Below are 72,089 nucleotides of genomic sequence, written 5' to 3' on the forward strand. Positions count from 1 at the left end.
ATGATTGGTCGGCGATTACGTACTGCTGTCGCAGACGGTGTCACTGTGTGCGCCGGTGGCGCCACCGCTTCCGCTGGAACGTAAACCTTGGAAGGAACGTCTTTGCTGATTCTCTGCATCAAGCGCTCGTTTCCACGCACGGCTCAGATGGTATACGCTATCGCGGTTAAAGTTCTTTTGGCGCATTCTTATTTCAACAGCCTCCTTAATAAAAGAATCCCAGTACGTGGAGGCATGGGACGAAATTTTTGTTTCATCGAACAACATTTTATATTTGTTCGTGAGGCTGTGCTCCGCAATTGCCGATTTCTGCAATTCTCTGTTTTTAATATGGCGTTGGTGTTGTGGACAGAAGTCTGAAACGGTACGAGTCGTCTGACCAACATAATTGCTTCACTTTTTAGGACATTTAGTACGCTGGTGGCCTACGTCGACGCTGTCGTCTTGACTGCGGACTGCTTCGAGCCTTCCTCTGCTCACCCGTCAGTAGACCATCGACTGTGGAAGCTTAATGAAGCGGTAGGAGGCGTGAACACGCCGGCGTTTCTCATTCGTCGGTGCGGCGAGCTGCGGCTGCGCTCTTGTGTGGTTTCGTTGCGAGGTGACAATCGTGTTCTGGCACCCTGCTCTTCTGACGACACCACGCAAAGTTTATTACTTACTACTTTTCCGCTGTCCAGGCAGTAAAACTTGAGCATCAGAGAGGTCGTTTTAATTTCTTTCTTATTTACTACCATCTCTTTCCCCAACATACACTCCTGGAAATGAAAAAAGAACACTTTGACAACGGTGTGTCAGAACCACCATACTTGCTCCGGACACTGCGAGAGGGCTGTACAAGCAATGATCACACGCACGGCACAGCGGACACACCAGGAACTGCGGTGTTGGCCGTCGAATGGCGCTAGCTGCGCAGCATTTGCGCACCGCCGCCGTCAGTGTCAGCCAGTTTGCCGTGGCATACGGAGCTCCATCGCAGTCTTTAACACTGGTAGCATGCCGCGACAGCGTGGACGTGAACCGTATGTGCAGTTGACGGACTTTGAGCAAGGACGTATAGTGGGCATACGGGAGGCCGCGTGGACGTACCGCCGAATTGCTCAACACGTGGGGCGTGAGGTCTCCACAGTACATCGATGTTGTCGCCAGTGGTCGGCGGAAGGTGCACGTGCCCGTCGACCTGGGATCGGACCGCAGCGACGCACGGATGCACGCCAAGACCGTAGGATCCTACGCAGTGCCGTAGGGGACCGCACCGCCACTTCCCAGCAAAATAGGGACACTGTTGCTCCTGGGGTATCGGCGAGGACCATTCGCAACCATCTCCATGAAGCTGGGCTACGGTCCCGCACACCGTTAGGCCGTCTTCCGCTCACGCCCCAACATCGTGCAGCCCGCCTCCAGTGGTGTCGCGACAGGCGTGAATGGAGGGACGAATGGAGACGTGTCGTCTTCAGCGATGAGAGTCGCTTCTGCCTTGGTGCCAATGATGGTCGTATGCGTGTTTGGCGCCGTGCAGGTGAGCGCCACAATCAGGAGTGCATACGACCGAGGCACACAGGGCCAACACCCGGCATCATGGTGTGGGGAGCGATCTCCTACACTGGCCGTACACCTCTGGTGATCGTCGAGGGGACACTGAATAGTGCACGGTACATCCAAACCGTCATCGAACCCATCGTTCTACCATTCCTAGACCGGCAAGGGAACTTGCTGTTCCAACAGGACAATGCACGTCCGCATGTATCCCGTGCCACCCAACGTGCTCTAGAAGGTGTACGTCAACTACCCTGGCCAGCAAGATCTCCGGATCTGTCCCCCATTGAGCATGTTTGGGACTGGATGAAGCGTCGTCTCACGCGGTCTGCACGTCCAGCACGAACGCTGGTCCAACTGAGTCGCCAGGTGGAAATGGCATGGCAAGCCGTTCCACAGGACTACATCCAGCATCTCTACGATCGTCTCCATGGGAGAATAGCAGCCTGCATTGCTGCGAAAGGTGGATATACACTGTACTAGTGCCGACATTGTGCATGCTCTGTTGCCTGTGTCTATGTGCCTGTGGTTCTGTCAGTGTGATCATGTGATGTATCTGACCCCAGGAATGTCTCAATAAAGTTTCCCCTTCCTGGGACGATGAATTCACGGTGTTCTTATTTCAATTTCCAGGAGTGTATTTTTCAGATAGTGTCCACATGTACAACTGCAATATTATATCATTGTCTGACACATAGTTACGGAGATGTGACTTCATAAATATTAAGACGTGTGAAAAATAGCTTTTCCTAAAGGTTTTGTACATGAGAACTCGGGTCTTAAAATAATCGGAGCTGGGGCAAGGCACTGGTTTCAAATATTCCTATACTTGGACCTACAGTTTTGACACGAAACTGCAATACGAGCTGCCTTACCAGTTATTTTTTTTCGTAGGTTTACACTTCTCATATTTTATTTTTCGTGCAGTTCATAATAATCCTTGTTAGCAATACCATATTTATTTTGCGTGTTTATTTCGTTTCTGTTGAGTTTTTTGTATTTTTATTTAGCAGACACTGAAAAACTACCACTTTAATGTAGGGTGTCGCTTGTGTGTCTGGCTGCCTCTTCTATGAGATGCGACTCACACGGCTTCCAACATCCTCTCCTGTTACCAAGGCATCGTAGAAGTCTAATCTACACAGAAGACAGTTATGTTGAGGTATGTAGCGACTATTCTAAACTCATACAGTACATTGATTCATCAATGTCATTTACCAACGATAATTTACCTGAAGTTAGAAAACAAGATATTAATATGACTTGTTATTTGTTATTTCTTTTTTATTCAGTTTTATTTTAACAGTTTCCTCCATTTTCATCTCTTTTGTACGCTTTGTTGCTGTTTACCCGCCTCAAGATTTTTCCATATCTGTTACAAGTCAAACTGAGACCAGTACAGTAATACACACATCAAAAAAAGTTTTGCATATCACCTCGGATCCGAGAGTTCCGGAACCTGAACAGAAAATTGGAAGACATCAACATAAACAGTGTGTATACGATTCTCGTGGAGTTGGAAAGCGTCAGTCGATAACTTAGGTGGCAATATCACGCTGTAGATTAACCATTCTGGCCGGTAACTAGCCCTGTATCATCAAACTGTATTTCGGAAATCAGCTGTGTTCCTAACATCGTGAAAAAGTATGAAATCAAGATACTGTTGGTGGGTCTGCTTTGAATCCAAATGAATAGTTGCGACGTGTTAAGGAATGCCAGCACGTGACCTGAATCTTTTCATGTCCATATGTTACATACAAATCTACATCTACGCTCCTCCAGCAACCTTATGGCTCGTAGCAGACGGCAGCTCGTGTATCACTGTCACTTCCCCCTTTCCCGTTCCAGTCGCGAATTGTGCTCTGGAGGACAATTGCTGATAAGGCTCCTTGGTGCTCTCGAATGTCTTGTAACTTCACCTTCGTCTTTTTTCCGCAGCATAGACGCAGGAACAAGGAATATACTTTTTGACTCTGCTCGAAATGTATGCTTTCGAAATTTTAACAGTAACCCACACCGTGACACCCAAGAACTCTCTCGTAATCTGCCACTGCAGTTGGGTGAACATCTCAGAGGCGCTTTCTTTCTTGCTAAATGACCACTGAGGAAACCTATTCTTTGGATGTTCTCTATTTCCTCCATTAGTCTGTCTGGTAAGGATCCCAGGTCGACGGGCATCTTCCAAAAATGGTTCAAATGGCTCTGAGCACTATGGGACTGATCATCTGTGGTCATCAGTCCCCTAGAACTTAGAACTACTTAAACCTAACTAACCTAAGGACATAACACACACCCAAGCCCGAGGCAGGATTCGAACCTGCGACCGTAGCAGTCGCGTGGGCATCTTTCAAGTATGCGGTGAGTGAGGGTTTTTCAAGTCACCTCCTTCTAGAGTGGACTACACCTTGGGTTCTTCCAATGAATCTGACTACAAATAATTTTATGTGGTCATTCCAGTTTAAGTAGCTCAGTACGCATGCTACATGTATTCAATGTATGTGTCTGCTTCAAGGGATTGTTCGACAATCATACATTCATACATTCGGCTCTTCCCGCCAGTTATTATCTTTGCACATTATTCCTGTTTTAGTGAAACAGACTGGCACAACGAACGCATGTGGATGAGGCTGCCAATTGTCTCAGTTATCTCTGCAAATATAAATCAAATTGCTTTGTTCTTCTCATATAATAATTGCTCTGAGTTTGCGACTGGCTTCTTTGTTTTGTATATATATATATATATATATATTGTGAGTGGTTCACCTCTAAGTCGTAATCACAAGAGGCGACTGTCAAATGAAAGTGGCTACTAGTTTGCCTTCGTTCTACAGTATTACTTTTGTTGTGCTATCCCGTTTTCGCCTCACAAGATCACTTTCAGACATTTACTAAACATTGTCGCCAAAGCGGTTACAATGTCTGTAAACGACATTGGAAAAGACGTTACGCATCTAGATTGAAGCAGAAACGTGCAGTAAATAACAATCATTGACAGCGTGGTGGCGATGCAATATAAAAGGAAAACAGTTGAACAGGAAATAAATATAAACGGAGTAAACATGAGAAAACTGGAGCTACAAGCCTACATAACAGTTTGTATTAATAAACGAAAGCAATAAAATAAAATATTGTTAGTACTTGACAAGGCTACTTCAGGAGGTATAAAATATGGAGAGTGTGTGTTCCCTCAAACACCTCCATATTCCTGCATTTATTCATTTCTGTTTTCTTATTGATATTGCATAAGTTCCTTACATATTATGTAGATATCTTGATAATTCTGTCCCTGTTAATAGGTTTGTGTATCATTCTCCGTGTTTTATACCTCCTTAAGTAGCCCTGTCAAGTACTAATTGTATTTTATTTTATTGGTATTGTTTGGTAATATAAACTGTTGCGTAGACTTTCTGCTCCAGTTTTCTCCTGTTTACTCCGTTTATACTTATTTACTGTTCAACTTTTTACATTGCATTACCACCACACTGTCAAAGATGGTTATTTACTGCACGTTTCTGCTTCCGTCTAGATGTGTAATTTCTTTTCCAAAGTCGTTTACAAACTTTGTAACTTCTTCGACGGCAATAGTCAGTAAATGTCATAAGGTGGCCTTTTAAGCCGAAAACCGGTTAACACAATAAAAGAAATATTGTGGAACAAAAGCGAACTAGCACTTTTCATTTATTATAATGTTGTTCTACTAAGAACCGACGGAATATTCAGTTAACGTGAAAGTAGCTACGTCAGTCTCAGCAGAACCGTGTGAAAGAGATCACAAAATGAAATGGTGTCATACTGTTGCTGGTTACTATCGGACCTTCTGGTCCGATTGCAACTTCCCACCGCTGTCGCCAGATAACTAATAGCTTGTCTGGAAGATTTTGCTGTCTCCGAGACCGTGGCAGCGTCGGATTCGTGTAGTACGCAAAGAAATATGAATGTTTTGGTTGGACCACTTTTTTCCCTTTGTGATAGCTCACAATTTTAGACAAACAGTTGGTAACAGGTAGGTTTTTTAAATTAAAATACAGAACGTAGGTACGTTTGAACAACTTATGCGATACATGTACCTTTGTGAACTTATCACTTCTGAGAACGCATGCTGCTACAGCGTGATTACCTGTAAATACCATATTAATGCCATAAATGCTCAAAATGATGTCCGTCAACCTCAAATGCATTTGGCAATACGTGTAACGACATTCCAGTCAACAGCGAGTAGTTCGCCTTCCCTAATGTTCGCAAATGCATTGACTATGCGCTGACGCATGTTGTCAGGCGTTGTCGGTGGATCACGATAGCATACAACTTTCCCCACAGAAAGAAATCCGGGGACGTCAGATCCGGTGAATGTGCTTCGACGACCAGTCCAGCTGTCATGAAATATGCTGTTCAATTCCGCATAACCGCACGCGAGCTATGTGCCGGACGTCCATCATTTTGGAAGTACATCGCCATTCTGTCATGCAATGTAACATCTTGTAGTGACATCGGTAGAACATTAAGTACGAAATCAGCATACATTGCACCACTTAGATTGCAATCGATAAAATGCGGGCCAATTATCCTTCCTCCCATAATGCCGTACCATACATTAACCCTCCAAGGTCACTGATGTTCCACTTGTCGCAGCCATCGTGGATTTTCCGTTGCCCAATAGCGCATATTATACGGGTTTACGTTACCGCTGTTGGTGAATGACGCTTCGTCGCTAACTAGAACGCGTGCGAAAAATCTGTCATCGTCCCGTAATTTCTCTTGTGCCCAGTGGCAAAACTGTATACGACGTTCAAAGTCGTCGCCATGCAACTCCTGGAGCACAGAAACATGGTACGGGTGCAATCGATGTTGATTCTCAATTCCGACGTTTTTGAGATTCCCGATTCTCGCGCAATTTGTGTGCTACTGATTGGCGGATTAGCCGCGACAGCAGCTAAAACACCTACTTGGGCATCATCATTTGTTGCAGGTCGAGGCTGACGTTTCACATGTGGCTGAACACTTCCTGTTTCCTTAAATAACGTAACTATCCGGCGAACGGTCCGGACACTTGGATGATATCGTCCAGGATACCGAGCAGCATTCGTAGCACACGCCCGTTGGGCATTTTGGTCACAATAGCCATACAACACGATATCGACCTTTTCCGCAATGGGTAAACGGTCCATTTTAACACGGGTAATGTATCACGAAGCAAATACCGTCAGCACTATCGGAATGTTACGTGCTACCACGTACTTATACATTTGTAACTATTACAGCTCCATCTATCACGAAACGAAAAAAATGGCCCACCTAAAACATTCATATTTCTTTACGTACTACACGAACATGTAATAAAAAATGAGGGTTCCTATTTAAAAACGCTGTTGATATCCGTTTGACCTAAGGCAGCGACATCTAGCCGGCCAACCATAGCGCCATCTGGTTTCCCCCTTCAAGCTAGACGAGTTTCGTTCTTTGAAGTTTTTTCGTTTGATGCTTATTTCGTGAGATATTTGGCCCGGTCACTATCAATGGACCACCCTGTATATACCTTCCTCATTTCCCTGACCACAAATGGTGAAAACATAGCGAAATCTCCGGTGCGTTCCGTGAGTTAGGAGATCTTGTGTGTACCAGGTATAGAAGTATGAAATCGGAATTTCCCTATGTATGTTGCTAGCCCTCAGTGTAGGACCCGTGAGACCGCGTCAGCAGCTCCATCTGCTTCCTGTAACGGCTGACGCTGAATGTCAACACAAGTCACACACATCGGTGTCTGTTTCAAACCCGTAAACGTGTTGAGTTCTGTGTCTACGAACGACGATTTGTGGACAGCATTGGTTTTTTGTTATCATTTGAAGGGAACTGCTGAAGAATGGCATCGAATGCTTGTCGAAGCTTTCGGCGAACATGCTCTTTGGAAAACATAGTGTTTCGAGTAGTTCAAAAAATTCAAAAGTCGTGATTTTGACGTGAGAAACGACGAGCGTGGGAAACCACCGAAAAAGTTCGAAGACTACCAATTGCAGGCGTTATTGGACGAAGATGATAAACTCAACAGGAATTCACAGAACAACTGAATGTGACGCAGAAAGGCCGTCTCTCTTCTGTCGAAAGCTATGGGAAAGGTGCAGAAAGTGGGAAAATGGGTTCCACATTAACTGAATGAAAGACAGAAAGCAAATCGAAAGACTACTTTGTGCTGCTCGCCAGATGCAAAAGAAAGTCGTTTCTCCATCGAACAGTGACAGGTGATGAAAAACGGTTATATTTTGAGAATCCTAAGCTTTCACTTAGTTTAAACTTTCCGAGCAGACGCTAGATTAAGAAGGCCTGGTACGGTCTGGAGTGTAGCATATTGGTGTTGTGTAGCTGTTCGTCTCACTGGCGTGGCCGGTGCCTCTGGAGAACGAGAACGTGGTGGCTTCGCTGGGCTTCACAGCCGACTACGACCTCCCCACCAACGCCAGCCAGCTGTACGAGCCGTACACCGTGGGCCGCGCGTCCAGGGCGGCTGCGGCAAGGGGCCGCGGGTTCGGACGTCTCGCCGTGTACAACGCGATAGAAAAGTATTTCACCAGGTAACTACCTACACCTGCTGCCAGGCGAACGCAGACTGTCTACGTCATCAGTTCTGACGCAACGCCACCGAGTTGCCGTCGTCTGTTGTTTCCAAGATACGCTTCACAAATACGAGGGTCACTCCAAAAGAAATTCACACTATTTTTTGTTAATCCATCTTTTATTCTACATGTTTGAAAGTTTTACAGTGTGTATATACATCCATGAGGAACAATATTTTCATTTCTCCACATAATTTCCATCCTTCTCAACAGCCTTACGCCATCTTGGAACCAGCGCCTGTATACCCGCACGGTTAAATTCTGGACCAACCTGTTGGAGCCAGTGTTTGGCAGCGTGCACAAGGGACTCATCATCTTCAAACCCTGTGTCACGAAGGGAGTCTTTCAGTTTCCCAAAGAGATGATAGTCACGTGGAGCCAGGTCAGGACTGTAAGGCGGGTGTTTCAGTGTTGTCCATCCGAGTTTTCTGTTCGCTTTCAAGGTTTTTTAACTGTCGTGTTGCCGTGGATTGTCGTGCAACAGCGAATCATCCTACTATTGTGGATGTGGTCGAACACGACTCAATCGAGCTTGAAGTTTCTTCAGTGTCGCCACATATGCATCCGAATTTATAGTGGTTCCACATGGCATGATGTCCACAAGCAAGAGTCCATTGGAAATGAAAAACACCGTAGCCATAACTTTTCCAGCAGAAGATGTGGTTTTGAATATTTTTTTTCTTGGTTGGATTTGCATGATGCCACTCCATTGATTGCCTCTTCGTCTCTGATGAAAAATGATGGAACCATGTTTCATCACCTTTCACAATTCTCTCCACCATACTCGTACTGTTCCAAAAGTTCGCTGCATACCGTTCTCCTTGTTTCTTTGTGAGCCACTGTCAACATCCTAGGAACCGACCAGGCACAAACATTTTTTAACGCCAACACTTTCAGTATTCTGCAAACACTTCCTTCCCCTATCCCAACGTAGCGTGACAATTCGTTCACTGTGCTGCGTCTGTCAGCAGTCTACATTTCCTTAACTCTCTGTACATTGTCTGGAGTGTGTGCAGTACGAGGCCTGCCGCTGCGAGGACAGTCCTCAATATTGGTGTGCCTGCTTTGATCACATAACCTGCCTGCCCACCGACTAACTGTACTGCGATTGACAGCAGCATCTCCATACACCTTTTTCAACCTCTTGTGGATATTTCCCACTGTCTCGTTTTCACAGCACAGAAATTCTGACAGTACGCTGCTTCTGATGAACGTCAAGTGTAGCAGCCATCTTGAAGACATGCTGTGACGGCACCACTCACGGGAGCAGGTTGAATTAAGTTTGAAACATGCGGGAAGGATGTATCTACACACTGTAAAAGTTTCGCACATGCAGAATGAAAACTGTATTTTTACAAAAATAGTGTGCATTTCTTTTGGAGCGACCCTTGTTCTGAAAAAGCGTCGTTTTTGCTATTTTAGTACAGATTCGCCCACGTGTGGGTTCAGAACATATCCCACAAATTCTTCCTACCCCCTCTCTCTGTCCACTCTTAACTACCTCTGTCTCTCTGTCCATCTCATCCTCCCGCCTCTACCTGTCGATTTCCTCTTCCCCACTCTCTGCATCTCTTCCTTTCCCTCCTTTTTTCAATCTCTTCTGCCACCTCTCTCTGTATCCTCCTCAATCTGTCCTCATCCCCACTCTCTGGTCGTCTCCTCTGCCCCTTTCTCCTTTTCCACAAGCCCACTACCCCATTACAGCTTCCATCTACTCTGAATCTCCTTCTCCTCCTCCTCCTCCTCCTCCTCCTCCTCCTCCTCCTCCTCTCTCCCTGTCCATCTCCTCTGTCCCTTTCTGTATGTCCAGCTGCTCCCACCCACATTCTCTCTCTCTCTCTCTCTCTCTCTCTCTCTCTCTCTCTCTCTCTCTCTCTCTCTCTCTCCCCTCCTGATCACTGTCTACCCATTCATTCCCTTCTGCCCCCTTTCTCTTTCCATCTCTTCCATTATCCATGTCAACCTTCCCCCAGCTGAGCCCATCTGCACATGTGTTTTTGTTGTTGTGGTCTGCAGTCCTCAGACTGGTTTGCTGCAGCTCTCCATGCTACTCTATCCTGTGAAAGGTTCTCCATCTGCCAGTACCTACTGCAACCTACATCCTTCTGAATCTGCTTAGTGTATTCATCTCTTGGTCTCCCCCTACGATTTTTTCCCTCCACGCTGCCCTCCAATACTAAATTGGTGATCCCTTGATGCCTCAGAACATGTCCTATCAACCGGTCGCTTCTTCTAGTGAAGTTGTACCACAAAACTTCTCTTCTCCCCAATCCTATTCAATACTTCCTCATTAGTTATGTGATCTACCCATCTGCACATGTAGCCCATGTAAAACAAATCTATATAGCAGGCTGATACTATGCCTGCACAACACCTCTCATGCAGGGCAGCCTACACACTCGGGGCTTCAAAACCAATTTTCTCTCCAGATGTATAGGCTACCAAGGAAGGCTGGTCAGTAAAGCAGAACAATACTGCTCTAACACACGTCATATGCGATAGTCTTGGTCTGGGAGGGGAGGGGGGGGGGGGGGGGGGGTAGGAAAAATTTTTTGCCCCTGATAGGTAGGCTACGCTTCAAAGCAGGTCGATAAGATATACTATTCCCATACAACATGCCTGTTGTCCACAGCAGCCTACACAGCAGTGGCTAAAAAAGCGTGTGTTTGCCCATATCTGTGCTCCTGTTGGGGCTATGATGCTGTAAATCCTACAGCTGATGCTCATGAAGTTTGCTGCTTCTGTGGCAAATTTGGTTGAAAACAATCAAGGGGGCGTGGAGGTTATCCTCTCTCTATATATCATATACAGCCCAAATTAAGTACCCAAAACACAGCTGACACTGAACTATGTTTTATGACTTCTCAAAAGCCAGTTGACACCCTCCTTAGAAAATAAAAAAAGAAAATCTTGAGTTCACATCCTGTCGGCAATGTGGTCATTAGAGACAGAGCACAAGCTCAGATTACCAAAGGATGGGAAAGAAAATTGTGCATGCCCTTTTCAAAGGAACCAACTCAGCAGTTGCCCACTGCAATTTATGGAAATCACGGAAAACCTAAATCTTGATTTCTGGATGTGGATTTCAACTGTCATACTCCTGGATGCAAGTCCAATGTGCTAACCACTGCTCCACCTCACCTAATGCTTTGAAAATATATGTTTTGGCAACTGATACTTATCTTCCTTTAACGAATCCTCAAAACTGAGTTCACACTTTACTTAAGCATCGGCTTTATTGTCACTGGTTTCTTGGTTTTATGAGATCTCAAAATTAAGTTGATGCCTCATCTAGGCATAGATTTTACTGCAACTGGCCCTGAATTTCGTTTTATGAGTTCTGAAAAATGAGTTGACTCCTCAGGCATACGTTTTATTGCAAATGACGCTGAATTTTGTTTTATGAGTTCTCAGAATTGAGATAATGTCTCGCTCCGCCATAGGTTTTACTGCAGCTGACCCTGAACTTAACGAGTACTAAGTTTTGGTCTCTTTAAAGTCAGGACCGCCATTAGACTGTTGTTTATTTACAGTGTTACATTTACACTTACACAATCATGATTTCGGCTTCAGAGTGCCAATCTCAGATGTTTTAAGTGTTATAAATTTCCTAAGATAGCATACTGTAGTATTAAAATACGGTCGTATTAAAATACGCGACATTATGCCATTTTAGGCAATTTATAACACTTAAAACACTTGATAATGGCATTTTGAAGCCGAAATCATGATTGTGGAAGTGTAACTGACTTTAAAGAAATATATTATGACTATGCCCCCGCATTATGAAAAAATAAGTTTTGATCTGATGATGGAGAAGCCGAAACATCATAATAAATAAAAATAAATTAATCGATCTAGATGGCTGTCATCGAAAAATGTGATAGTGATCGCCGATTCGTTTACGGAATTTCTCTCCTTTATTAATAACTCACGAAAAGTTTGTTTGGTTGCCAAGGCCGAGAATCACTTAAATGACATCTAAAAAAATATAACACTAACATTTTAAAAAAATGGGTGTATGATACTTTTTTTTGGACCAGAATAGCAAATCTGCAGGAGACAAATTCACCGATGTAATTCTTCTGTAGATCTGACACGAAACTATGGGAACAACTTGCGTTGTTGTTGCAGCCATTTGAATATTGTATCGCCCGGAAGTTGAGCCATTTTGCACAAGGGAGTAGACTTACAGTCAGTGCGCCACTTGAACGGCTGCAACAACGGCGTACTGCCACGTGACCGTTTCCTCAAAAGAGAGGTTGCTGCATGTGGAAGAAACGACGTAGCGTGCGTATAGTATCCATCAATACCCCAATAAAAGTGGAAAAGTCATAAATTAATGGATGCAAGTGTGGCGGGAATTACGCTCGGATATCGTTCTGACACATAAATTTGGCTTTCTAAAGTTTATCTTACTATTTCTTACCAACTACCACACAGTGCCGATTTCTCTTCTCTCCGAGATGTTAAATTTTAACCATATAAATGCATTCAGATGATTTCTAGTTAACAATATCTTAATGAGACTTTTGTATCGGTATATAACCTATGAAGACAGGTTTTATTTCCACACTGACGATCTCATCGGCAACAAACGCCGTATAACTTCACAAACAGCGAAGAAGAAGCTGAAATACTTAATACTACTTTCTTCCAGGGGCAGACCACGAGCTTCAGGACATTTGTAATTATCATCAATTGCTTATCCTGACTGTATATCCCCGTAATACGCGAGGTAGAAGTTGGACTTCATTTCGGATGGCCCTGACGAACTACTGAAGTTGCCTTATTCTGTATGTCCATATATGTTCCGTGTCTGACCTGTCAATGAATAATCGTCACATACAGATAACAGCTACTCAGCGATGGTGATGCTCTTACATACAGGCTATGTACCCCAGGTAGAGAGGAGGAAAGGTAGCCTCTGTGTCAGTGTTTTGAGTATGTAAAAATATTATAATGTAAATATAGCACATAAAGTTTCCACTTTCAGAATGCAGAGCGAAAAAATAAATTATGCTGTGTATTTTAGCCCACTCACACTGCTGCTTCACTCTTTCCTTGTTCATTCAGTTTAGTCCACACAGTCTGTTGTCCGCATTCCAAAATTTCTCTCCAATATAATTTATTTATTATACAAGCATTGGAGTATTTCTCTCATTACTTTATTCAGCAATTAGCCATAAACCGCCTTAATTACAACTGATTGTTACAAGCTATTTTAATAAAATCATTTTGTTCGAAATGCTTTATCCGAAAGTTTCTTTGAACAGTTTAACAGAGATCCAAGTCGCGAGTGGAATGTCTGGAATCTTCTGGTTATAAACAGGACCAAATATATGGAATTACTGAATGTAGTCACTGAACATAAGACCTTTATGGCGTCACTAACACAGTGTCAGTAGGGATGTTAAATAAGGTGGAAAGATGTTTCTGCTTAGTAAGTGCGATAAAAAAACAAAGTTCAGATTGCCTAAGCAGGTAACATCAAAAAGTCAGCTCTCAGTTCTGTAAATACTAAGTGTAAGTGAACCACTTTCAAAAGTGTTGTACAATACGCTTTAGATAGGTATCTGCCGAAGAAGGTTGTGAAGGATGGAAAACATCTGACGTGGTTCAACAGCTGCTCCGAAACGAAAAAGGACTGCACAAAAGATTTATGCATAGCGCCGTAACCAAAGATATGCTGTCAAACAAACTGAACGAATGCAGAAAGACCGTAAGGAAAGTAAATTAGTGTCATCCGATTTCACACATAATACTAAGACCTTTTGGTCTCACGCTATGCCAGTAGAAGGATCAAAACAATCTACCCACTGCCTCACTGATCACACTGCCACCGTGGCGGAGAATGATACAGTAATACCACAGCAGGAGCTCGTAAGACGGCTCATCCTCGCGCTAATAACAAAACAGCAGATGTTGTGACAAATGACCGCAGGATAGAAATTAAACTGAAATAGCTCAACAGAGGAATACGCGACTGTACGTAATGCGATAACTACACGAGTCTACATCGAGCATGCAAAAGATCTTGCCCCTCTTCCAGCAGCAACTCAATGTGGGTGTCTGGAGGAACGAAGCGTTTCAATTGACTGGAAAAATGCACAGGTCATTTCCGTTGTCAACAAGGGTTGTCCGAAAGCTGCATGCAATTATATATCGCTGACGTCAATCTGTTGTAGAATTTTGAAACAAATTTTTGTGACATATGAGGAACCCGAAAAACTCTGTAGGAATCAACATATGTTGTGGAACTCAGTTCTCTCTGTTCGCCCACAAGACCCAGAAGGCAGCAGATTCCGGAGCCGAAGTTGATGCTGGTTTTCTTGACTTACGGATGTGTTAGATTCCATTACGTATTTTCATCCAATGAACAAAGTATGAGCGTGCGAATTTTCATTATCAGCTATGTCATTTGATTGAAGAGACTAAAAAACAGAAAAGAGATATCATTCCTAGGAAAGAGAAAAATTAAGACACGAAAATAGGTTCAGGTGTACCACAAGGGATTTTATACAACCGTCATTATTCGCAGAGTGTCTCTGGGAGAATGGTCAACATTCAGGAGTATGACAAGAACGATCATTCGCAGCAAAAATGTCTAGACCACATGGGCTGTGAAATGCATACCTTAACAGCCATGAGCACTTATTCATCTTCGATACAGAAAAACGAACATCTTCCAGTGCAAGCTCTTTGCTTTCCACATTTTGAGAGACAGTCGTAGGGAACAAAACATGAAAAAATGTCCAGTAAACAAGGGCTGTAAATTGCATATCTTGATGCTGTGAGCACTTGTTCATCTTCGCTACTGTGAAACACATCTCTTCTACTGAAAAAGTGCTCATGGCTCTTAGGGAATGCATTTTACAGAATCCACGCTCACCAGAAAATTTTTCTTGTTTTGGTCCATACTACCTCCTCCCAAAACAAGGAAAGAAAAGCGCTTGTAGTAAAAGAGACTTGTTTCACAATACTGATGGTGAATTGCTCATGGCACGCGCATCTTAGAGCCCATTTTTACTAGACTTATTTAGCTTTGAATGATCATTCCTCTCATATTCCTGAATACTGACCTTTCCTCCTGGAATACCCTGTATATATTAATGATCTCTTGGGCAATGTCTGAAGATCTATGTGCTCGTTCGCGGATGGTGCAATTGTGTACATAGAAGTTTCAAAGCTACAAAATTATAGTAACGACCTGCAAAGGATCGACGCTTGGTGCAGGGATTGACGTTTGACCCAAAACATGAACAAAAGTATTGTGCTTAAATGGGTGGACAGACTTTTTATTGTATGAGTACATCATTGCTGAATAGCCACTGGTAGCAACAACAGACATTACATATCTGGAAATATACCTACGGGCAGAGGTTATGGGGAGGGACCGCTCCATACTAATCGCAGTGAAAGCAGATGCTGCACTAACATCTATTGGAAGAATTATCAAGCAAGTGTAGTCCACGTCCAGGAAGGGGGGTAACTTGCAAAACCCTTCTCATATCGATACTTTAATATTTAGCCTGGCATCCATACCAGTTAGTACTTATAAAGCAGGGAAGAGCTTTAAGTCACGTGATCGTCTAATTAGCGCGTCACGCAGGTGCTCACCCAATTCCGGTGGCAGACGCTACACGAGAGGCGTAGTGCATCACGCTGCAGCTCATACTTAAAATTTCGAGAACGAGTGTTCTCGAATAGTCAACCAATACATTTCGCCCTCCTACATATGTCTCGTGAAAAGATCGTGAAGGAAAATTTAGAGGGATTGTAATAGTCTCTGTTCTGGTCCACGTTTCACCACTGGAACAGGGAATGGTGGGGAAAGTGGCAGCGCCACAGAAAGAACCCTCCGCCGAAAAGCGTAGAGTGGTTTCCGGAACGTGCAAGTAGAGGCGGATGCATTTGTAAACAGAAACGTTCATGTGTTCACCTAATACATACCTTTAAAGTAGTTAAGTCACTAGCTCTATGCTAAAGTCAACACTCCTATTATCTTTGCTTGCATATAATTAGGACACACGGTGTTGAAAATTTGGTATGGAAGGTGATAATGTAGTAAATTCTTTTATTCTGTTTGAAGGAGAGTGCTTAACAAGTAATACCGGTGGTATCCATAAATTTTGTTTCACGAGACCAATATCTGCCCTCGCATACAGCATGGAAATCTCGCTCGAAATGGCTCCGAGGTTCAGAAGCTTTTGACTAAAGTAAAATCTAAAACTTTAGAACAAGGACGTGCTGCATCACTTAGTACCATTATCATATCGTTCATAATTTACGTAACAGCTTATAAAAATGGGTCTGGAGATTCACCAAAAGTGATTACGATCCCATGCAAATAGACTTAACCATCCATATAACGTTTCTTCATAATTGAAGTAATACTAAGGTTTGCCGCATTTGCTATGTAACTACGAGAAGCAGCCAATACTCAAACTTCTTCCTCCTGGCTGAGCTATCATCACAAATTGGTTAAACAATGTTCCAAAAATAGCGACAGTTTTGTTAATTCTCAACTCATTAAGATTTTTGCAGCAATTACTGGGATGAGTTGTCTTAGAAATTCTGCCAGGATTCGATAATGTAGATTCAAGTGACAGGTATGACACAGAAAATGACACTTCTCATACTCTCGATTTAAATGTGAACCGACATTTGAGTCTGAAGGAGAATAAATTTCGTGGTTGCTTTGTTTCTTCAGTAGCTTGACCGAGCGAGGTTATGAATTAATTATTATACTAGACTACACTTCGGGAAGAGGGAAGTCCAAGTCTGAATCCAACTAACCTTTCTCATATTTTCTGCATTTTCCGTAAAATACATCTGGAGAACGCCGTGGTCGGTACTCTGCTGGGTGGCATCTGTCAATCTGAGCTCCTCATCTATGTCTAACGAAATGGATGTCGACAGAATGCCAAAAACTCTCCTTCCTATCTTTCTTCCGTGATTTGTTTCGATCCATTACTTGGTTTCCATTTAAAAGTGCTAACCATTCTTCATTTAAATGGATAATAACAACATTTATGTAATGAATAATATTTATCTCCTAGGTATGGTTTCGAGGGACGTGATTGCCTACAGCGAACTATATGTGAAATGGCAACAACGTCGGTTCGACACAACGGTTTGGTCGGCGATCTTCTACACATTATATTCACGTGAGTATCTCTGATAGACAGCTGAAAGGAAACGCGCGCGATGTATTGACGTCCTGCATCTTGCCTATATTTAGACGTCTATGGAATGACAATAGCCACAGATCTTTTCTTTTCTTTTGTTTGTGCCTTTGTCCCACAGTTTCCGCAGGGTCGGCATAGTTGATTCCCTGTACCCCCCCCCCCCCCCCCCCTTGGGACGGAATCAGTGTACCATAGCTGTCTGCGTCTAGCGCAAACCATGAAAGAGTGCGAACGTGTTTCTAATGTCTGCGACTGTGTCACTGAGGCGGGACGTGGAGACCAGCCCCGTTTTCACCTAGTCGGATGAGGGAAACCGCCTAAAATCAACATACAGGATGGCTGGCACGCCGACCCTCTTCGTTAATCCGCCGGGCGAATTCGATCCGGAGCCGGGGCGCCTACCCGGGTTCAGGAAGCAGTGCATTAGCGCTCTCGGCTAACCTGGCGGTTCCGATGCCTATAGCCGCAGATATACAGGGTGTTTCAAAAATGACCGGTATATTTGAAACGGCAATACAAACTAAACGAGCAGCGATAGAAATACACCGTTTGTTGCAGTATGCTTGGGAAAACTGTACATTTTCAGGCAGACAAACTTTCGAAATTAAAGTAGTTACAATTGTCAACAACAGATGGCACTGCGGTCTGGGAAACTCTATAGTACGATATTTTCCACATATCCACCATGCATAGCAATAATATGGCGTAGTCTCTGAATGAAATTACCCGAAACCTTTGACAACGTGTCTGGCGGAATGGCTTCACATGCAGATGAGATGTACTGCTTCAGCTGTTCAATTGTTTCTGGATTCTGGCGGTACACCTGGTCTTTCAAGTGTCCCCACAGAAAGAAGTCACAGGGGTTCATGTCTGGCGAATAGGGAGGCCAATCCACGCCGCCTCCTGTGTTTCGGATAGCCCAAAGCAATCACACGATAATCGAAATATTCGTTCAGGAAATTAAAGACGTCGGCCGTGCGATGTGGCTGGAGACCATCTTGCATAAACCACGAGGTGTTCGCAGTGTCGTCTAAGGCAGTTTGTACCGCCACAAATTCACGAAGAATGTCCAGACAGCGTGATGCAGTAATCGTTTCGGATCTGAAAAATGGGCCAATGATTCCTTTGGAAGAAATGGCGGCCCAGACCAGTACTTTTTGAGGATGCAGGGACGATGGGACTGCAACATGGGGCTTTTCGGTTCCCCATATGCGCCAGTTCTGTTTATTGACGAAGCCATCCAGGTAAAAATAAGCTTCGTCAGTAAACCAAATGCTGCCCACATGCATATCGCCGTCATCAATCCTGTGCACTATATCGTTAGCGAATGTCTCTCGTGCAGCAATGGTAGCGGCGATGAGGGGTTGCCGCATTTGAATTTTGTATGGATAGAGGTGTAAACTCTGGCGCATGTGACGATACGTGGAAGTTGGCGTCATTTGGACTGCAGCTGCAACACGGCGAACGGAAACCCGAGGCCGCTGTTGGATCACCTGCTGCACTAGCTGCGCGTTGCCCTCTGTGGTTGCCGTACGCGGTCGTCCTACCTTTCCAGCATGTTCATCCGTCATGTTCCCAGTCCGTTGAAATTTTTCAAACAGATCCTTTATTGTATCGCTTTTCGGTCCTTTGGTTACATTAAACCTCCGTTGAAAACTTCGTCTTGTTGCAACAACACTGTTCTAGGCGGTGGAATTCCAACACCAGAAAAATCCTCTGTTCTAAGGAATAAACCATGTTGTCCACAGCACACTTGCACGTTGTGAACAGCACACGCTTACAGCAGAAAGACGACGTACAGAATGGCGCACCCACAGACTGCGTTGTCTTCTATATCTTTCACATCACATCTGTTGTTGAAAATTGTAACTACTGTAATTTCGAAAGTTTGTCCGCCTGAAAATGTACTGTTGTCCCAAGCATATTGCAACAAACGGTGTATTTCTATCGCTGATCGTTTAGTTTTTATTGCCGTTTCAAATATACCGGTCATTTTTGAAACACCCTGTAAGTGCACATATCCGCAATAAACTTACATTGCGCAAAAAAGTTAAAAGACTGTGTCAATAATGCGATTGTCGTTCCTTTTTGCATTACACACGTTTGATAGTAATTATTGTTTATGTAATTACTATTACATATTTGAGACGTAGCTCGAAAGGAAAGTATTCTTGACTCTGTAGATGCTTTGTTGACGTCTGCAGGGCGAGCTTTCCTGTTTCTCCAAGTACTGCGAGTGCATCCTTTCCCCGTCGTACGAAAATTTAGAAATTTCTCCCCAAATCCCGATTGCTCATTACTGAACGATGGGATAAACTTTTTTATCTCATCTCCAAATTTTCTGGCCGATTCTTCAGTTTTCTGTGCATCGTCAAGTTGAAGCTTTGTTTAAAATTTCGTCTCCTTACTTCTTCCAATTCTGTAATACTGTTGGATGTTATGCAACCATCCAGTGCTTTTCTTGAAATGACTGTAACCTATGTCGCGCGTAATTTGATGTGTAAAATCTAGTAGGTCTCTATCTTGCACATTTTGTAAATTGTACCGAACGTCCTTGAAACGCGCAAACACCAGTCTATGCAATAGGTGGGCCTAGTCCTCCCTTGAATACAGTTTTTCTTATGCGCTACACGGTCGTATTGCTGCGGAGTTCTACGAAATCTTTGATAGTCCGGTTTTTTTTTCTTTTTTTTGTACCACTTGCGGCTGATCTTCCGCGTATTTCATTATGTTTAGTACCCGCTCCTTGAACAACGATTTTGCTTTACTGCGTTTGACTGGAGACGGGATTTGTGGCTTCTTGTCTGACAAGGATGATGACCTACGTGGCTCGACAACTGTTTCAGTATCGCTTTCAACTGTTACGCACTTATCGTCGTCATTGTACTCTACATGTACATTCTCCGCACAGTCGGCACCACGCATTCCCCTGACTCATCTTCAGTAAACGCTAATATTTCATCTGCCACTTCGTCACTCTGTGAAATTCCTTGGGTCGCATTCTGACAAAATGCCAAATTCGTAACTGTTGTTGTAGGTGTAATGCAATGTTTGCTTTTTTATCGTTACCTGTGTTCTGCTTTACAATAACACCACTAGGATTGTACCACTGTTATGAGTTACTTGTCGATTAAGCAGCTCAACCACTCTCTGTAGCCTCATACTGTGCTCACAATTGGATATCTCCAGTCTAGCCCGTGTTGTCACTAGCAGCCAGTACTTTGGTTGAATGGTAGACAATATGTGGGGGCGTCAAATGCCGTAAATATCACTGGTCTTTTGTGAACTGGCACTCTCGGAGTTCCTTGTGAGTCATCCTGTTACGTTTGATTCATTCATTTTCGATTACGTCAACAGAAGTTAAGCTGCCACACAGTGACGCGATGACATTTCTAGAACATTTCATCCACTGGAATCTTCAACCGTGTATCACATACGAGGTAGAGTATATAATTTTCCGAATAAAATCAGTGAATTTGTCGTTCTGTGCTTTCACATGTACCCACTGCAACGCATAGCACATTGCGAACTGTAACATGTTAATGTGCTGTAAAACTGTGTTATACCAACGTACATTTGATAAGCGTATTATACGACAATCACAACAGTATGCAAGATGTGAGGACTTTATTTCACTTCCTAATGTTGAGGAAAAATAAAACAAAAATATTTTACAGAATCTGTCTCAGTAAATACAACAGAAAGTTGTAATTAAGAGAATTTGTCAAAAATATAGCAGACTACGTTACATAAAAATGTGGTCTCTTTGTCTAATCTAAATTATGAGATCCGACTTCGGCAAACAAAAATTCAGAGCAGATGCTAAACTACTGACAGAGCTCCAGCGTCCCTATGGGTTGAAGGGGTGTATAACACTTTAATGTCTGCGGATGTGTGTAAACACCTTGCGTATGCGGACATGTTGTAATTGTGGTCTTCAGCCCTGAGACTGGTTTGATGGAGCTCTCTATACTACTCTATCCTGTGCAAGCTTCTTCATCTCCCAGTACCTACTGCAGCATACATCCTTCTGAATCTGCATAGTGTATTCATCTCTAGATCTCCCTCTACGATTTTTACCCTCCACGCTGCCGTCCAGTGCTAAATTGGTGATTCCTTGATGCCTCAGAATATGTCCTAACAACAGATCCCTTCTTCTAGTCAAGTTGTGCCACAAACTCCAATCCTCCTCAATTCTATTTAATACCTCCTCATTAGTTATGTGATCTACCCATCTAATCTTCAGCATTCTTCTGTAGCACCACATTTGAAAAGTTTCTCTTCTTGTCCAAACTATTTATCGTCCATGTTTCACTTCCATACATGGCTACACTCCATACAAATACATTCAGAAACGACTTCCTGACACTTAAATCAACACTCGATGTTAACAAATTTCTCTTCTTCAGGAACTCTTTCCTTGCCATTGCCAGTCTACATTTTATATCCTCTCTACTTCGACCATCATCAGTTATTTTGCTCCCCAAATAGCAAAACTCTTACTACTTTAAGTGTCTCATTTCCTAATCTAATGCCCTCAGCATCACCCGACTTAATTCGACTACATTCCATTATCCTCGGTTTGATTTTGTTAATGTTCATCTTATATCCTCCTTTCAAGGCACTGTCCATTCCGTTCAACTGCTCTTCCAAGTCCTTTGATGTCTCTGACAGAATTACAATGTCATCGGCGAACCTCAACATTTTTATTTCTTCTCTATTGATTTTAATACCTACTCCGAAATTTTCTTTTGTTTGCTTTACTACTTGCGCAATATACAGATAGAATAGCATTGGGGGAGCCTACAACCCTGTCTCACTTCCTTCCCAACCACTGCTTCCCTTTCATGTCCCTCGACTCTTATAAATGCCATCTGCTTTCTGTACAAATTGTAAATAGCCTTTCGCTCCCTGTATTTTACCCCTACCACCTTCAGAATTTGAAAGAGTATTCCAGTCAACATCGTCAATAGCTTTCTCTAAGTCTACAAATGCTAGAAACGTAGGTTTCCCTTTCCTTAATCTTTCTTCTAAGATAAGTCGTAGGGTCATTATTGCCTCACGTGTTCCAACATTTCTACGGAATCCAAACTGAGCTTCCCCGAGGTCGGCTTCTATCAGTTTTTCCATTCGTCTGTATAGAATTAGTGTTAGTATTTTGCAGCTGTGACTTAATAAACTGATAGTTCGGTAATTTTCACATCTGTCAACACCTGCTTTCTTTGGGATTGTAAATATTATATTCTTCTTGAAGTCTGAGGGAATTTCGCCTGTCTCATACATGTTGCTCACCAAATGGTAGAGTTTTGTCAGGAATGGTTCTCCCAAGGCTGTCAGTAGATCTAATGGAATGTTGTCTACTCTCGGGGCTTTGTTTCGACTTAGGTCTTTCAGTGCCCTGCCAAACACTTCACGCAGTATCATATCTCCCATCTCCATCCACATCCTCTTCCATTTCAATAATACTGTCCTCGAGTACATCGCCACTTTATAAAACCTCTATATACTCCTTCCACCTTTCTGCTTTCCCTTCTTTGCATAGAACGGGGTTTCCATTTGAGCTCTTCATATTCATACAGATGGTTCTCTTTTCTCCAAAGGTCTCTAATTTTTCTGTAGGCAATATCTATCTTACCCCTAGTTATATGCACCTCTACATCCTAACATTTGTCCTCTAGCTATCCGAGCTTAGCCATTTTGCACTTCCTGTCGACCTCATTTTTGAGACGTTTGTATTCCTTTTTGCCTCCTTCATTTACCTTATTTTAATATTTTCTCCTTTCATCAATTAAATTAAATTCTCTTCTGTTACCCAATTATTTCTATTAGCTCTCGCATTTTTACCTACTTGATCCTCTGCTGCCATCACTATTTCGTCGCTCAAAGCTACCCATTCTTCTTCTACACTATTTGTTTTCCTCTCTCCTGTCAGTTGTTCCCTTATGCTCTCCCTGAAACTCTGTACAACCTCTAGTTTAGTCATTTTATCCAGGTCCCATCTACTTAAATTCCCACCATTTTGCAGTTTCTTCAGTTTTAATCTACAGCTCATAACCAATAGATTGTGGTCAGAGTCCACATCTGCCCGTGGAAATGTCTTACAATTTAAAACCTGGTTCCTAAATCTCTGTCTTACCATTATATAATCTATCTGATACCTTTTAGTATCTCCAGGATTCTTCCATGTATACAACTTTCTTTTATGATTCTTGAACCAAGTGTTAGCTATGATTAAGTTATGCTCTGTGCAAAATTCTACCAGGCGGCTTCCTGTTTCATTTCTTACCCCCAATCCATATTCATCTATTACGTTTCCTTCTCTTCCTTTCCCTACTGTCGAATTCCAGTCACCCAGGACTATTAAATTTTCGTCTCCCTTCACTATCTGAATAATTTCTTTTATCTCATCATACATTTCATCAATTTCTTCATAATCTGCAGAGCTAGTTGGCATATAAACTTGTACTACTGCAGTAGGCGTGGGTTTCGTATCTATCTCGGCCACAATAATGCGTTCACTATGCTGTTTGTAGTAACTTACCCGCAATCCTATTTTTTTTATTCATTATTAAACCTACTCCTGCATTACCCCTATTTGATGTTGTATTTATAACCCTGTATTCACGTGACCAAAAGTCTTGTTCCTCCTGCCACCGAACTTCACTAATTCCCACTATATCTAACTTTAACCTATCCATTTCGCTTTATAAATTTTCTAACCTATCTGCCCGATTAAAGGATACGACATTCCACGCTCTGATCCGTAGAACGCCAGTTTTCTTTCTCCTGATAACGACGTCCTCCTGAGTAGTCCCCACCCGGAGATCCGAATGGGGGACTGTTTTACCTCCGGAATATTTTACCCTAGAAGACGCCATCCTCATTTAATCATAAATCTGCAGGCTCTCAGGAAAAATTACGGCTGCAGTTTCCCCTTGCTTTCAGCCGTTCGCAGTACCAGCACAGCAAGGCCGTTTTGGTTAGTGTTACAAGGCCAGATCAGTCAATCATCCAGACTGTTGCCCCTGCAACTACTGAAAAGGCTGCTGCCCCTCTTCAGGAACCACACGTTTGTCTTGCCTCTCAAAAGATACCACTCCATTGCGGTTGCACCTACGGTACGGCTATCTGTATCATTGAGGCACATAAGTTTAGTTATATTTACAATCCACACAACAGATAGTCATAAGTATTATTTTAAAAAGTTTGTTTAACTCTGAGCATTACCGGTTTGGGATTTATTACAAATCCATGTTGATATGGTCCTTATAGCTTTGATTCCTTTCCTGCAGGCTCCTCATTTATGTGTTCGTTAGCCCAACACAACGGTGTTGCAAATAACATTAATTAATACCTGAAGGTGAACTGAGGTTAGAAAATTAAAAAAATGATCAGCAGCCCTTGGCTTTTTCAAATACTTATGATCCATGAAGCAGCAATTGCATAAAATACCCTGATAAGATCAAGTATTATGACCACCAGCTTCATGGCGTGTTTCTGTATGTTCATCTTTTCAAAGATGGCCGCGGAACTCAGTTGTTCAGTACAAAATGTCAGATCAAACACCTTTCAGAGGTCCAATTTCTGTTATTTTATTGGGCTACCAGTTTTGGCCACTTCACGCCCCTTGACCGACTTGTAGGAAGACTCCAACCTCAGCTGCTCTCAAAATAGGGGTCAGCATTCAAAGACTAGTTTCTGTAGGTTCCTGCTCGAAACAGCTACCACGTCTGACCACGATAAGAGAGGATCGCTTAAATGTTCATCAAACATATTGTAAACCTTCCACATCTCCACCTGTCATCGGATAACAAGTAATGGATTCCATGCAACATTCCGCGTCATCCTATGCCATTGGTCAGAGACCAAAAGCAACTGGACTAGGGAATTACATACATAGACTTTTTATAAGACCACGAAACAAACCGCTGCGGTTGGAGTGCTGCCATGTCTCGGAACCGAAGCTGTGAATGGCACCGCGTTGTGTTCAGGATGAATTGCATTTCTGCACTGCCTTGGACGGCCATCGTCGGCGCGTAAGATTATGACCTGGGAATAGGTTCCACTCTTCAAGTGTTTTGGAGAGGAACAGTGATATTATTCCTGGCGTCATGAGATAAGAAACAGTTGGGCATGGCTTGATGGCAGGGCTGGTACAAACTGACGGATCTCTGACGACGCAAGAGTACATCACGGACATCCTGCCTCCAGATTTGTTACTTCTCATGCGACGATAACATGGCACCGTGTTTTAACAGGACAGTTCTCATTCACGCATGACACGTGTCTCTCCGTCGTGTTGAGATACCCCACTGACCAGTAAGATTGCCAAATTTCTCTCTAAGAGAACATGTGTGGACCAGCTATCTCGTCAACACTATGCCTGAGCTAATATACAGGATACGGAGGACCAGTTATAATGGTTGCGAGGTAACTTGGCTCAGGAGGGGACATAATGGCTTGATGACATGCTTCCCAACCGTATCAGAGTATGCATCCAGGCCAGAGAGAAGCAATGTCAGGTAAGGGGGCGCATACTGCCAAGCTTTATAAATTTGAGTTGCATGAATTTCAGGAGCTCAGATGGAAACCCAGTTCTAAGCAAAGAAGGGAAAACAGAAAGGTGGAAGTAGTATAATTATACAGGGTCTATACAGGGGCGATGTACTTGAGGACAATATTATGGAAACGGAAGTGGAGGTAGAAAAAGATGAAATGGGGGATGTGATACTGCGTGAAGGGTTTGACAGAGCACTGAAAGACCTGAGTCGAAACAAGGCCCCCGGAGTAGACAACATTCCATTGGAACTACTGATGGCCTTGGGAGAGCCAGTCCTGACGAAACTCTACCATCTGGTGAGCAAGATGTATGAAACAGGCGAAATACCCTCAGACTTCAAGAAGAATTTCATAATTCCAATCCCAAAGAAAGCAGGTGTTGACAGATGGGAGAATTACCGAACTATCAGTTTAATAAGTGACAGCTGCAAAATACTAACACGAATTCTTTACAGACGGATGGAAAAACTAGTGGAAGCCGACCTCGGGGAAGATCAATTTGAATTCCGTAGAAATGTTGGAACACGTGAGGCAATACTGACCTTATGACTTATCTTAGAAGCTAGATTAAGGAAAGGCAAACTTACGTTTCTAGCGTTTGTAGACTTGGAGAAAGCTATTGACAATGTTGACTGGAATACTCTCTTTCAAATTCTGAAGGTGGCAGGGGTAAAATACAGGGAGCTAAAGGCTATTTACAATTTGTACAAAAACCAGATGGCAGTTATGAGAGTCAAGGGACATGAAAGGGAAGCAGTGGTTGGGAAGGGAGTGAGACAGGGTTATAGACTCTCCCCGATGCTATTCAATCTGTATATTGAGCAAGCTGTAAAGGAAACAAAAGAAAAGTTCGGAGTAGGTATTAAAACCCATGGAGAACATCAACAAAAGCAAAACGAGGATAATGGAATGTAGTCGAATTAAGTCGGGTGATGCTGAGGGAATTAGATTAGGAAATGAGAGACTTAAAAGTAAAGGAATTTTGCTATTTGGGGAGCAAAATAACTGATGATGGTCGAACTAGGGAGGATGTAAAATGTAGACTGGGAATGGCAAGGAAAACGTTTCTGAAGAAGAGACATTTGTTAGCAGCGAGTATAGATTTAAGTGTCAGGAAGTCGTTTCTGAAAGTATTTGTAGGGAGTGTAGCCATGTATGGAAGTGAAACATGGATAATAAATAGTTTGGACAAGAAGAGAATAGAAGCTTTCGAAATGTGGTGCTACAGAAGAATGCTGAAGATTAGATGGGTAGATCACATAATTAATGAGAAAATATTGAATAGGATTGGGGAGAAGAGGAGAAGAGGAGTTTGCGGCACAACTTGACTAGAAGTAGGGATCGGCTGGTAGGACATGTCTTGAGGCATCAAGGGATCACAAATTTAACATTGGAGGGCAGCGTAGAGGGTAAAAATCGTAGAGGGAGACCAAGAGATGAGTACACTAAGCAGATTCAGAAGGATGTAGGTTGCAGTAGGTACTGGGAGATGAAGGAGCTTGCACAGGATAGAGTAGCATGGAGAGCTGCATCAAACCAGTCTCAGGACTGAAGACCACAATAACAACAATTATTTTCACTGAAAAAACATCACATGCTTTCTCAACATTTCATTTAGTTTTCTCCTTCCCCTCTGGGCGCTTGACCTTTTTTTGTCAGGCAGCGTACTTTTCTTCCTCGTCATGTGGCCACAGTACCAACAGGTGGCATTCAGTCCTCCTTTAGACACGGTCATAATGTTTGGAGTCATTTTGTAGTTTCAGTCTATCATTGTCTCTCAGCTTTTTATGAAAGTTTGTCAGGAACAGTCCAAGTGCCCAGCTCTGGTGTCCCATTTACTGTTCTAGTAAGCAACTGTAAAGTAGCAAACAAAGATGAGTGAAGCTCTTTCAGTTACTGCTTGTCACCGACTGCGACCGAGCAAAACTCATAAGCGGCGTGGCTTCCTGGTGCAGGCCGTCGACATCTGCAGACGCGGAGCTGCCGTCGGCGTACCTGGAGGCGGAGGAGGCTGGCCGGCGGGGGGGCTGTGGCGCGCGCTTCCCGGGCTGCCCCCAGTCGCCGCTAGATCTCGTCTCGGTCGACCTCGGCGCTCTGTGACCAGCAGCGCCACGCGGCGATCACGGTTGCGTATCTGCTGCAGCTACAATCCGCACAGCTGCCTGACTCTTACAGGAACAAGAAGCAGTTGAAATATAGTACCCGAGTGAGCGCAATCTGACGAAAACAGCCACCACAGCTGCGACTTCGGGAAACAAAGTGAAGAATGTACAGTGTGTCCGAGAAGTCCCCATATCGCCGTTCATAAAGCACCAGCAGTGTTTCAGAAGACGACTGCGCGGAACCTAGAAAATAAACTTATCATTGCACAGAGCATCTGTCCGTGTTTTAATTCGTAATACCATTTCCTGGGGCTTCTAGCGAATTGTTCCCGCACACCCCGCACCTTCTTCCGCTAGCAATCCCACTTGCCCCTTTTTTTCACATCACATTGAAAGTATCTAACCAAAATTGTATTCTTTTATTCTGTGAAAGTATCAGTGATAAGATTGTTCTAAATTAATTATTCAGCAAACCTGCATCTGACTGCGTCTGTGAACTTGTTATTTCCACTCCTCCATTTTTCCAGAAATGCGACATGTATTTGACTCAGCAATAAAATTTACGAAAATAATGCCGTTTGTGCAATGGCATTAAGATGGTACTGGAAAATTAACTTTTGGCCCTGATGTTTACTTGGTTCTTTCATTGGTGGGAAACTTTACTCTGCTACTCATTTTCATATTCAGTTTATGCAAAGGATTTGGATTATGATTCAGGCTGCTAGAAACACAATGTTGATCTCAATAGATATATTGTTAAAATTTTAAGTCATACACAAAACTTACCGTAGCACGAAACATTCTTACAAAAAATTTTACCGAACGCTTACTGTGTCAGACCTTGGAAATACAAATCCCAACTCTGAATATTATCTAACAAAACCAATTTGAAACATTATATATCTTCTCTCCTTTGCGTGCTAAGGTTTTGTCTGGGGCAGCGAGCGCGACCTACCTCACAGCTGTCACCACATGTCTGCTTCCTCCGGGCACCTAGCTGCGACTACTCTGTTTTATACTGCACGCGCCCGGCTCTCTTAACCATAAAAGGACCTCCTACTATAAGATATTACACTCGTTCAACTTTAGGTTGGCAACTACCGACTATTTTCTGGAGCTACCCTGATCAGACCTTAGCACATACCTTTCAACATTAGTAGCTAGCCTCACTGAATGTGTCGTGCCACCAACAGACTGCGTTGCCTATTGGAGCGTTTAACCTGACATTTCGTACGAATTCGTGTTTGACGGTCTCAGTTGCTTCACGTTTAGAGGACTCCGCGACGCAAAATGCTCAAAAAATGGTTCAAATGGCTGAGCACTATGGGACTTAACGTCTTAGGTCATCAGTCCCCTAGAACTTACAACTACTTAAACCTAAATAACCTAAGGACATCACAAACATCCATGCCCGAGGCAGGATTCGAACCTGCGACCGTAGCAGTCCCAAGGTTCCAGACTGCAGCGCCTAGAACCGCACGGCCACTTCGGCCGGCACGCAAAATGCACGCGTCACTCCGTTATCCGTCATGTTCTGACACTCCTACCCTCTTGTGGTGCGTCCTGCAACTACAGCACGCCACGTATTATGAATCGAAAGCTGCATCCACTGGTATGCGTCATTCTTTCCTGTCTTGTAGTTTTCCTACAGTCATCTTCTGAAACTCTAGAGGTAGACATTAATAATATTGTGTTGTGCACTGGTATTCCTGCAAGTAAAAGCAATCTACCAAGTGGATTTGTATGTGGATCACCGTGCCTTAAAAAGACATCCATGCGTGATCATGTGCTGATTAACATCTCGCGGGGTGCCTTAGGAGATATTCTTGGAAAGGCTTCCTCAACACTTCTGCTAAATTCTCCGTTAGTGTTGTACTGGTATTGAGTCATATGGCGCTTCCTCGTTTCCCACAATGAGTTATCTGATGTAAAGGTAACATATGCATATCGAGATATTTCTAAACCAACCCCAAACCAGTGGTCTCCAAATTCTTCATATTGGAAGTCAAACACCTCAGTACCGAACTATGCTGGTGCTCCATCCTGCAGTAACCATACATGATCGACGATAGTCTTGTTTCAGAATTGAGGTATTAACCACGTTTCCATCACATCCAAATAAGGATTTGCATACACATGGCCTTAGAAAAAACAGGCATAGCTATGACATCCCGGCCTATATCATAACTTGAGGTGGGCTCCTTTCCGACTCTTGCACATGATTCGGATTTTTCCTTCGACCAGAAAGCCACATTCCTGTTGCGTGAGTTGCAATAATCGCACTTTCATCACAAAGAAACGCGCTTGAAGGAGACACTGTCATTTACATATTGTGCCCACTAAGCACAACACGCTGCAGCTCACTGCCCCTTGTCACTGTCAGTTACTTCATTCACAAAAATAGGCTTAAAGCTTTAATTTTAAAACCTTTTCAATGTGTTCAAACATTGATGATCGTTGGACTTGAAGTACATCTGCTATATTGTGATTGGATACCAATAAAACAACTATTTGCTTCCCCAGTTGTAAAAAGTCAAAAGAAACTCTGAGAATTATCAGACACACCGTAAAATTTTCATCATGTGGACTATTTCCCCACCTACAATCCAAAACAAGATCTTATGTTAACCAAATGAGAACGTTTACTTATTCGTAAGTGCCTCTTGGGTTTCAGAATATAACTGCGTGAAAACTGCAATGCATACAGAAACCAGACACATAGAACTGGACAGAACATCTCTGTAAGTTTTTAATTCACATTACACAGTCGTGAAATATTGGCACCGTTTGTGATGCAGCAAACTTCAACACGCGCATCCAATTCATTGAAGTCGCTGCAGCTGGAAGGCGCAACACAGCCCGCTTTGGAAATTTGTTTACTAGTTTGCCTATTTGCAGGCGCGGACTTTGATGCGGCAATACGGAGCGGGACATTTGTCTTCATTTTGTGACAGCCTTACCACTTAGTGCAACTACTCCACGGCGCATGTTACGAATAAAAACTTGGATATTGCTCTACCCAGCTGATATCCCTAATTTTTCCGTATGTCTTTTAGTTTCGTTCAATCGTCTACTAATACCCAGGAGGCGCTTATGAATAACGCAATGTATACCATTACTGAGTAAGCTGTGAATTCAGACCGTCATACATTCTTTCCATCAAGAGTGTGGGACCGAATTTGCTACACTGCGACAGAAGCTAAATGAGATTATAGTCATGGACATCCACAGGAATTAATGTAAGAGGTGCACGATTCTGAAACTCCCGTTATAAGTTAATACGATAGTCTGAGAACGTGTAGTTCCCTAACAACAAAATTTACCAGGACTCACGAAAAACAGTGATTTTCAAAGTACTTATGGGTACTCACTCAACATTTCTTATGTATATTACTTTGATAACGAAATGCATATTTTTAGACTATAACAGTGAATATCAGTACCACCATTTTGATGCAATGATCTGAAACTACGGAGTTCTTATGTCTTAATCTGTGGTACTTAACGACTTATTCACAATAAATGTCTTTATTTATGTAACATTAAGTTTAGTTAGTCACTGAAAATGAAATATCTGACACATTTTTAAAAATTGGGACAACTGAGAAAGTCCTGTTGCATAGGAAGAAAGATAGTCAGCAAAAACTGCCTGTCCTTCAAAATGGGTAAGCAGAAATAAACTTAAACACACCACAGTATTCCCTATAGCACTTGTCATTGAACATCTGTGATTCAGTAGAAAACCACACAATCATTGCTTGAAATGCGCGAGAATTTTGTAATAAATACGAATCCAGTGTCCCCAGATGATAGGAAGGGGCTAGTGTCCCCTCTTGCGAACGTCTATAATTATACTAGTGATTACATACTATTTGAGTGTCACATTTATGTAATAACCTTGGTCATGCCTTGCCAATGTAAGATTTCTGATGTTAGTAACATATAAAGCTTCCACCATGTACGAATATTAACTCTACCCTTGTCACTGCGTTGATTTACAATCAACAGTTTTTCATTAATACAGCAACTTGTACATTTTCACCAAATCACCATGCTTTTAGCGCAAATTGAAAGATCCTAAATGAATACAAAATAAATCCATGTGGCATTTATGGCGATAAACGTACTAACTTTTGTTTTGTTTCTAACAAACTCGTCGTCATTGTGACACCAAACCTTGTTTTCTTTTTCTTAGGTTCATCAAAATATCCTGCACCGTGTTGTGTTGCGAGACGCAGATACTATTGAGTTACAACTCTCTCTTCTTTATTTTCTAACCGTTATTGTAATATATGAAGCCGGTACATGAATATTTTCCACTGTTCTGGTGTGAACATATTGAAGTCCTTTCGAAGCATGATTCATTATATTTTCTCCTAGATTTTCAAATATTCTCAATCTGGCACTGCTTTTATTACTAAGGGCGCCGACAGCACTACAAAAAAGTTGATTTATCTGTATTCGTGCCGATATAAACACACTTCGGTCAGTAAATCCAGAGAACGCATAAAATGTGTGTCTATTGAACAAGCAGAAAATGCTGTAGAGTATAAGTGTCGCAAACCACAGTGTACCGATCAGCCAACAAAGGACTTCGAGGATATTATACAGCAGTCTGTCCTCTGCAAAACAGTGAAAAATCACAGCCCTCTAGTAACAGTTGCTTCAAAAACGTGCTGAGCCAAGTTGTCGATGAATCTTATGAAGAGGCAAGTTGTCATCGTAGCAACATAAGAAAACTAATAAAACTAACATCAAACTTTCCTCTACAATAAATAATATACTGAAACATTCAGGAGATCATATAAATTTTAACGACTCAGGAAAACGAAAATATACGGATTTTTCTTTGTACGTCAGTATTTATCTTCAAGTTTTTGCTCAGTGTCTGACTTATGACAGCAGAAAAAAAGAGGCAGAATAACATTATGTACATTTTTTTGACGGAAGGTTTATTTCCAATAGTTTTATCAATATTTGGTAAAAGAAAGACACACACCACGATCAGTATGTGTGATAAAAGCGTATATATTAATTAACAGTTCATGCACGATTTTCGTAATTACTATGATCTCCAGATCTGACGGGGCTTCTAGGGCTGAATTCTCAAGGGAACGAGAAAAAGTGCGGTTGCACCGGCCGTGGATGTACCCTGTTGTCACCGATTAGCAGGCTGTCGCACAGCGAAAAGTTTCGCGACAAATTCTTCTCTTCAACAGCATCCACTGCAATGTATTCATACACGAGAGTGGCAGCTGATACTTTATTGGCAATTAGCTACAATTTGTGTATTGTGCCATCTGCCCTTCGTTGTCATCATTCAGTAATTACGTGGCACTTGCATAGCTGTGAAATTAGCACCGACAACACAACACCCGGCCTCATTCCTAACTGTCCGTAGCAAGAGTATTCAGTTTGTGTCGAGGCCAAAGGTAACTGAAATACCTCAGTAGGTATGCTCTTTTTTTCTTTTTAAGAAAAATCGAAATCTATTTATGTTTCATATTTTTCTTTGCAGCAAGGACAAGCGTGGAAAATCCTGATTACTGCGCAAATCCGTCTAGAATTTGTTGAATCATGTATTGAACCTTTTTTGTACATTACCTCCCCTTATTTCTACATTACTTCACCTTATAACAAAAATAACAAAAAGTACAGGAGTGCCAACAGAGACATGAATCAAGGCTATTTTGAAACACTACATTAATGTAACAGTTTGAGTTGCCCAGTTGTGTAACAAGTATATAACTTAGGGTCCACGCAGTACATCTAAATCTACATCACTACTCTGCAATTCACATTTAAGTGCTTGGCAGAGGGTTCATCGAACCACAATCATAGTATCTCTCTACTATTCCACTCCCGAACAGCGAGCGGGAAAAACTAACACCTAAACCTTTCTGTTCGAGCTCTGATTTCTCTTATTTTATTTTGATGATCATTCCTACCTATGTAGGTTGGGCTCAACAAAATATTTTCGCATTCGGAAGAGGAAGTTGGTGACTGAAATTTCGTAAGAAGGTCTCGCCGCGACGAAAAACGTCTATGCTGTAATGACTTCCATCCCAACTCGTGTATCATATCTGCCACACTCTCTCCCCTATAACGTGATAATACAAAACGAGCTGCCCTTTTTTTTGCACCCTTTTGATGTCCTCCGTCAATCCCACCTGGTAAGGATCCCACACCGCGCAGCAATATTCTAACAGAGGACGAACGAGTGTAGTGTAAGCTGTCTCTTTAGTGGACTTGTTGCTTCTTCTAAGTGTCCTGCCAATGAAACGCAACCTTTGACTCGCCTTCCCCACAATATTATCTATGTGGTCCTTCCAACTGAAGTTGTTCGTAATTTTAACACCCAGGTACTTAGTTGAATTGACAGCCCTGAGAATTGTACTATTTATCGAGTAATCGAATTCCAACGGATTTCTTTTGGAACTCATGTGGATCATCTCACACTTTTCTTTATTTAGCGTCAACTGCCACCTGACACACCATACAGCAATCTTTTCTAAATCGCTTTGCAACTGATACTGGTCTTCGGATGACCTTACTAGACGGTAGTTATGCTCAGGAGAAGAGAGCTGCAGAGGTAACAATGAAAAGGGGATTTTCCCGTATGACTATTTCATGAGTATGCCGTGAACATCAGGAATCTGACAAAACATCAAATCTGCGACATCGCTGCGGCCGGAAGCAGATCCTGCAAGAACGGGTCCAACGACGACCGAAGAGAATAGTTCAACGTGACAGAAATTCAATCCTTCCGGAAATTGCTGCAGATTTCAAAGCTGGGCCATCAAGAAGTGTCACCGAGCGAACCATTCAAAGACACGTCATCGATATGGGCTTTCGGTGCCGGATGACTAAACGATACAAAGCTTTACGCCTCGCCTGGACCCGTCAACACCTATATTGGACTGTTGATTACTGGAAACATTCCTGGTTGGATGAATCTCGTTTCCAATTGTACCGAGTGATGGACGTGTAAGGGAATGGAGATAATCTCATGAATACATGGACCCTGCATGTCAGCAGGGGACTGTTCAAACTGGTGGAGGTTCTGTAATAGTGTAGGGTGTAGTAACCAAAACCAACGCCTTGGGCTGCGGATCGGATCCCCCAGGCAGGGAAGCCGCCGGCGGTGGAGCACGCACCCCCGGGAAACACAGGACGAGTCGGACGTCAGACCAACGACAACTGACAACAACCGATCACAACAAGGAAGAGATAAACAACGGAGGCTTGTGGAAACCACAACACCAAACACCAACCGTAAATCCACTTGGAACCAGAGCCAGGCAAATGTCAACAACGAGCAACGACCAGAACGCAGTACCGCGAGATAGAAACGAAATCCAGAGCTAGTACCAGACTGACTGGACTAGGGCAGAGCGGGTCCCTATATACGAAACCAGAGGCAGCGGCTATTGACCGCTGTCTGCACGTGGCTTACCGGTGAAACCCTGACTGCGCGAGAGCCGCTGCGCGGAATAGCCGCCGCGGAGACGGAGCCCTCTATGGGCTGACCACGTCCATTTGTTCTGGCGCGTGTTCAACTTCCGCGGCGGAAGGTACTAGATGGGGCACGTCCAGTTGCAAGATATGGGACCCCTGATACGTCTAGATACGACTTTGACAGATGACACGTACATGAGCATCCCGTCGGACGGGCAATTTCTAGCAGGACAATGCGACACGCCAAATGTCGAGAATATCTATAGAGATGCTCCAGAGACACTGAGTTTAAACACTTCCACTGGCCACCAAACTCCCAGATATGAAGCATAACTGGGATGCCTTGCAACGAGCTGTTGAGAAGACAGCTCCACTCCCTCGTACTCTTACGGATTTGTGGACAGTCCTGCACGATTCATGGTGTCAATTCTGTCCAGTACTACTTCAGACATCAGTTGAGCCCATGCCACGTCGTGTTGCGGCACTTCTGCGTGCTCGCGGGAGCCTACACGATATTAGGCAGGTGTACCAGCTTCTTTAGGTCTTCAGTGTAATTACCTTCTCATTTCCTCCGACCAATAGTGTGAGATGACCCGGAATGCTGCAGAGAGTCGATTAGTTGCTCTCGAATGCCAGGCGCATTTGCGATGTGTATGATGTGCATGGTGCACAGTACGGCGATTCTCCCTCGTGGTGCTCAAAAAGCTCGATCGGAATACTGACGTGAGTATGACTGCCCTCACATTCTCTTGCCGTCCAACGTCAGACCTCTGTCAGCATAACGTGCCTCACAAATGAGCGAAATAAACAATTCGATCAGCTAAGAAAACAGAGACCCACAATGAGGCCCCTTTAAAACTCCGTCATCAGCTGATACCGATATCTCATACTAGTTGGCGGCATCTCCATGTCCTTCACAATAATCATTCAACATTTACCGCTGTTCTTGCTTCTTATACTAGGTAGTCAGACACAGTCTTAGAAGGGGAGCAAGTGCTGAGAAAGAACTGTTAAGAAATCAACTCGATACGTTGCGCCTTTTCCGAGTTTTTAGCATTGGAGGCAGCCAATTAGGTCGTCGCGCACGCAAATTCGAGTTTCTGCTGACCAATTGAAGGACACGTTGGGGGGGACACCGCCTCTGACAGACTGCTTGAATGTGGTGTGCACTACGATCTGATTGGCTAATTCAGTGGTAAGTAATAGTTAACAGCACTAAACTCGAACAACACTAACAACTAAACGGCTAGCCTCTGAAATGCCTGGGCTAGCAGGACAGAGCGTATTAGATTGTGGAAAGGGGCCAAAATAAGTTGCTGTCAGTTGTACTCAACACAAATCTTATTTATAAAAAAAAAAGTTCAAATGGCTCTGAGCACTATGGTTCTTAACATCTGTGGTCATCAGTCCCCTAGAACTTAGAACTACTTAAACCTAACTAACCTAAGGACATCACACACATCCATGCCCAATGCAGGATTCGAACCTGCGACGTAGCAGTCGCGCGGTTCCGGACTGAGCGCCTAGAAGCGCATGGCCACCGCGGCCGGCCCTTATTTATCAACACACAACATTATAACAAAGATGCAAAACACTCAAAACTTTAATCGACTTCCTTGATTAACGTTAGATCGGCTGAAGGCCACACTCAAAATCCAAGACGCTAGGCCTAAGCAAGAAATTGAAATTCAAGGTTGTTCTGGAGGTTTCACTCACAAATATTTTTTAAATCTTCAATCTAAACAGGCTGAAAACCTTAGCAATTTAATTTTAATGGAACTTGGCTGGAGGCCGCATATTAAGCAATAAGAAGAGTTTCAATCAAAAGGCAGAAGGCCTTATCTTAAAATATTTCATGCAAAATTCGGCTGAAGGCCCCATACAAAAGCATAACAATCTTATGCCTTAAGGGCAAGAAAAGAACGTTAATTTAAGAGATATTAAAACTCGGCTCAAGGCCGAGAGTTTCAATTTTAAAAGGCACAAGGCCTTACCTTAAAACATCTCATATAAGATTCGGCTGAAGGCCCGATATAAAAGAATAACAATCTCATGCCTTAATGGTAAGATAAGAACATTAAGAGATACTGATACTCGGTTGAAGGCCACACATCAATCAAATAACTAAATCCCTAACAGGGAAATTACTATGTAACACACAAGGAACGGCGCTCAGAAGTTTCCAAGGATCGGCCTGGGGTTATAACACTAACGATCATTTAGGAGAGACAGGCAGCCTGTCCAACGACTACTTAATCTGAAGACAACCCAACCAACAGACAACCGACCGACCAATCAAGAACATCAGTTCCGCTCCACGCAACCAGCAACGACCACACGATTTCAATACGACACACAGAGTATTGGAGCCCACAACGACCAACAACATCTCAGCTAGCCGGCCTGGGTGGCCGAGCGGGTCTAGGCGCTACAGTCTGGAACCTCGCGGCCGCTACGGTCGCAGGTTCGAATCCTTCCTCTGGCATGGATGTGTGTGCTATCCTTAGGTTAGTTAGGTTCAAGTAGTTCTAAGTTCTAGGGGAATGATGACCTCAGATGTTAAGTCCCACAGTGCTCAGAGCCATTTGAACCATTTTAACACCTCAGCTGTCGAACTACACACTGCGCTGGACAGTAACTACACGAGCAGGAAAATACAATGCCGAAAATTACGTCAACGACCAGGGCAGGTAACCGGAACGTCAACGGCCACAAGGCAGATGATACCGCTGGTCAACTTTAATAACACGAAGCTGGAAATTAAGCGGACTTGAATACACACACGTTGTTGCTCGCGGGAATGTCCCAAAATCGACAACCAGGAACAAATGAAGAAATACCAACAGTTGAGGCTCGATAGTAGGTTAAGTGAGGACAACTTTCATGTCCAAGACCAGTGGGCGACATACTTCGTAGCACTCGCAAGTAGCACCTCATACTCCAACAGCGCTTGCACCACGCCAACGGCCCCAGCCAGAGTCCGCTCGGCGGAGACTTCCTCGCTGCTATGCGCCAACCGACCAACTCCCCAGACCCGAAAACGGTGAAAAGACCAAATATACGTCTACCGATGAGACGATCAATGGAACGACCAACCAACTGTCGTCCCGCTCCAATCTCCCTCCGTCGGACAGTTCATGTGTGTCGGCAGTGTTTGGTGAACACCGGCTGTCCCCGACTTCACTGCTGCTGCGTCCCAACTGCCAGACACACGACGACCCGGAAATACTATCGGTCGCTCCAGAGATGGTACGACAGTGCACTTATCGATACGCACTACTGCTGCTGCCCATGGGCAAGTAAGACAGAAAGTTTGTGACGCCAGTAAAATGGAATAAGAAAACGAGGCTGAAGTACCGTAATAGAAGAGGACAAACAATAAATAGCATGAACACGAGCCATGCACGGTTTGATTTACATGTGGATAGTTTGTTTCTTTATATGCCACTGAACGATGTCCATAATTTATACTATACGAGAGTTCGCTAGAAACAAACTGTTTACACGTCACACCAATTTGCACAGGACTAATGGCCTTAATGCAATTTTCGCACCCTCGTACGTGATTAACCAAAGTCAACACAGACCAGTCATTGCTCTGATATGCAATTTCAGACACAAAACTCTATCCTGTCAGTAACACAATGCACCATCTTTCACGAATTTTCGCATATATTTATCAGTACAGTTCATTACTTCGACATCACATTTTTTTTCACTGTCCTCCGTTACTCCACATGCATATTACAACTTGAACAATAAAATCAGCGAACAGTCAGGTGACTACACTGAAAAGAGTGCATTGTTAAAATAACTGAATATTGTTGTATGAAAACAACAACCGTAAATACACTGACGGAAAAAGAAATCGAAGTTTTGCGACATCAACGAACTTGGCAGGCGTGTTTCTACATCTGAAAGATGATCTCAAATTTCTTGCAAGTCGCACAAGAGTGGCGCTGGTAGCGCCACTATGAAAGTGCAAATCAAGTTTGTTTTAAACACACGCTGTAGCTGTCGTGAGCGTTACTTTCCTTTCAGATTGGACGTGCTGAGTTGATGCTAGACCAGAATTACTTTAAGGCGACAAAGACGCCATTATCGACACTCCACTGAGTTTGAACGAGGTCGTGTAATAGGACTACGAAAATCTGGATGTTCCTTCTGTGATATTTCAGAAGGATTTGGCAGGAACGTAACCACTGTACATGATTGCTGGTCACGGTGATGTACGGTTCCAAAAAGACTGGGTTCCTGACTGCCACGTGGCCCTACAGAGAGCGAAGAGCATCGTTCTCGGTGTATGGCTCTGGCGCATCGTGCTGGATCCGCAGTAGTAATATGGATACAATGAACTGTTACAAACCGGTTACTTCAAGAACAGCTCCGAGCGAGACACCCTGTGCCCAAACAACATTTGCGACTTCAGTGGTGTCAACCGAGAGCTCACTGGAGAACAGGATGGAGGTCTCTTGTGTTACTGATAAAAGCTGGTCTGCCTTGACGCCAGTGATGGCCGTCTGTTGGTTAGAAAGAGGCCAGTTGAGGATCTGCAGCCAACAACCTGTCTGTGCGCTAGACACTAGACCTTTTGCTAGGTCTCTATAATTTCGCACCTTACAAGCACTCATCCACAACTTTGCCGTGATCTACAAACACAATTAGGTATCATGTGATAGGCTGTACATCGTATATATGAATATATAAAGGAGACTGGCATTGTCACGTACGTCTTGTAAATAACTGTTAACGCTTGTTGCATGAAAGGTGACAGAGTGTCTTTATTATAAAAATGGCATAATGAATGATTGCCTAGACTAGTAGAGGTTGGAACGGCAGTAGAAATGAAACAGCTGGCGGAACTGAAGCAGTTGGTGGAAGGCCTACACAGGTGTGTTGGTCTTGCTTAAACACAGGAAACAGCAAGACAGACGTCGTAGCACCTAAGCGCTGCACCACAATACAGTCGCAACCGGTCGGTTTGGTAGCCGAACCAGAAGGATTATACTTCGGAAACGCTGAATATCTTGGATGCAGGTGAGAGGAACGAAGAAGCAGCAACTCTGAAACCACGCAGGCTAGGTTATTTCCAAGGACTTCTACTCAGAAGCGTACCATTGTACGAGTATACGTTTTCCTCGCAAACTTTCCGCGCTGGACGACAAAAGATTAAAATACGGTTGGTCGGCGTTCGGAAGAATCTGTAAAGAGGGAGAATACTCCGTGGTTTCGGGAATATGATTCTTTTTCGGAATTACGAGAGTAGGGAGCCAAGCCTTGCTATGAAGCCAGCGCTGGAGAGACGCAGTCTTCCGTTGTGAGTGCCCGTGTGTCACGGTCGCTCAATATCAGCTTTTGTCAGTGCAAACGGAGTTGCTGTCTTTGCTCTCATGAGAGCTTACAGTTAGAACAGTTAGGCAATGTACTGTTGCGAAGTTATACAATTCTAGACTTCGCCTCCGGGTGGAAAGTCGTCGTTGAGTACACAGCATTCAGTAACTGAGAGCACTTCTTCTGCCTATACTTCCGTTGAGACGTTATTAGAACTCTGGGAGTTCGCGTTTCTCGTCTGTTGAACACAGAGAGGAGAAGACAGTATTAGAGTGTATTAGTCATAGGCCCGTCTTCTGCCGTCCTAGTGTTCGAAAGAGTTTTATTTTGTGGCTGGAGTTCTTATATCGACGCAGACGTGTACGAGAACCAGCACGCTGACGCACCAGACGCAGTACATACGGTGATATCGCAAATTTCTTCGGATTATTACGGCTATAAAAGCTAAACAGCTGTGATCACGTTAGTTTATTTCCAGTGAGGTTCCACACCACCGTAGCTCATCTTTGAAAGTAGTGTCTTCTACTGTTTGGTATGTAGATGATGTCAGTCATTTCGCGTTATTGATATTAGACCGCGCACTCATACATAACAAGGGGCAGAGTTGGGCAATTGATTAGTAATTTTACTTAGAAAATGTAAACTTTGTAATATAAAGACTGTTTTTAATCTACAATAAATATATAAGCAGGAACAATGTTTATCATTTAGTAGGATTATTTGCCTTCATCATTCATTTATGTTTAGATTGTAATTTATAGAATTTAGAGATCCTAAATCTGCTTCAGGGGGTAGTCAGACAGGGCCAAATCTTCATTTTAGCGTTTGTTATTTTCCGTTGCGCACATTCATGTTACACCCGCCTGAAATAGCATCTTGGACTATACCGGGAGTTATAGTCTACGGGGCGATTTCATATGACAGCAGGAGCAATCTCGTGATTATGAAACGCACCTTAACTACAAATTTGTATGTCACTAGGGTGATTCAATCTGTTGTGCTACCATTGATGAACAGCATTCCAGAGGGTGTTTTCCAACAGGATAACGCTTGCCGACATAGCGCTGTTGTAACCCAACATGCGCTTTAGAGTGTTGACATGTTGCTTTGGACTGCTCTATCATCAGATCTGCCTCCAATCGAGCAAATATGTAACATCATCGGACGGTAACTCCAGCGTCATCCATAGACGGTATAAACCGTCCCTCTATCGACCGACCAAGTGCAACAGGCATGGAACTCCATCCCACAAACTGACGTCCGGCATCTGTACAACACAAAGCATACAAGTTTTCATGCTTGCACACGGCATTCTGGCGATTATACCGGTTGTTAAGGGACCAGCATTTCCAATTTGCAATAGCTTATCTCGCGCTTCATTGACCTGTGATCTTCCAATGTTAATCACTTAAATATGTTACCTAGACAAAAGTTACTGTATATTAATTATTTTTCGACGTTGCGCGTTTTATTTCCGTAAGTGAATTATTCAGATCACGAGTTACAGACACTGATGCAAATAACATAAAGAGACTACAAAAATTTTCAACTATTATTATTTACTTTAATTTCTTTTGTTGTACGCGAATTGTTCTCTTACAGGTATTGATACTAGATGGCACTATCATCTCAAAGGTTTGTATCATGCTTAGAGTGTTCTAATCCTAATCCATGAAAGTCGTAGGCGTGTACTTTCTTACTCTCAGTGCCACAGTGTATCGGGCACCTCATAAACGGAGGCGATTATCACGAAGTAACGCTGCTCTCATCTGACAGAGTAACATCATTTGCACAGCAAGATTTCAACCAAACTTAACTGAACTACAGCGAAATCTGCAGAAAAGTGGAACATAGGTTAAGTGATAAATGAAACGAAAACATTTCATTTATGCAAAAGGTTAGATCCATGTTTATTTCATTAAAAGCAAATAAAAACTCTAACAAGTGTTCCAAAGCTCATCTTGATGATTATAACATGATTTTTTGGGCATTGAAGGGAATACAGGGCACACCACGTCGTTATTATTAAATATCTTGCAGTCGTGGGGTTTACTTCCTTCAAAACACACAGAGACCTCGAAATCGTATTTCTTTGTTCAGAGAACCATTTCATAGACACTACTTTCCTATATTCTTCTTGGATACCTGGAGTACACCAACACATTTTTTATTTTTATTTTTTTATTTTTAGTTTTTCTGGAAAATCACGCCATACTGTAGAAGCACGCTAATTGGTATCAAAAATTGTATCATTGGCGCACAACTTTATTTTACCTGCTGGTGTTTCTGTGTATTTCAGTCTATTTTTATATTTCTCACGAATTTTTTTTTATCAGCTGACGTTTTTAGACCAGTTCTATTCGCTTATTTTTGCAGAAGATTTATTTCACTAACTGGTCTTACAGATTGTCTGAAAGAACCGCGAAACCGTCTGCAAAGGCAGGCAGTTTATCTTAATTATATTTGTTTTTCTTCCCAGAATTGTCGGTTCATTTTTGTGGTTTTTTAATCTTCAAATACCGGATTATTCGCAATTTTTTTTTAATTCAGTTAAACTGTCCCCTATCCTAACACCAGTTTTTATTTCTTTTTTTTATTTTTGAAAATTATTTTACTAAATTTATAACCCTAACTTTGTGTACTGATACTCGGACCGCCCAAAATATCGGGAAATTGTGTCCTGTGAGTCTGTGACAGATAAGGATGGTGGCCGCTACTGCGCCTGGCTCTATTAGACAAGCTTACTGTGAGCATGCAGAAGATTTTTGTGCTGTGGTATCAAAGGGTAAGCACCACCGGGGGTCGCAACGGGCGAACGGCGATATTCTGAGAATTGGCGAGGGCGCAGAAGCTATATGGCGCCTGTACTGTGGCACGTATGTGGTGGTATTCTGAGACCGATACCACGACGATAAATACCTCTACTTTCACTACGGGACGTCAACAAAAAGTCTCCAATGCTATATAGAAATTTACGAGTCCCCAGCACTGAAGCGCGTCATCTTGTCAGCACTGCACAGAGCTGTTTGCCGTCTATCCAGCCCGTTAAGTTAGAAAAAAATCCTGGTGATATCGTCATGCGGGGGCAGATGCTGGTTGGTTGTAGTCATCTTTATAATTTGGTGTATTGCTCTAACTGTCACGACATTGATACTTCAGAAAGCCACAATCGCAGTTCTTCGAGGTGAGTTTGCTGTAGGTATTTTATATGTATCGAAATGTATTGATGTACGTAATTATAATATTCTAGATAAGACATCCGGTCTTGCACGGATAATTATTTATTCCAGTCCTCTACTAGTCCATCACCTATTCCATCCTCTCTCTGATCATCTTCTCTGTCCCTTCCCCTCTCCATCTCCTCCTCTCCCATCTACTTGTCCTTCTTCTCCTGCCCCCTCTCACTGTTCTTCTCTTCCTCCCCCCTCTCTCTAACCATCCATCCTCTCGGTTTTGTCTGCCAATATCCTCATCGCCCCCTTTCCTGTCCATATTCTCTACCCCTCCCTACCCATCCATCTGCTCCTCCCCCTCTCTTTCTCTGTCCTTCCTGCCGTTCTCTCTATCCATCTTCCACTGCCCCTTTCTTTCCATCTCCTCGTCTCTCCTATCTCTGTATATCTCTTCCTGCCTCCTCTCTCTCCACCTCAAATGGTTCAAATGGCTCTGAGCACTATAGTACTTAACTTCTGAGGTCATCAGTCGCCTAGAACTTAGAACCAATTAAACCTAACTAACCTAAGGACATCACATCTATGCCCGAGGCAGGATTCAAACTTGCGACCGTCCCAGACTGTAGCGCCTAGAACCGCACGGCTACTCCGGCCAGCCTCTCTCCACCTCCTCCTCCTCCACCCTCTCTCTGTTCATGTTCTCCCAACTCCATTCAGTGTCCATCTCCATCTCTCCCCTGTACCCGTCAACTTCCTCCTCCCTCTTTCACTGTACTCTTCCTCACCACTCCGTCAGTCTCCTCATGCCAGCTTCCTCTGTCTATAGCCTCCTTCCCTTTCTATCCTTCCATCTCCCCTCTCTCTGTCCTCCTCTTCCTCCCCACTCACTTTGTTCATCCTCTCCCCTCTGTCTGTCTATCTCCTCATCCCCATCACTCTGCTCACCTATTCCCTGCCCCTCCCCTTCTCTGTCCATAGCCCTTCTATCACTCCCACCTGGACCCCAATAGAAGGTTATTTATTTTCCTTCCCAAATAGTAAGTAATACCTGTACCAACTTTGGTTGAAATCAGTCCAGTGGCGTAGGAAAAGATGTTGAATATATTCACATTTGACACATATTGCACACTTATTTTTTTATCCTCTGCTCTTTTATTAAAGGTATCTGTGGTATTCAACAGTACGGCTTATCTTAGGTCCCAAACCACGTTGACAAAGAAACTGGCTCGCTGCAATGTTCATTCCCCGGACTTGGATGACATAAGAGATAGTGCAAATAAGAGACAAACGTCACTTCATATTTCGAAAGTATCCCAAGTCAACTACCATACAGACAATAAATACCAACAGGTCGTTTTCGAACACTTTTACGTCACCCCTTCCCATCCAAACTCAAAAATTGAACAGTTCAGTTCGAAACCAATGTTACAACATGTAAAAGAGAGAACTAAGACAAATTCTGGATTTAAAGAAACAGGATTCTCTGATAACCAATTTGCAATTTCAAGGTGAGCAACTGACTTTACTTGGCCAAATTTCAAAGGATTCTAGCAATGATAGCAAAAAAATTCTTCTTTCATGACTTAATTGAAATCCTTCAAAATAATGTAACATATCCATTAAATAAAATTAAAGATACTAAATATTACAGATCAAGTGTTTTGTTTGTACTATGAGTCAACAATGTTTTGAAAATGCTTTAGAATATGTTCAAATACATATATCTTCTTCAAATATTGAAAATTTGTAAAAGATGCATAGTTTGAAGAATACTCTTGTGATTTAGATTCCTATTATTATCATACTGAAATATCAATATATATATATATATATATATATATATATATATATATATATATATATATATATATATTGTTAAAGAATTATTGTGTTATCAAATTCATAGTGATTGACATGCAATACATGATTTCATTGCCATTTTCATGATACATTAATCAAATGGTAAAAAAATACCATAAAAATAGTTAGAGAACATATGTCTTATAAATCAACATTTATTAGAATGATTGCATGTGCTTTAGTTAGTACTGGTTGGTGTAATAAAAGTAATATGAATTTCAGTTTTGGACCTATGGAATGTGCAAATAAAAGATCGGTTCTAGTGGATGATATGAATTTTGATCTCAGATCACTTGAAACTATAAATACTATATTTAGTGGTGATCTTACGAATATTCAAGTTGACATTGGAGGTGATTTTGCTTTAACTAAAACACCTGTAATTATATCTGCAAATTTAGATATATTTAAAACAAATGTATTGAATGAAGGAATAGTTAGATATAAATAGAGAAAAATGGAATGGAAAAGCTGTAAACAAATAAACCCAAACACTTTTTTCATTTATTTGAAGGAAATAATTATTGAAATAAGATACTAGTATACACTTTATTTACTCAATGATGAAGTACTTCAAAATTATTAGTAGGGGCATAGATATGGCTGGAGAGGGACGAGGTGGTCCAGATGCTGCCCCAGAGCCATGAATAATTTTTCTTTCTGGTATCTTTTAGGTCATTCATGTTAAAGCATGGCACTTATTAGTTGTAATGACTGTGAGATTAATTATTGCCTGTTGAACACTTACAGTAACTATTAGATTGCAAAGTTCAGTAGTAGTGAAAGAGACATGATGTTTATGAGTCCTTTTGCTTGTTACTGGGACATGTCAGTACATTTCATGTTGACTGTCTTATGTTTAGGGCTGCTGGCAAGTCTGTCGATCTAACAGTTGTTGCACTATAGTAAGTGGCGAACTTAGTGTGTCAACTGAAAAGTAAATAACATAATGAATGTGTTTGAAGTTGAAGAACTCTATAGTATGCTGTCATTTAACCTCATTACTGCCATGTGTAATTTATGCAAGAGCTGACGATTATCTGTGCCCATGTTTGTCTAAAGTGACATCATTGTATAGCAGACATATACATTCCCCCTCTTCATCCCTTCTCAACATGAGGACAAAGTTCTCCTTTCAGCTTTCTGTTCATAAGACATTCGACTGAAGTCGCAGCTTAACTTAGCAATGGCAACTTAAGTCGATTTCTCTCGCCATCTACACAGCTGAGCTAAGGTGTTTGAGACCACTAAAACTTGAAATAAAATAATCATGGCTTAAACAAGATAATTATTACCAAATTTTTGAACAATTATAATTTTTAAGACTTTGGAGTGCCTCAGAGTTAAATTTGTAGCTATTTAACAACAGTGTACACATAAGCATCTGTAGGGGGCAATAGTGTGCAGTTGCCCCTGGTATCTGCAATACAGAGTTATGCTGAGTGAATAACCATCTATTTTCTGCAACATTATATGGTTTTTTGTCACCTATTCAGTTTCATTCTTATAGCTTGACACGTCTCGAAATTGACCAAGTCATTTATATAAAAAACATATTTCTGTTAATGCTCAGGAGTGTTTGTAACACAAAGTTGGAAGTATTTCCAATCACAATTTAAATGATAGATTACAAGGACTAGAATAAGTTTAGTTTAATAAGCATATAAGTTCATATTTTTCAATACCTTGATGATTTGTAATCTTTGTGACACTATACGGTGAAGGTTTCATTGTTTGATTAATAGCACCTAATATTTCCCCTTCAACTTTATCATCATATCTACCAGGTATACCAGTAGAGTTAGTGAAATAAGTATCTGGTAACTCAGCATACCCATGAGCTCTAAAAGTTTGTTTCATAGGTCTCATTTTTACATCATAAGACCAACTAAAACATTCTGTGTATTCTACAGCTTGACTAGCAACCATAATGATATACTGAAGGTGGAAAATTACATGTTATTAATCAAACACTGAAACCCATGTTACATAGTGTGACAAGGTTTACATATCATCAAGGTATTAATGAATATGACTTATGGATGAAATAAATTAAATTTAGCCTAGTCCTCATATTCCATCATTTGCATTTTACGTAAACCCTGTACCTAATAATTCTCCTGGTGACACTAATTCTCTTGTGAATTGTAAAATAATTGTCAATTAATCACAAAAATTGTGATTGGTTGTCATTTTGAAACATATAATATTCAATCTCAAGCATTATATCAGGAAATGAATGTGGTATGATCACAGTCTTAGCGATTTGGGTGCTTCATTTTATAGAGTTGTCACTTCACATGATATCAATTGTATGTTTAGAATGCAAGCATAAGAAGTAATGCAAATGTTATTAGAGAGATTCCTGTACTTGTTACACAAAGAAAATCCACGAAGAAAAATATTAGAAGACCTGCATGTGAATCTGCAATGTGTGTTGTTATTAATAATGTTGAGGTATTTGATGACTGAATAAATAAAAAGTATACAAGTACTTCATATCAGTAAATTATGTTCTCCAAAGAAATGATAGGAAGTGTTTGGATTTATTCATTTTTCAGTCTTACAATTCCATTTTTTCCATCTATATCTAACAATCCTTTTATTCTATAATCTCATTTAAACATTTTTTAAAATTTTCATATATTATTATAGGTGTTTTATTTAGAGTAAAATCACCTTTAAATTTACTTGAATAATAGGTATGTAACCACTAAATACAGTTCTTAAAGTTTCAAGTAATCCAGTATCACAATTAGCATCATCCTTTAAAATTAATCTTTTCTTTGCACATTCCATAACTCCAAAACTGAAATACTTACAATTTTTATGAAACAAACCAGTATTAACTAAATCACTTACAATCATTCTTACAAATGTTGATATAAAAGGTGTTGGTTCTCAAATGATTTCTATAGTATTTTTTACCATTTGAATTTTTTATACATTTTAAAATGGTAATAAATTCATGTACAGCTTCCCAATCACTGTGAAGATGATCTACAGTAATTCTTTATTACCATACATTAAAGTTTCAGTATTACAACAACAAAGAAAATCACAAGACTATGCTTCAAAATATATGTGTTTAGCTTTTTAAGATAAATATAAAAATCTTCAATACTTGAAGTTAAATATATTTGAACATATTCTCCTAGTAATACTGAGAATCTTTGATTTACAGTGTTATCATGCAAATAACATGTCTTCTACTGAAAAAACTTGGTTCAAATAGCTCAAGGTGTTCCTGAGTTATGTTTCAATGCTACTCCATTTTCATTCCCACATCTATTGGATGTGCATGATTCTTAAATCCTCAGTGCTTCTTTTTAGAAAATTCGTAACCAGTAAACATCTGATTCCTTAAAGAATCGAAATTCAGTGCTTAAAACAGCTTCATGTTTCCGATTACTATATACATGAGTTCAAGTGTTGAATATTTGACATTAAGCATGTTAGCGAAAAAAACTTTAGAAATTGTTTGAAATTATGTTTAAAGGTTGTTGGAAGACGCTAAGCGCTCTTAGTGTCAAACACTGGAGAAGTATAGTTTGGGTAATTTACGCTCCGTTTTAGGAAAACCTTGTTTTTCATTATCTCAGTATTTATGAAGTCACATCTCTGGAACCATGTTTCGAACAATGATATAATTTTGCAGCTACATTCAGTGGCAAAATTGGAATACTGTCTGCTAAATGTGTTGCTAATAGACTTATTAGTAAAGATACAATAAACTGGAGGTCTTGCCTGATGTGTTAGTTTTCCTCCCAAAACAGCGAAAGTGTAGTAAATGATAAACTGTTTTCCTTTCATCAGTTTGTCTGTGTGTGTGTGTGTGTGTGTGTGTGTGTGTGTGTGTGTGTGTGTGTGTGCGTGTGTGCGTGTGTGTGTGTGTGTGTGAGGGGGGGGGGGGGGGGGGGGCGGGCAGGTGGGTATTTGAGTGAAGTGGCAGATCACAACGAGAAAAAGTTTTGAAAAAGTCTTAAATTATGTATTTAGTTTGTTATTGGTAACTAAGTGTTCTCATTCTCGAATATTGGATGAATTTAGGTGATATTCATGCGCGGTTAGTTATTACGCTTTTGTTTCACCCCCACTGCTTTGACAGGTAGGGGATTCTTGTCCCCACAGTTTTTCTTTCCAGACAGTAAGTGATATGTGTACCAAGTGTGGCTGACATCGGTCCAGATGTTTAGGAGGAGTATTAAACGAAGTGTAAGTACGTTAGTCTCACCAGCATCTCTCAAAATAAATAAAAACTTCAATTGGAGCATTACTACTCACGATGTCCATTGCAGCTGCTAGCCTAATTGAACGCCCTCACACTGCCCCCAGATAAAGAACAGCTTACCTGAAAAGTCGTCCTGTTTCCTTGGCCATAGCAGCATCATAGAACGTAATCTGCAGCAGATGTTTCAGTCACAAAATGTTGCAGAATAAGGGACCAGATAGAGGGAGGCCACAAACAAATAAGGATTCTAATGACCCGCCCTTGGGTGCTAGAAAAATTATTAAATATATCTGCTGAGAGCAAGAAGAACAAACAGACAAATAGCATCGAAACTTTCCGCCGCAAAATTAATTGTTACTACTGTTCCCCACTCTTACCAGGCCCTATTTCCTTCCTAGTATTAAATTATTTAAATAAATATGTCCTTTTTATTAAGAATAATAACAATAAAATATTTAGTGCTGTGGATCTTAATTACTGTCTTCTTGGCCGAAAAAGGGTTGCACGCACTTTTAAAGTTCTTCTTAGCAGCAGAAACAGCTTTTCAGGATCTGCGTCGTAATGTACCTCTGAAAAATTCTTGACGTTGTTATTGAAGAGCAGGTCAGATGGATACGATTCCGAACAACTATGATAGTCAGTGCCGGTAGGGCAAGTTCCACAAATTTTCGCATTTCACAAAACAGAATCTGTCACTCCAATCTGTCACTACCTAGCATTCAAAATCCTAAGTCTTCTGCTTGCTTGCACTTTGTATCGTAATTACTAGGAGAGCAAAGATGAGCATAATATTCACTACAGAAATGAGAAAAATTTTACCTTTCAAGATGACAGTTATTATTTAATAAAACGTTCTTCTCAGTGCTCAACTGTTACGAGCTTCATTGAAACGTCCCCTTAGAAAAATTATGAATGACTGTGCTTAAATTGACACACAGTATTTTTAGCGCAACGCAATCTGACTTTCAGTAATCCCTACGAAAGAATGGCCCTGACTAACAATAATCTATACCTTTCATGAATCACTTACCTCACAAAAATCTTCGTTACTCGAACTACTGCAATACAGCGAGCGCCACTACTGCCAGCTGATAGGCATAGTTAGCAAATGAAAGATTTTGATAGAGAACAAACAATTACCTTAAAAGTGTTCAAAGGTCTTCATGCCATGCAGTCTTACAAATTTACTGTCTCTGATGGACACACGTCCAGATCATCCGCTCTGAAAGCTCGATCATCTCTCTCCCCACATCCACCACTGCTGGCGGCTCACCTCCAACTGCGCAACGCTACGCGCTGTTCACATCCAGCTGCCCAACACTGCAATAGCAAATATTACAACAATGCCAACCAGCCACAGACTGCGCACAGCACAGCCAGTGATTTTCATATAGAGCGCTACGTGGCGTTACCAATATAAAAAGCTAAAGAGCCCACTTACATCATCTTCTTACACGAGTGTATGCCGACAAAAATTAATATTTTCTTATATCTCGCTGCAATGGCGGCTGTCGTTTTCTTTTTAACAATACAAGTACACCTCCCTTTTAAAATATGTCCTTCTATAGACAAGTCTATTATCAGAGATAAAAACATTAGTAAAGTCACGGAATACACAAGTGTGTTAAAATCAAGGAATGCTAACAAGCCAACGATGTTATTTACAATGTTGCGTTCTCGCAGGTGAAAGCTATAATTCAGGTTATGAACTGATACTAGAGGATGCTGCCAGCCGTTGTGACCGAGCGGTTCTAGACACTTCAGTCTGCAACGGCGCGACCGCTACAGTTCCAGACTCCGAATCCTGCCACGGGCATGGATTGTGATGTCCTACCTTGCGACCGCTACAGTCGTAGGCCCTGAATCTTGCCTCGGGAATGGATGTGTGTGATATCCTTAGGTTAGACTTTTATCCATTGTGGATGTGGAACACTGCGACTGTGGTGTGAAAAGGTTTTCAGAAATTACTGCAACCAGTCGCCTTTTATGTAGATGTATTTTATTTAACCATGACCGGTTTCGAGCTGCCTAGCAACTCATCATCAGATGGTATATACATTTAGTGCTTTTTTTTTTGTACCCATTGTGTGGGTGGTTGAGTATCTGTGGCTAGACAGAAACGAGAACAAATAATCGCTACATGTGGTACAGTAACACGAAATATTTACAGCATAATTTATGTTTAACGTATAAGAGCAAATAATCACTACATGTGGTACAGTTACACGAAATATTTACAGTTTAATTTACGTTTTGAGGTGTTACTTACAGATAAATCTTTCTGCAGGTATATATATCTCTTTTAGGACGTATTTTTGAAACCATTGTTGTTCTTGTTTTTCACAATTTCACAAGTTAAAACTTTCTCTAGATGTATATTACTTTTATGAGGCACTGTTGGAAACATATATCTTGTTTTTCGTAAACATCGCTGAACACACTTAGCCACAGATACGAATACAGGATTTACACATTATAAACAAGCCAAAGATTGCAATATAACTACAGTATCAAAGATTTCAAGTTGACCAGAGGCATTATTAGTCATCACACACACTGACAAGAGATTTGTCTTTATTACATAGAAAATAAATGTAAATTAGCTTAAACTAGTAAAATGTTTATTTATAAATTAACTGTGCAATTTTAACAGGTATATAAAACTAGATTTTTTACATTATATTTCAGTTACATTTAAGATTATTGGTATTGAGAGTATTATGACAGCTAATTTCTTGCTCCTTCCATTGGCTGATCTTGGCATATGATGTCTGGGATGAGAGGTTGATGGTTAACTTGAAATAATAAGTAATGCTGGTATTTGAAAGGGTGTGGAAAAGGAGGTGGCGGTGGGGGGGTTGGGGGGTGTATAGGAAAAAGGAGAGGGGGGGTTGAGAGGGTGATGTGGAGAGAGAAGAGAGCTGAAGGGGGGGGCAGAAGTGGTACAAGCTTTTATGTGTGTGTGTGGGGGGGGGGGGGGGGCATTTTGTTTCTGAATGACTATTTAGTTTTTTAAGTTCAAAGAATCCTTAAAATTCTGAAAGAAGGAGTTATTCGCCAATTCTGTCTGCTCATTTAAAATGGTATGTGGGGAATTATGTTTGTGGGTAAAAATCTCTAATTGTTCGAGAAGATCCATCTTGAATCCCTTGTCTACAGTGTGTAGGATTTGAAGGTTAGTTTTAATGTCTGTTATGGAATGTTTATTATCTGCTAGATGGGTAGCAAAAGTGGATCTATTTAAGTTGTTTAGGCGAAGTGCATCAGTGTGCTCTTTGTATCGGATCTCAAAATTTCTACCTGTTTGCCCTATGTAGTAGCAGGAGCAGCTGTCACATCTTAATTTATATATGCCAGATTTTTGGTAGGGTGCGCTGGCTCTTTTGGTGTTGTGGACTATTTTGTTCTGTATTTTGTTGTTAGTGTGAAAACTTATTTTGACATTATGTGGTTTGAATAGCTTAGCAAGTTTGTATGAGATATTGCCGAGAAACGGCATACAAACGAATTTGGTTTCTTCTGCTACTGAGGTCTGGCTTGCTGGTTTTGCTTTGTTAGATATAATGTTTTTATCTAATTTTTCAATTATGCTTGGGTCATAAGCATTGTTTGATGCTATTGTTTTTAATATATTGATTTCATTAATTTTTGCAGTAGGATCAGCTTGAATCTTGTTGATACGGTTAAGTGCTGATTTGAAAAAAGCTAGTTTATGCTGATTTGGGTGGCATGATGTATTGTTTATTATGACATCTGAAGTGGTGGGTTTCCTACATATCTGAAATTTATGTTTGTTGTTGTGATGTGTTATGTTTAGGTCAAGAAAATAGATACCTTTTTGGGTTTGGTGTTCTACTGTGAACTGTATTTTGGGGTGAACATTATTAAGTTTACCAGCTAAGGCCTCAATTTCAGTGGCTGTCCCATCATATAACAACAGGGTGTCATCAACATATCGTTTATAATAAATGATTTTGTCTGTTTCTATTGGGTTTGCTTTAAAGAATTTAATTTCGAGATCATTAATGTAGATGTCAGCAAGAAGGCCAGCTAGACTACTGCCCATTGCTAGACCATCATGTTGAATATATGTTTTGTTGTTGAAGGTGAAGTAATTGTGGGACAGCACTAATTCAAGTAAATCCATCAGCTCACAGATTTCCATGTCACTTAGCTTTTTATGTTGTAATAAGTTATTTTTTATTATTCGAAATGTGTCTATTATAGGTATGTTTGTGTACAGGTTGACAATATCAAGGGATGCAAAGTTAGCTGCATTGGGAATGGAAATTTCTCTGATACTGTCAATCAAATCATAGGTGTTTTTTATGGAATAATTGGTTGGGAATGTATAATATTTCTTGAGTATTTCATGCAGTTTTTTAGTCACTTTGTACCCTGGGCTATTTATGGAATTCACAATCGGGCTTATCGGGTGTCCATTTTTATGAATTTTAGGTTGTGATCTAAGCTTTGGTGCTGTAGGGTTCATTATAACACATTGTTTGGCTTCAATGGATGTCAGCAGAAAGTTACAATTTTTTAACATGTCTTTTATTTTAGCTTGGTATTTGGGAGTGGGGTCAAATTTCAACTCAGTTATGTTGTTATTCTTGAAAAATTCTAGGGTTTTCTTAATGTAATCAGACTCGTACATTATCACGGCTGTGCTGCCTTTGTCAGATTTAACAACAAGGGCACTACTGTTTGTTAGCTTTTTGTTAATTTGTTTCAGTGTTGCAGATTCATCATGTTTATTACTATGGAGCCTTTGTGCATCTATGGTTTTCTTTATTATTTTGTTTGCATCATGGGCTAGAGCATTTTGATCATTCTGATCTAGTTTTGATGCTATACAGGCTATTTTGGTGTTAGTTATTAGGTCTTTAACACTGTTGTAATCAAGTTTTGTGGCAATATTATGTTTAAGTCCCTTATTTAACAAATTTAATTCTGTGCTATTGAAATTAATGCTTGTTGTGTTAACTACTCTCTCAAAGAATTTATGTTGCACGGGAGGGCATTCATTTGGTGGAATGGGGGATTTTTTGGCCATCAGGAGTGAGAGCTTTTCTTTTTGTTTATGTGTAATTTTCAACATCTCTTTATCCACATTTAGTTGGGTTAGATCTAAGAAATTCGTGATTTGGCTTAGAGTGAGATAGTTGCTTAACTCTAAGTGTAGCATGTAGCAAACCCAAAAGAAACAGACAAAATCATTTATTATAAACGATATGTTGATGACACCCTGTTGTTATATGATGGGACAGCCACTGAAATTGAGGCCTTAGCTGGTAAACTTAATAATGTTCACCCCAAAATACAGTTCACAGTAGAACACCAAACCCAAAAAGGTATCTATTTTCTTGACCTAAACATAACACATCACAACAACAAACATAAATTTCAGATATATAGGAAACCCACCACTTCAGATGTCATAATAAACAATACATCATGCCACCCAAATCAGCATAAACTAGCTTTTTTCAAATCAGCACTTAACCGTATCAACAAGATTCAAGCTGATCCTACTGCAAAAATTAATGAAATCAATATATTAAAAACAATAGCATCAAACAATGCTTATGACCCAAGCATAATTGAAAAATTAGATAAAAACATTATATCTAACAAAGCAAAACCAGCAAGCCAGACCTCAGTAGCAGAAGAAACCAAATTCGTTTGTATGCTGTTTCTCGGTAATATCTCATACAAACTTGCTAAGCTATTCAAACCACATAATGTCAAAATAAGTTTTCACACTAACAACAAAATACAGAACAAAATAGTCCACAACACCAAAAGAGCCAGCACACCCTACCAAAAATCTGGCATATATAAATTAAGATGTGACAGCTGCTCCTGCTACTACATAGGGCAAACAGGTAGAAATTTTGAGATCCGATACAAAGAGCACACTGATGCACTTCGCCTAAACAACTTAAATAGATCCACTTTTGCTACCCATCTAGCAGATAATAAACATTCCATAACAGACATTAAAACTAACCTTCAAATCCTACACACTGTAGACAAGGGATTCAAGATGGATCTTCTCGAACAATTAGAGATTTTTACCCACAAACATAATTCCCCACATACCATTTTAAATGAGCAGACAGAATTGGCGAATAACTCCTTCTTTCAGAATTTTAAGGATTCTTTGAACTTAAAAAACTAAACAGTCATTCAGAAACAAAATGCCCCCCCCCCCACACACACACACACATAAAAGCTTGTACCACTTCTGCCCCCCCCCCTACAGCTCTCTTCTCTCTCCACATCACCCTCTCAACCCCCCCTCTCCTTTTTCCTATACCCCCCCCAACTCCCCCACCACCATCTCCTTTTCCACACCCTTTCAAATACCAGCATTACTTATTATTTCGAGTTAACCATCAACCTCTCATCCCAGACATCATATGCCAAGATCAGCCAATGGAAGGAGCAAGAAATTAGCTGTCATAATACTCTCAATACCAATAATCTTAAATGTAACTGAAATATAATGTAAAAAATCTAGTTTTATATACCTGTTAAAATTGCACAGTTAATTTATAAATAAACATTTTACTAGTTTAAGCTAATTTACATTTATTTTCTATGTAATAAAGACAAATCTCTTGTCAGTGTGTGTGATGACTAATAATGCCTCTGGTCAACTTGAAATCTTTGATACTGTAGTTATATTGCAATCTTTGGCTTGTTTATAACGTGTAAATCCTGTATTCGTATCTGTGGCTAAGTGTGTTCAGCGATGTTTACGAAAAACAAGATATATGTTTCCAACAGTGCCTCATAAAAGTAATATACATCTAGAGAAAGTTTTAACTTGTGAAATTGTGAAAAACAAGAACAACAATGGTTTCAAAAATACGTCCTAAAAGAGATATATATACCTGCAGAAAGATTTATCTGTAAGTAACACCTCAAAACGTAAATTAAACTGTAAATATTTCGTGTAACTGTACCACATGTAGTGATTATTTGCTCTTATACGTTAAACATAAATTATGCTGTAAATATTTCGTGTTACTGTACCACATGTAGCGATTATTTGTTCTCGTTTCTGTCTAGCCACAGATACTCAACCACCCACACAATGGGTACAAAAAAAAAAGCACTAAATGTATATACCATCTGATGATGAGTTGCTAGGCAGCTCGAAACCGGTCATGGTTAAATAAAATACATCTACATAAAAGGCGACTGGTTGCAGTAATTTCTGAAAACCTTTTCACACCACAGTCGCAGTGTTCCACATCCACAATGGATAAAAGTCTTATTTTGCTACCTAGCCAGGTAAAAGGAACAATGAACAAATACAGGAAGTGCAAAGTGAAACTAATGAAAACTATTCTTGACATCAAATTTAATAAGCAATGTATCTTAGAGAATGTAACTCCTAATTACATAAGAGTTGTAGTTAAAGACCAGAGTGAATCTGCACAAGCAGCCAAGAGAAAATGTGAAATTGTATGGATCAAAAATGAAATTAGATCACATTACAAACGAAAAGACTTGTTAAACAGGGACATCTACATGCTGCACTTAGAGTTAAGCAACTATCTCACTCTAAGCCTAATCACGAATTTCTTAGATCTAACCCAACTAAATGTGGATAAAGAGATGTTGAAAATTGCACATAAACAAAAAGAAAAGCTCTCACTCCTGATTGCCAAAAAATCCCCCATTCCACCAAATGAATGCCCTCCCGTGCAACATAAATTCTTTGAGAGAGTAGTTAACACAACAAGCATTAATTTCAATAGCACAGAATTAAATTTGTTAAATAAGGGACTTAAACATAATATTGCCACAAAACTTGATTACAACAGTGTTAAAGACCTAATAACTAACACCAAAATAGCCTGCATAGCATCAAAACTAGATCAGAATGATCAAAATGCTCTAGCCCATGATGCAAACAAAATAATAAAGAAAACCATAGATGCACAAAGGCTCCATAGTAATAAACATGATGAATCTGCAACACTGAAACAAATTAACAAAAAGCTAACAAACAGTAGTGCCCTTGTTGTTAAATCTGACAAAGGCAGCACAGCCATGATAATGTACGAGTCTGATTACATTAAGAAAACCCTAGAATTTTTCAAGAATAACAACATAACTGAGTTGAAATTTGACCCCACTCCCAAATACCAAGCTAAAATAAAAGACATGTTAAAAAATTGTAACTTTCTGCTGACATCCATTGAAGCCAAACAATGTGTTATAATGAACCCTACAGCACCAAAGCTTAGATCACAACCTAAAATTCATAAAGATGGACACCCGATAAGCCCGATTGTGAATTCCATAAATAGCCCAGGGTACAAAGTGACTAAAAAACTGCATGAAATACTCAAGAAATATTATACATTCCCAACCAATTATTCCATAAAAAACACCTATGATTTGATTGACAGTATCAGAGAAATTTCCATTCCCAATGCAGCTAACTTTGCATCCCTTGATATTGTCAACCTGTACACAAACATACCTATAATAGACACACTTCGAATAATAAAAAATAACTTATTACAACATAAAAAGCTAAGTGACATGGAAATCTGTGAGCTGATGGATTTACTTGAATTAGTGCTGTCCCACAATTACTTCACCTTCAACAACAAAACATATATTCAACATGATGGTCTAGCAATGGGCAGTAGTCTAGCTGGCCTTCTTGCTGACATCTACATTAATGATCTCGAAATTAAATTCTTTAAAGCAAACCCAATAGAAACAGACAAAATCATTTATTATAAACGATATGTTGATGACACCCTGTTGTTATATGATGGGACAGCCACTGAAATTGAGGCCTTAGCTGGTAAACTTAATAATGTTCACCCCAAAATACAGTTCACAGTAGAACACCAAACCCAAAAAGGTATCTATTTTCTTGACCTAAACATAACACATCACAACAACAAACATAAATTTCAGATATGTAGGAAATCCACCACTTCAGATGTCATAATAAACAATACATCATGCCACCCAAATCAGCATAAACTAGCGTTTTTCAAATCAGCACTTAACCGTATCAACAAGATTCAAGCTGATCCTACTGCAAAAATTAATGAAATCAATATATTAAAAACAATAGCATCAAACAATGCTTATGACCCAAGCATAATTGAAAAATTAGATAAAAACATTATATCTAACAAAGCAAAACCAGCAAGCCAGACCTCAGTAGCAGAAGAAACCAAATTCGTTTGTATGCCGTTTCTCGGCAATATCTCATACAAACTTGCTAAGCTATTCAAACCACATAATGTCAAAATAAGTTTTCACACTAACAACAAAATACAGAACAAAATAGTCCACAACACCAAAAGAGCCAGCACACCCTACCAAAAATCTGGCATATATAAATTAAGATGTGACAGCTGCTCCTGCTACTACATAGGGCAAACAGGTAGAAATTTTGAGATCCGATACAAAGAGCACACTGATGCACTTCGCCTAAACAACTTAAATAGATCCACTTTTGCTACCCATCTAGCAGATAATAAACATTCCATAACAGACATTAAAACTAACCTTCAAATCCTACACACTGTAGACAAGGGATTCAAGATGGATCTTCTCGAACAATTAGAGATTTTTACCCACAAACATAATTCCCCACATACCATTTTAAATGAGCAGACAGAATTGGCGAATAACTCCTTCTTTCAGAATTTTAAAGATTCTTTGAACTTAAAAAACTAAACAGTCATTCAGAAACAAAATGCCCCCCCCCCACACACACACACATAAAAGCTTGTACCACTTCTGCCCCCCCCTACAGCTCTCTTCTCTCTCCACATCACCCTCTCAACCCCCCCTCTCCTTTTTCCTATACACCCCCCAACCCCCCCACCGCCACCTCCTTTTCCACACCCTTTCAAATACCAGCATTACTTATTATTTCGAGTTAACCATCAACCTCTCATCCCAGACATCATATGCCAAGATCAGCCAATGGAAGGAGCAAGAAATTAGCTGTCATAATACTCTCAATACCAATAATCTTAAATGTAACTGAAATATAATGTAAAAAATCTAGTTTTATATACCTGTTAAAATTGCACAGTTAATTTATAAATAAACATTTTACTAGTTTAAGCTAATTTACATTTATTTTCTATGTAATAAAGACAAATCTCTTGTCAGTGTGTGTGATGACTAATAATGCCTCTGGTCAACTTGAAATCTTTGATACTGTAGTTATATTGCAATCTTTGGCTTGTTTATAATGTGTAAATCCTGTATTCGTATCTGTGGCTAAGTGTGTTCAGCGATGTTTACGAAAAACAAGATATATGTTTCCAACAGTGCCTCATAAAAGTAATATACATCTAGAGAAAGTTTTAACTTGTGAAATTGTGAAAAACAAGAACAACAATGGTTTCAAAAATACGTCCTAAAAGAGATATATATACCTGCAGAAAGATTTATCTGTAAGTAACACCTCAAAACGTAAATTAAACTGTAAATATTTCGTGTAACTGTACCACATGTAGTGATTATTTGCTCTTATACGTTAAACATAAATTATGCTGTAAATATTTCGTGTTACTGTACCACATGTAGCGATTATTTGTTCTCGTTTCTGTCTAGCCACAGATACTCAACCACCCACATAATGGGTACAAAAAAAAAAAGCACTAAATGTATATACCATCTGATGATGAGTTGCTAGGCAGCTCGAAACCGGTCATGGTTAAATAAAATACATCTACATAAAAGGCGACTGGTTGCAGTAATTTCTGAAAACCTTTTCACACCACAGTCGCAGTGTTCCACATCCACAATGGATAAAAGTCTTATTTTGCTACCTAGCCAGGTAAAAGGAACAATGAACAAATACAGGAAGTGCAAAGTGAAACTAATGAAAACTATTCTTGCCATCAAATTTAATAAGCAATGTATCTTAGAGAATGTAACTCCTAATTACATAAGAGTTGTAGTTAAAGACCAGAGTGAATCTGCACAAGCAGCCAAGAGAAAATGTGAAATTGTATGGATCAAAAATGAAATTAGATCACATTACAAACGAAAAGACTTGTTAAACAGGGACATCTACATGCTGCACTTAGAGTTAAGCAACTATCTCACTCTAAGCCAAATCACGAATTTCTTAGATCTAACCCAACTAAATGTGGATAAAGAGATGTTGAAAATTGCACATAAACAAAAAGAAAAGCTCTCACTCCTGATTGCCAAAAAATCCCATTCCACCAAATGAATGCCCTCCCGTGCAACATAAATTCTTTGAGAGAGTAGTTAACACAACAAGCATTAATTTCAATAGCACAGAATTAAATTTGTTAAATAAGGGACTTAAACATAATATTGCCACAAAACTTGATTACAACAGTGTTAAAGACCTAATAACTAACACCAAAATAGCCTGTATAGCATCAAAACTAGATCAGAATGATCAAAATGCTCTAGCCCATGATGCAAACAAAATAATAAAGAAAACCATAGATGCACAAAGGCTCCATAGTAATAAACATGATGAATCTGCAACACTGAAACAAATTAACAAAAAGCTAACAAACAGTAGTGCCCTTTTTGTTAAATCTGACAAAGGCAGCACAGCCGTGATAATGTACGAGTCTGATTACATTAAGAAAACCCTAGAATTTTTCAAGAATAACAACATAACTGAGTTGAAATCTGACCCCACTCCCAAATACAAAGCTAAAAATAAAAGACATGTTAAAAAATTGTAACTTTCTGCTGACATCCATTGAAGCCAAACAATGTGTTATAATGAACCCTACAGCACCAAAGCTTAGATCACAACCTAAAATTCATAAAGATGGACACCCGATAAGCCCGATTGTGAATTCCATAAATAGCCCAGGGTACAAAGTGACTAAAAAACTGCATGAAATACTCAAGAAATATTATACATTCCCAACCAATTATTCCATAAAAAACACCTATGATTTGATTGACAGTATCAGAGAAATTTCCATTCCCAATGCAGCTAACTTTGCATCCCTTGATATTGTCAACCTGTACACAAACATACCTATAATAGACACACTTCGAATAATAAAAAATAACTTATTACAACATAAAAAGCTAAGTGACATGGAAATCTGTGAGCTGATGGATTTACTTGAATTAGTGCTGTCCCACAATTACTTCACCTTCAACAACAAAACATATATTCAACATGATGGTCTAGCAATGGGCAGTAGTCTAGCTGGCCTTCTTGCTGACATCTACATTAATGATCTCGAAATTAAATTCTTTAAAGCAAACCCAATAGAAACAGACAAAATCATTTATTATAAACGATATGTTGATGACACCCTGTTGTTATATGATGGGACAGCCACTGAAATTGAGGCCTTAGCTGGTAAACTTAATAATGTTCACCCCAAAATACAGTTCACAGTAGAACACCAAACCCAAAAAGGTATCTATTTTCTTGACCTAAACATAACACATCACAACAACAAACATAAATTTCAGATATGTAGGAAACCCACCACTTCAGATGTCATAATAAACAATACATCATGCCACCCAAATCAGCATAAACTAGCTTTTTTCAAATCAGCACTTAACCGTATCAACAAGATTCAAGCTGATCCTACTGCAAAAATTAATGAAATCAATATATTAAAAACAATAGCATCAAACAATGCTTATGACCCAAGCATAATTGAAAAATTAGATAAAAACATTATATCTAACAAAGCAAAACCAGCAAGCCAGACCTCAGTAGCAGAAGAAACCAAATTCGTTTGTATGCCGTTTCTCGGCAATATCTCATACAAACTTGCTAAGCTATTCAAACCACATAATGTCAAAATAAGTTTTCACACTAACAACAAAATACAGAACAAAATAGTCCACAACACCAAAAGAGCCAGCACACCCTACCAAAAATCTGGCATATATAAATTAAGATGTGACAGCTGCTCCTGCTACTACATAGGGCAAACAGGTAGAAATTTTGAGATCCGATACAAAGAGCACACTGATGCACTTCGCCTAAACAACTTAAATAGATCCACTTTTGCTACCCATCTAGCAGATAATAAACATTCCATAACAGACATTAAAACTAACCTTCAAATCCTACACACTGTAGACAAGGGATTCAAGATGGATCTTCTCGAACAATTAGAGATTTTTACCCACAAACATAATTCCCCACATACCATTTTAAATGAGCAGACAGAATTGGCGAATAACTCCTTCTTTCAGAATTTTAAGGATTCTTTGAACTTAAAAAACTAAACAGTCATTCAGAAACAAAATGCCCCCCCCCCCACACACACACACACATAAAAGATTGTACCACTTCTGCCCCCCCCCCTTCAGCTCTCTTCTCTCTCCACATCACCCTCTCAACCCCCCCTCTCCTTTTTCCTATACACCCCCCCCCCCACCGCCAACTCCTTTTCCACACCCTTTCAAATACCAGCATTACTTATTATTTCAAGTTAACCATCAACCTCTCATCCCAGACATCATATGCCAAGATCAGCCAATGGAAGGAGCAAGAAATTAGCTGTCATAATACTCTCAATACCAATAATCTTAAATGTAACTGAAATATAATGTAAAAAATCTAGTTTTATATACCTGTTAAAATTGCACAGTTAATTTATAAATAAACATTTTACTAGTTTAAGCTAATTTACATTTATTTTCTATGTAATAAAGACAAATCTCTTGTCAGTGTGTGTGATGACTAATAATGCCTCTGGTCAACTTGAAATCTTTGATAATGTAGTTATATTGCAATCTTTGGCTTGTTTATAATGTGTAAATCCTGTATTCGTATCTGTGGCTAAGTGTGTTCAGCGATGTTTACGAAAAACAAGATATATGTTTCCAACAGTGCCTCATAAAAGTAATATACATCTAGAGAAAGTTTCAACTTGTGAAATTGTGAAAAACAAGAACAACAATGGTTTCAAAAATACGTCCTAAAAGAGATATATATACCTGCAGAAAGATTTATCTGTAAGTAACACCTCAAAACGTAAATTAAACTGTAAATATTTCGTGTAACTGTACCACATGTAGTGATTATTTGCTCTTATACGTTAAACATAAATTATGCTGTAAATATTTCGTGTTACTGTACCACATGTAGCGATTATTTGTTCTCGTTTCTGTCTAGCCACAGATACTCAACCACCCACACAATGGGTACAAAAAAAAAAGCACTAAATGTATATACCATCTGATGATGAGTTGCTAGGCAGCTCGAAACCGGTCATGGTTAAATAAAATACATCTACATAAAAGGCGACTGGTTGCAGTAATTTCTGAAAACCTTTTCACACCACAGTCGCAGTGTTCCACATCCACAATGGATAAAAGTCTTATTTTGCTACCTAGCCAGGTAAAAGGAACAATGAACAAATACAGGAAGTGCAAAGTGAAACTAATGAAAACTATTCTTGACATCAAATTTAATAAGCAATGTATCTTAGAGAATGTAACTCCTAATTACATAAGAGTTGTAGTTAAAGACCAGAGTGAATCTGCACAAGCAGCCAAGAGAAAATGTGAAATTGTATGGATCAAAAATGAAATTAGATCACATTACAAACGAAAAGACTTGTTAAACAGGGACATCTACATGCTGCACTTAGAGTTAAGCAACTATCTCACTCTAAGCCTAATCACGAATTTCTTAGATCTAACCCAACTAAATGTGGATAAAGAGATGTTGAAAATTGCACATAAACAAAAAGAAAAGCTCTCACTCCTGATTGCCAAAAAATCCCCCATTCCACCAAATGAATGCCCTCCCGTGCAACATAAATTCTTTGAGAGAGTAGTTAACACAACAAGCATTAATTTCAATAGCACAGAATTAAATTTGTTAAATAAGGGACTTAAACATAATATTGCCACAAAACTTGATTACAACAGTGTTAAAGACCTAATAACTAACACCAAAATAGCCTGCATAGCATCAAAACTAGATCAGAATGATCAAAATGCTCTAGCCCATGATGCAAACAAAATAATAAAGAAAACCATAGATGCACAAAGGCTCCATAGTAATAAACATGATGAATCTGCAACACTGAAACAAATTAACAAAAAGCTAACAAACAGTAGTGCCCTTGTTGTTAAATCTGACAAAGGCAGCACAGCCATGATAATGTACGAGTCTGATTACATTAAGAAAACCCTAGAATTTTTCAAGAATAACAACATAACTGAGTTGAAATCTGACCCCACTCCCAAATACCAAGCTAAAATAAAAGACATGTTAAAAAATTGTAACTTTCTGCTGACATCCATTGAAGCCAAACAATGTGTTATAATGAACCCTACAGCACCAAAGCTTAGATCACAACCTAAAATTCATAAAGATGGACACCCGATAAGCCCGATTGTGAATTCCATAAATAGCCCAGGGTACAAAGTGACTAAAAAACTGCATGAAATACTCAAGAAATATTATACATTCCCAACCAATTATTCCATAAAAAACACCTATGATTTGATTGACAGTATCAGAGAAATTTCCATTCCCAATGCAGCTAACTTTGCATCCCTTGATATTGTCAACCTGTACACAAACATACCTATAATAGACACACTTCGAATAATAAAAAATAACTTATTACAACATAAAAAGCTAAGTGACATGGAAATCTGTGAGCTGATGGATTTACTTGAATTAGTGCTGTCCCACAATTACTTCACCTTCAACAACAAAACATATATTCAACATGATGGTCTAGCAATGGGCAGTAGTCTAGCTGGCCTTCTTGCTGACATCTACATTAATGATCTCGAAATTAAATTCTTTAAAGCAAACCCAATAGAAACAGACAAAATCATTTATTATAAACGATATGTTGATGACACCCTGTTGTTATATGATGGGACAGCCACTGAAATTGAGGCCTTAGCTGGTAAACTTAATAATGTTCACCCCAAAATACAGTTCACAGTAGAACACCAAACCCAAAAAGGTATCTATTTTCTTGACCTAAACATAACACATCACAACAACAAACATAAATTTCAGATATGTAGGAAATCCACCACTTCAGATGTCATAATAAACAATACATCATGCCACCCAAATCAGCATAAACTAGCGTTTTTCAAATCAGCACTTAACCGTATCAACAAGATTCAAGCTGATCCTACTGCAAAAATTAATGAAATCAATATATTAAAAACAATAGCATCAAACAATGCTTATGACCCAAGCATAATTGAAAAATTAGATAAAAACATTATATCTAACAAAGCAAAACCAGCAAGCCAGACCTCAGTAGCAGAAGAAACCAAATTCGTTTGTATGCCGTTTCTCGGCAATATCTCATACAAACTTGCTAAGCTATTCAAACCACATAATGTCAAAATAAGTTTTCACACTAACAACAAAATACAGAACAAAATAGTCCACAACACCAAAAGAGCCAGCACACCCTACCAAAAATCTGGCATATATAAATTAAGATGTGACAGCTGCTCCTGCTACTACATAGGGCAAACAGGTAGAAATTTTGAGATCCGATACAAAGAGCACACTGATGCACTTCGCCTAAACAACTTAAATAGATCCACTTTTGCTACCCATCTAGCAGATAATAAACATTCCATAACAGACATTAAAACTAACCTTCAAATCCTACACACTGTAGACAAGGGATTCAAGATGGATCTTCTCGAACAATTAGAGATTTTTACCCACAAACATAATTCCCCACATACCATTTTAAATGAGCAGACAGAATTGGCGAATAACTCCTTCTTTCAGAATTTTAAAGATTCTTTGAACTTAAAAAACTAAACAGTCATTCAGAAACAAAATGCCCCCCCCACACACACACACATAAAAGCTTGTACCACTTCTGCCCCCCCCCTACAGCTCTCTTCTCTCTCCACATCACCCTCTCAACCCCCCCTCTCCTTTTTCCTATACACCCCCCAACCCCCCCACCGCCACCTCCTTTTCCACACCCTTTCAAATACCAGCATTACTTATTATTTCGAGTTAACCATCAACCTCTCATCCCAGACATCATATGCCAAGATCAGCCAATGGAAGGAGCAAGAAATTAGCTGTCATAATACTCTCAATACCAATAATCTTAAATGTAACTGAAATATAATGTAAAAAATCTAGTTTTATATACCTGTTAAAATTGCACAGTTAATTTATAAATAAACATTTTACTAGTTTAAGCTAATTTACATTTATTTTCTATGTAATAAAGACAAATCTCTTGTCAGTGTGTGTGATGACTAATAATGCCTCTGGTCAACTTGAAATCTTTGATACTGTAGTTATATTGCAATCTTTGGCTTGTTTATAATGTGTAAATCCTGTATTCGTATCTGTGGCTAAGTGTGTTCAGCGATGTTTACGAAAAACAAGATATATGTTTCCAACAGTGCCTCATAAAAGTAATATACATCTAGAGAAAGTTTTAACTTGTGAAATTGTGAAAAACAAGAACAACAATGGTTTCAAAAATACGTCCTAAAAGAGATATATATACCTGCAGAAAGATTTATTTGTAAGTAACACCTCAAAACGTAAATTAAACTGTAAATATTTCGTGTAACTGTACCACATGTAGTGATTATTTGCTCTTATACGTTAAACATAAATTATGCTGTAAATATTTCGTGTTACTGTACCACATGTAGCGATTATTTGTTCTCGTTTCTGTCTAGCCACAGATACTCAACCACCCACATAATGGGTACAAAAAAAAAAGCACTAAATGTATATACCATCTGATGATGAGTTGCTAGGCAGCTCGAAACCGGTCATGGTTAAATAAAATACATCTACATAAAAGGCGACTGGTTGCAGTAATTTCTGAAAACCTTTTCACACCACAGTCGCAGTGTTCCACATCCACAATGGATAAAAGTCTTATTTTGCTACCTAGCCAGGTAAAAGGAACAATGAACAAATACAGGAAGTGCAAAGTGAAACTAATGAAAACTATTCTTGCCATCAAATTTAATAAGCAATGTATCTTAGAGAATGTAACTCCTAATTACATAAGAGTTGTAGTTAAAGACCAGAGTGAATCTGCACAAGCAGCCAAGAGAAAATGTGAAATTGTATGGATCAAAAATGAAATTAGATCACATTACAAACGAAAAGACTTGTTAAACAGGGACATCTACATGCTGCACTTAGAGTTAAGCAACTATCTCACTCTAAGCCAAATCACGAATTTCTTAGATCTAACCCAACTAAATGTGGATAAAGAGATGATGAAAATTGCACATAAACAAAAAGAAAAGCTCTCACTCCTGATTGCCAAAAAATCCCCCATTCCACCAAATGAATGCCCTCCCGTGCAACATAAATTCTTTGAGAGAGTAGTTAACACAACAAGCATTAATTTCAATAGCACAGAATTAAATTTGTTAAATAAGGGACTTAAACATAATATTGCCACAAAACTTGATTACAACAGTGTTAAAGACCTAATAACTAACACCAAAATAGCCTGTATAGCATCAAAACTAGATCAGAATGATCAAAATGCTCTAGCCCATGATGCAAACAAAATAATAAAGAAAACCATAGATGCACAAAGGCTCCATAGTAATAAACATGATGAATCTGCAACACTGAAACAAATTAACAAAAAGCTAACAAACAGTAGTGCCCTTTTTGTTAAATCTGACAAAGGCAGCACAGCCGTGATAATGTACGAGTCTGATTACATTAAGAAAACCCTAGAATTTTTCAAGAATAACAACATAACTGAGTTGAAATCTGACCCCACTCCCAAATACAAAGCTAAAAATAAAAGACATGTTAAAAAATTGTAACTTTCTGCTGACATCCATTGAAGCCAAACAATGTGTTATAATGAACCCTACAGCACCAAAGCTTAGATCACAACCTAAAATTCATAAAGATGGACACCCGATAAGCCCGATTGTGAATTCCATAAATAGCCCAGGGTACAAAGTGACTAAAAAACTGCATGAAATACTCAAGAAATATTATACATTCCCAACCAATTATTCCATAAAAAACACCTATGATTTGATTGACAGTATCAGAGAAATTTCCATTCCCAATGCAGCTAACTTTGCATCCCTTGATATTGTCAACCTGTACACAAACATACCTATAATAGACACACTTCGAATAATAAAAAATAACTTATTACAACATAAAAAGCTAAGTGACATGGAAATCTGTGAGCTGATGGATTTACTTGAATTAGTGCTGTCCCACAATTACTTCACCTTCAACAACAAAACATATATTCAACATGATGGTCTAGCAATGGGCAGTAGTCTAGCTGGCCTTCTTGCTGACATCTACATTAATGATCTCGAAATTAAATTCTTTAAAGCAAACCCAATAGAAACAGACAAAATCATTTATTATAAACGATATGTTGATGACACCCTGTTGTTATATGATGGGACAGCCACTGAAATTGAGGCCTTAGCTGGTAAACTTAATAATGTTCACCCCAAAATACAGTTCACAGTAGAACACCAAACCCAAAAAGGTATCTATTTTCTTGACCTAAACATAACACATCACAACAACAAACATAAATTTCAGATATGTAGGAAACCCACCACTTCAGATGTCATAATAAACAATACATCATGCCACCCAAATCAGCATAAACTAGCTTTTTTCAAATCAGCACTTAACCGTATCAACAAGATTCAAGCTGATCCTACTGCAAAAATTAATGAAATCAATATATTAAAAACAATAGCATCAAACAATGCTTATGACCCAAGCATAATTGAAAAATTAGATAAAAACATTATATCTAACAAAGCAAAACCAGCAAGCCAGACCTCAGTAGCAGAAGAAACCAAATTCGTTTGTATGCCATTTCTCGGCAATATCTCATACAAACTTGCTAAGCTATTCAAACCACATAATGTCAAAAAAAGTTTTCACACTAACAACAAAATACAGAACAAAATAGTCCACAACACCAAAAGAGCCAGCACACCCTACCAAAAATCTGGCATATATAAATTAAGATGTGACAGCTGCTCCTGCTACTACATAGGGCAAACAGGTAGAAATTTTGAGATCCGATACAAAGAGCACACTGATGCACTTCGCCTAAACAACTTAAATAGATCCACTTTTGCTACCCATCTAGCAGATAATAAACATTCCATAACAGACATTAAAACTAACCTTCAAATCCTACACACTGTAGACAAGGGATTCAAGATGGATCTTCTCGAACAATTAGAGATTTTTACCCACAAACATAATTCCCCACATACCATTTTAAATGAGCAGACAGAATTGGCGAATAACTCCTTCTTTCAGAATTTTAAGGATTCTTTGAACTTAAAAAACTAAACAGTCATTCAGAAACAAAATGCCCCCCCCCCCCACACACACACACATAAAAGATTGTACCACTTCTGCCCCCCCCCCCTTCAGCTCTCTTCTCTCTCCACATCACCCTCTCAACCCCCCCTCTCCTTTTTCCTATACACCCCCCCCCCCCACCGCCAACTCCTTTTCCACACCCTTTCAAATACCAGCATTACTTATTATTTCAAGTTAACCATCAACCTCTCATCCCAGACATCATATGCCAAGATCAGCCAATGGAAGGAGCAAGAAATTAGCTGTCATAATACTCTCAATACCAATAATCTTAAATGTAACTGAAATATAATGTAAAAAATCTAGTTTTATATACCTGTTAAAATTGCACAGTTAATTTATAAATAAACATTTTACTAGTTTAAGCTAATTTACATTTATTTTCTATGTAATAAAGACAAATCTCTTGTCAGTGTGTGTGATGACTAATAATGCCTCTGGTCAACTTGAAATCTTTGATAATGTAGTTATATTGCAATCTTTGGCTTGTTTATAATGTGTAAATCCTGTATTCGTATCTGTGGCTAAGTGTGTTCAGCGATGTTTACGAAAAACAAGATATATGTTTCCAACAGTGCCTCATAAAAGTAATATACATCTAGAGAAAGTTTCAACTTGTGAAATTGTGAAAAACAAGAACAACAATGGTTTCAAAAATACGTCCTAAAAGAGATATATATACCTGCAGAAAGATTTATCTGTAAGTAACACCTCAAAACGTAAATTAAACTGTAAATATTTCGTGTAACTGTACCACATGTAGTGATTATTTGCTCTTATACGTTAAACATAAATTATGCTGTAAATATTTCGTGTTACTGTACCACATGTAGCGATTATTTGTTCTCGTTTCTGTCTAGCCACAGATACTCAACCACCCACACAATGGGTACAAAAAAAAAAGCACTAAATGTATATACCATCTGATGATGAGTTGCTAGGCAGCTCGAAACCGGTCATGGTTAAATAAAATACTTCTACATAAAAGGCGACTGGTTGCAGTAATTTCTGAAAACCTTTTCACACCACAGTCGCAGTGTTCCACATCCACATTGGATAAAAGTCTTATTTTGCTACCTAGCCAGGTAAAAGGAACAATGAACAAATACAGGAAGTGCAAAGTGAAACTAATGAAAACTATTCTTGCCATCAAATTTAATAAGCAATGTATCTTAGAGAATGTAACTCCTAATTACATAAGAGTTGTAGTTAAAGACCAGAGTGAATCTGCACAAGCAGCCAAGAGAAAATGTGAAATTGTATGGATCAAAAATGAAATTAGATCACATTACAAACGAAAAGACTTGTTAAACAGGGACATCTACATGCTGCACTTAGAGTTAAGCAACTATCTCACTCTAAGCCAAATCACGAATTTCTTAGATCTAACCCAACTAAATGTGGATAAAGAGATGATGAAAATTGCACATAAACAAAAAGAAAAGCTCTCACTCCTGATTGCCAAAAAATCCCCCATTCCACCAAATGAATGCCCTCCCGTGCAACATAAATTCTTTGAGAGAGTAGTTAACACAACAAGCATTAATTTCAATAGCACAGAATTAAATTTGTTAAATAAGGGACTTAAACATAATATTGCCACAAAACTTGATTACAACAGTGTTAAAGACCTAATAACTAACACCAAAATAGCCTGTAT

At 40.0% G+C, this 72,089-nt stretch overlaps 1 protein-coding gene across 2 annotated transcripts; it reads left to right on the top strand.

Moving 5' to 3' along the window:
• The first annotated feature begins 2,585 nt into the window (after positions 1–2,585).
• On the top strand, positions 2,586–28,426 carry LOC126282054 (uncharacterized). Of its 2 annotated transcripts, XM_049981491.1 has the most exons (4): positions 2,586–2,698; positions 7,891–8,099; positions 17,204–17,311; positions 27,847–28,426. In XM_049981491.1, exons 1-4 carry the CDS (start codon positions 2,609–2,611, stop codon positions 27,989–27,991), a joined length of 552 nt encoding a protein of 183 aa, XP_049837448.1. In that variant the 5' UTR covers positions 2,586–2,608; the 3' UTR covers positions 27,992–28,426. The 2 variants fall into 2 exon arrangements, with proteins under 2 accessions (XP_049837448.1, XP_049837449.1); XM_049981492.1 differs by lacking the exon at positions 17,204–17,311.
• Positions 28,427–72,089: the final 43,663 nt, after the last annotated feature.

This window comes from Schistocerca gregaria, chromosome 7 (assembly GCF_023897955.1).
Source record: "Schistocerca gregaria isolate iqSchGreg1 chromosome 7, iqSchGreg1.2, whole genome shotgun sequence".
NCBI classification, from domain to species: domain Eukaryota; kingdom Metazoa; phylum Arthropoda; class Insecta; order Orthoptera; family Acrididae; genus Schistocerca; species Schistocerca gregaria.

Excerpts from the sequence above, each read along its gene's own strand:
- LOC126282054 (XM_049981491.1), top strand. The coding sequence starts at position 2,609 with ATGAGATGCGACTCACACGGCTTCCAACATCCTCTCCTGTTACCAAGG. Across the intron at positions 2,699-7,890 it reads CAGAAGACAGTTATGTTGAG|CTGTTCGTCTCACTGGCGTG; the intron begins GTATGTAGCGAC and ends GGTGTTGTGTAG. Across the intron at positions 8,100-17,203 it reads ATAGAAAAGTATTTCACCAG|GTATGGTTTCGAGGGACGTG; the intron begins GTAACTACCTAC and ends TTTATCTCCTAG.